The sequence below is a fragment of the Olea europaea genome, chromosome 1, assembly GCF_002742605.1.
Source record: "Olea europaea var. sylvestris chromosome 1, O_europaea_v1, whole genome shotgun sequence".
In the NCBI taxonomy this organism is placed as follows: domain Eukaryota; kingdom Viridiplantae; phylum Streptophyta; class Magnoliopsida; order Lamiales; family Oleaceae; genus Olea; species Olea europaea.
The window spans coordinates 11,890,632-11,962,497 of NC_036237.1; the positions used below are offsets into that span (position 1 = coordinate 11,890,632).

Consider the following 71,866-nt stretch of genomic DNA (forward strand, 5'->3'; position numbering starts at 1 on the left):
ATCCCATAAAAATATGTTGTTTTAAAAACTACCGATGGATCATTCCGGTAGGTATGCTTTATAGTTCTAAGATATGGTACTAATAGTTAATATTAGTTCCAGATCTTGTAAGAACAATTTCTGTTCATAAAATTTTATTTTGTAAAAGTTTTATGATTTTTGTAAAGAGCTTTATGCTTCATACTGAGTATATGATAAGAGCATGTCTTAACTCCAAGTTAAAAGTTTAAACTATTTTTAAAATAAACCCTGAGTGACCTCTTAAAGCGTAAAGGCCCAGTGAAGAGGCTAGGAGACGCATAGAAGAGGGAAAGGGATCACTGTTTTAAGAATTCTTGTTAAGGGAGTGCCAGTGGTGTCCTTACAAGAATGGAGTTAGGCCTAAGTTCATATATCTCGGAGGCATGTTTTTTAAAAAAAAAAAAAAGGGATATTATTTTATCAAAAGAAAAAGATAACTCTCGAGCACAACCCCAACACGTTATCCATACCATCGACCAAAATTTTCCGTAGTCTCTTGAAGTTTTTCATCTTTATCAAATAACTTAAATCTACAAATTTTTTTGTCGCTCCGTGAAGATATTATTCCGTAGAACAATCAAGTAAATCCCATGGAACTGAGTAGATTCTATAGCCCTTGTTTGAACCCAATTTTCTTAAAATTTATTATTTTGAAAGCTTATTTTATATCATATATTCTCTTAATGAAATAATTTTATACATAAATCTAAATTTTTTTATAATTTTTAACCACACATTTTTTCAAAAAATCACTTCTTCAAAATCTATTAACCCCAAAAAATGGAGCTCAAATAAATGCTAATGTCACTACTATATAAAAAGGACAATGTTTCACTACTGTAGAAAGAACAGTAGATTCTTCCATTTTGTCTCACTATAGCTTTTTTTTTTTTTTAGAGAAAGCAACGACGTCGTTTATCTTATGTGTTTGATACAGTGACTTTGTTGCTTTTCCTCAATTTACGCGGCATGGGGGATTATGTCATAGAGCCCTATTTACTCTTCTCCATTGTTACACGTTACAGTCATGCCTCTCTATTTCTCCACACTAATTCAAGAGCAAAAGTGTGAATTCCATAAATATATAATTGAAAATATGTTTAAAGAAAAATAAATTTTAAAAAATGAAGATCAAACATGTTAACAAATGAATATATTTATTTTTTGAAAAATAAGTTTTTATTACCGTTTCGCTTTTATCGTGAAATGATTCTAATTTTAATATGTTAGATCGTGCTTCAAAATTATATAATTTATCAAATATAATTTTTAAAATTAATTTTTATAAAATAATCTATTTTTATGAATTTTTTTTTTTAGCAAAGTAATTTTTTTATTAAAGTAAACGGAGGCTCGTGTTGAGACCTCCAGAATTACGGAGGCTCAATCCTCCAAAATTCTGGAGGCCATGAGGCCTCCATGTTGAGCCTTCATAACATTTTATTTTTTAAAATTAATAAAAATTTAATTATTTTATATTTTTTAGTAATATTATATTTCACCTTCCAAAAAAAAAGATCATAAAAATATATTACTTTATAAAAATTAATTTTAAAAATTATATTTGATAGATTATGTAATTTTGAAGTACAATCTAACATATTAAGATTAGAATCATTTCATGATAAAAATGAAATGGTAATAAAAATTAATTTCTCTAAAAATAAATATATTTATTTGTTAACATATTTGGTTTTCATTTTTTAAAATTTATTTTTCTTCAAACATATTTTCAATCATATATTTATGGAATTCACACTTTTGCTCTTGAATTAACCCCCTCAATAAATTATTATTTAAACGGTTCGTTAACATTTTGATTGATATTATTTTTTGATCATCCAAATGGTTATTATATACTTTTTACATACGTTGTCCTCCGTAAATACGGAGGCTTGCACAAGGCAAGCTTCCGGATTACGGAGGCTGGGCCTCCATAAAGCCTCCGTATTATGGAGGCTTTGCTCCATAATATGGAGGCATTGCCTCCGTAATATTTTTTTTTAATATATACTAAAATTATTATTTTTAAATGTTGTTGGTATGATGCGTGTATGGAATAATATTTGTCAATCACCATGAGCAAATTTTTTCACAAAATGTAAAAAATAAAAATACATAATAAATCTTCTTATTATGCTAATAAAATTACAATAATTTTTTTTTACAAATAATATAAAAATTTATTTTTATTTTCAACAAAAAAATACATTTAAAAATTAGTAATTTCATAATCACTTTTTTTTATTTTATTTTCAAAAATACAATTATAAAATAAAAAATAATTAATTTTTTAATATAATATGCTTAACAAATTACGGAGGCTCAAGTATGAGCCTCCATAATTACGGAGGCATCGGCATGAGCCTCCATAATAGTGATGCCTCCATTTTGGGGGCTCAAGACATGAGCCTCCATTATGGATCCTAATGCCTCTGTTACACAGAGGCTACTACTTTACTTAAAAAAAAAAAAAAAAAAAAAAAATTATAAAAACAACTTACTTTATAAAAATTATATTTGATAGATTATGTAATTTTAAAATACAATCTAACATATTAAGATTAGACTCATTTCATGATAAAAATGAAATGATAATAAAAACTCATTTTTCGAAAAATAAATATATTCATGTGTTAATAAATAAAAACATTATTTTTATATATGTACGTAAAAGGTATATAGCAACCATTTGGATGACCAAAAAATAATATCAATCAAAATATTTATGAACCGTTTAAATAATAATTAATTGAGGGGGTTAATTCAAGAGCAAAAGTGTGAATTCCATAAATATATGTAAAAAAAACCACTTAAAGTTATTTAAAAGTAAAAAAAAAAACTTATAATTGTAAAAATTACTTGTAACTTAACAATATATTAACTTAAAAATTTGGAGTAAATATTTAGATATATTTAATTTTTAAAATTAAATATTAACTTATATGTTAAACAAATAATCTATAAATAAAATATCATTTAAATAAAAAAAATTAAAGGAATCTCTCCATATTTATTATGAAGACTTGATCTCTCAATGAGATCAAGCCTCCGTATCACGGAGGATTTTCTTTCGTAATATGGAGGTTTGTTATGAGAGATCAAGTCTCTTGTTATGGAGAGATCAAGCCTCCGAAATATGGAGGATTGAGACTTCCAAGCATAAAGACTAATTTTTTCTTTAAATTTGTTTATTAGTAATATTTTTATTTGTTGATATTTTTTGCTATCACTATTTTATTTCCAACAATCACTTTTATGTAAGAAATTATCAACAAATAAAAATACAGACAAAAAATATTTGTAAAATGTAAGAAGTTGCTTAGAAGTAAAAAATCTACAATTTTGACGCTAATAAAAATACAATAAATACAAAATTCGTGCAACGTACGTGTCAATGACTAGTAAATAGAAATGATCTCTTATCCATGGTATATAGGAGTATCTTGTTCACTACTGATATGACATTACAATTTCTGACAATTTAACATTGAATTGTCAAAAATTATAAATTTGATCGTTGACATGACATTGTCACATTACCAGTGGACATATTTTATCATACATACCATGGGTAGGAGATCATTTCTAATAATTTGAAACGGGAAATGAAGAAATAATTTAAATTAGGAGCACTGAATGTTGTTCGTAGAAAAATTAGGAGTACCGAATGAAGCAATATTAGTAAAGGAACGGAAGAAAACACAACATATTAATGTTCAAAATTTGTTCTCTCTCTTTTTTTCTTTTTCTTTAGAAAAGAGATAATTCATCAGAAAATTAATTAAAATTAAATATTGCGAATAAAATTCTGAAAAATACTCTGCTTTAGATAAAATTCAAGAAGTTTCGACAAAAAAATACACTTCCAAAAGAATAAAAATTCAAATGTTGTACACCAAAACAAGGCACTCATGGAAAATTACAAGAATAAGGCACTTGTAAGGGCTATACAGAAAAGGAAGAAAAAAGAAAAAGGGGGAAAAAAAAAAACTCTCAAAAGAATAAGAATTTCAAGTCTCGAGAACTCATAACTACTGTTTTCAACACTTACGGTGAATAAAAATTTTGAAGTCTGAACTTTAAAGAACTCACAACTAATGTTTTAAACACTCGCGACGAGCTGGGCTGTCATGGAGGTGACAGTTATGACTTGGTGATATGTAAGAATAGTCGAGAAATTGTGCAATATATTAGGATAACGAAGATGATCAATGTTCTAATTTTTATTTTTCTTCTTTACATAAACTTCAAGGCAAGACATTTCAAGCCATATTGAAGGTTAGTTTGGATGAAACTATTATCAAGGGGTTAATTTGTTAAATGTTAAAGATATAAATGTTAAGAAATAAAGGTTGAAGATAGAAGTGAGAAAAGGTAAAAGTTGGAGACAACATGCGCAATTTAATCTACATTATTTTCTTGTAAAATACACGACGCGACGCAACGCAACTTTAGTACGCCTCAAAACCCTAATCTTCAAACTCCATTCCACTCTCGACTCGAATCTCTCGGCGCTATCCGACCTACGGTAAACTCCCAATTTCAATACCTGAAAAATTATCGATTTAATTTATAAGATTCTATATCTCAGTTATAAAGCAGTGCTAGTAATTCGGCAATTAATTTCCTAATTGAGGCCGCCAACCGTGTACTACTTTTTTCTCGCTATTCTTATGTATGGTATCAGTCGAGGGAATTTTTTTAGATAAATGTTTTATCGATCAATTTCTTTTGCTGATTTCGAAAACGGATTGTCGATGATTACGTGGTGCTGTTGATAACAGTGTTTAATTTTTAATTTTTTTTTTTTTAACTTTTATTGCTCCTTTCGTTTCATTTTTGCAATTTAAATTGAATTTATACAATTCTTTGTGATGCTTCTATTTCTGCAATCTTAATATCCGTGGATATGTCAACATGCTCCAAATTCCTGGTTTTGTGTTTTTTGAATTGTTTTATTTTTTCTGATGTTGCTTGAATTTCACTAGGAAGAATGAGTCGATCAAGCAGAACCCTTTATGTTGGCAACCTTCCCGGTGACATTCGTGAGAGGGAAGTGGAAGATTTGTTTTACAAGGTAATTTATATGAATTTGGATTTGAATTTCATTTCTTATTTCTTCCACCCTCTTGTTCTTCCATGTTGATTTTTACTAAAGATTATATGATTGTAATTTCATTTGCATTATTTTAATTGTCTTGTTCTTGAGGTAATTCGATTTTACTTAATCCACTGGTGCATTGGTGCGTGTGGGTGTGTCCTATTGTTTTGGTCATGGATTTAGTAAGTTGGAAGCATGCTGATGGATAATTAGATGAAAAGGTCCTTTTTTTGTGCATTTTTCTGTTTTGACATAAAGGGTATGGAAGTGTATAAGTTGAAAGATTTTTGCTGAACACCACTATAGCTCCCGAGACTAAGTTATTTCCTCTGGTAAATAACATATGAGCCAGTAAGGTAATAATTTATCACTCAATATCCTAACTCCTAAAGCTATTGCACGAAGTCTGGCAAAATCCACATCCCTGGATGTTCCGTGTTGAAGAATATGCTTGCCTCAGGGATGAATGATGACAAAAATTGTGATGGAGAATATAATTTTTAGAAGCCTTCTTAACATGCCTCTAGTAGGGAGAGTTGATTTAGGAAAAGAGCAAGGAAGAAAAGGAGATGTCACCGATGAAAATGTTGGTGAGCGTGTTCAGTCTGAGCACATGCATGCATGTTTTCTGAGTTTTACATGAATTAGATGAGTTAGGTAAACAGGTACAACCTCTTCTTATGTACATGCATTCAATAATTTTATACAAATGGCAAAATTTAATTCAAAGTGGAGTTATTGACAAACTTGAAATTGAGATGAACCCCTTCTCTTCCTTGACTAAGGGATATTAAGCCACCAAAAAGTGCACGCTTATCTGATTATAGGAGTCTAATTAGTCCATTCATAAGATTGATTTCTATGGTTTCTAATGGGTTTGAATGTGAACTTTATTTTACCTATAGTTTTCCAAGGCTTATACTGTATTTGGGGTTCTTATTGCAGTATGGACCAATTGCTCATATTGATCTGAAAATTCCACCTAGGCCTCCTGGCTATGCTTTTGTTGAGGTGAGTCTGATCTCTTTCAAGAAATCTATCTTCATACGTGTGTGTTTTGATCTATCATAGTTCTCACAACAGTTTGAAGAGGCTCGTGATGCTGAAGATGCTATTCGTGGGCGTGATGGTTATGATTTTGATGGACACCGGCTGCGGGTTAGTTTTTATTCCATTGTTTCTTTTCCACTAGTACTCATCGATTACTTAAATTTGCTTCTGCTTTGAATCTACTCAGGTGGAGCTTGCGCATGGTGGGCGTGGTAACTCATCATCAACTGATCGTTACAATAGCAATAGCGGTAGTCGAGGTCCTCGTGGTGGAGTGTCTAGGCGCTCTGAGTATAGAGGTGGGTATATCATTTCATAAAGTGACTGTTGACGGTTAAAATTACTATAATAAACACATCTTTTGTGTATGCATCACTTGACCTTGTTCTTCAGTGTTAGTCACTGGATTGCCCAATTCTGCTTCTTGGCAAGATCTGAAGGTAAGTCTTAGTTCGTCACTTATCTTGAGACATGTACACTGCTAGCTTTATGATGTCAGGCTTTTTGAATTTGGTATCACATGTTTCTTATTTAGGATCACATGCGTCGAGCAGGGGATGTGTGCTTCTCCCAAGTTTTCCATGAGGGTAGTGGTAAGATGATTCAGTGAACTTTTTCTGCAATTACGATTCATTTTAATATTTCAGCTGGTGGAGGATTTGGACAACACCAACGTTTATTTATTTATCTTGTATTTTTGGGGTGGGTGGACATGAAGGTGTTATGGAGGCAAGAGGAGATGTTAAGTCGGTGGGCCAGGCTCAAAAAGAATCGTTTGTATTCTATTTGCCTGCATACAGCACTGTAGGCGATTCGAATTTCGAAGCAATATGACATGATTCGAATGTGAACTATATTTGGGTTTTGTTATTGTAAATATTCTTTATGACTATGACTTGGACCCACTGGTATTATATTACCTATTTTGGATAAGCATCATGGAGCTTTTACTACTGTTGGCGACCCTATGTTTTTTTTGGCTTTATTTTGACTAACACGCAACATTTCTTCTTATAGTGTGCGCCATTGGCCATTTTGGGATATTTGTGTCATTTGCATATCAAACACGTGAATAGAAGACCTGTGTCTGAGATCCTATTTCAGTTGTTCTTACTATTGAAATTAAGACCAAGTTAATCTATTTATACTTGGCATCTTGAAGTCTGCTTTAAACTGCTTGATGAGTTTTCGGAGATAACTAACAGTGTAGGATGAGACTGTTCGTTAAGATGTGGGTTTTTGGTGTTTGTAGATCTTTCCGAGGCCTTCTGATTGTATTGCTGAAATATTCTTATGAGATTTATTTCTCCAGTTTAGTGGCAGTTTTATCAATCATGTTTGCGTGCAACTTTTAAGTGAGTTTATAAGCATGAGAGAGAAATGCGAGAGAATACTTTTCCTCCCTCATAAGTTGCACCCAGACATTCTCTAGGCCTCTTGCTGCTGGGGGAAACATTCTTGGTGTTGCTATATCACAGTAATGCACTGGCTTGTTATATTGTGGTTTGCCCTGTGCTTCTGCATTGGAGAATTTGCTATATACTAACCTAGTGACCTGTCTTCTTCGTCTATATTCAGTAGCAAGCAACTCAGAGGATTTTATCGCAATTCACAGGCATTGTTCTTTTTGGTTCCTTTGATCCAGCTGGAAGCCTATATGGCTTAGTTCCATTTTTAAAATAGGCTAATTATCAAGAAAATAGTTGTTGCTATTTCAACTGACACCTATGTTCATACTGATTACAGATTGTACTGTGTTTAACTGCTAAATTTTGATCTCACTTGTTTATAATGTTAGGCATTATAAGTTTCTAAAAGTTCAAAACTATGGTGACTGAAGCTCCTTTGACTATACTGGTGAATATTCTTGCTTCCAATGGCAACAATCCTAGTTCCTTATTAAATATGGAATTGATCAATCACTAAATCAATCTGTTTTCTCCATCCACTCGGAGTTCTGTTTCCATGTATTATAATTTCGTGTAGCTTATCATGTACTTCTTTAATCATCTTCTGTTTATGTTCTTTTAAATTTTCTTTTTGTTATAATTAGGCTGAAGGTCAGAACCATTACGTTTACAGTCTTGTGTTTAAGTTTGTTACTTTTTTGTCTGTTCTGAGCAGCCTTGAAGTTAGCATTGGTTTATTTGAGCTGTTATGGATATTTTATTTTATATTTTTTTTGGTTGAGCATTCTTTAAGCATCTGTTACTTTTGGTTTAGCAGGAAAGACGGGGATAGTGGACTATACAAATTATGATGACATGAAATATGCCGTAAGTTATCTTTTGTTTTTTCTTCCAATGTTTATTGTTCTAAATGACTAATTCTTGTTTGTTCTTATGTGTGATTGTATATCTGGAACATCTATCACTTGACTGCTACATGGAACCTTTTTTCCATAATTACAGATAAAGAAGCTCGATGATTCTGAGTTTCGAAATGCTTTCTCCCGATCCGTAGTTCGGGTATGCTTCAAAATGTTTAATTTTATGCCCTGGTACATCTAAAATGCTTTCTTAATGTGCATGCTCTATGTATGCCCTTTCATTGACGACAGGTGAAGGAATATGATGGAAGCCGTTCCAGAAGTCGCAGCCGTAGCCGTTCTCGCTCAAGAGGAAGAAGCAATGGTCGCAGCCAGAGCCGAAGTCGAAGCAGGAGCAAAAGGTTTGATAATGTTATAATAAGAAATCATTGTTGTTGTCTTTGGTTTTGTTGGTTTTAATAATATATTTATAAACTTCATCAATATCCTAGCAGCAAGTCACCCAAGGGAAAATCTTCACGCCGTTCAAGGTCTCTGTCTTCTCGGTCTCGCTCTGGGTCGAAAGCACGCTCTCTATCTAGGTAACCATCTTCGTTGAATTCATCACTTGTTGTCTGAAGGATTTACTTACATCAGAGTGCTTCTTTATTGGTCATTGACCTTTCCTCCTCCTTTATGTCCAATGCCTTGGATTCTTCGTGCTGAATGTTCTAATTTTTTATGAGTTGATTTTTAATCTCTTTTTTAGGTCTATTTTTTCATTATTCTGTTTTTTTGTGTCATATCAAAACTGATTTGTACTTTTATCGTTTAAATTACTTTCATCATCTTAAAGAGAAATGACCGTATTTTACATCATGGCTTAGATGAATAAGCCAAGTTTCATTGGTGGATAATTTGTCCAACATGCATTTTTGGTGGGATGTTTTGTTTTGTCGAGTTGGTGTGTGTTCCATGAACTTTTGGAGCTCAAATATGTGTTACGGGCCCCTTTTCTTCTATTCAGCACTTTGAATATCCTGAACCCAAAAATTTCAGCTTTTTGATTCACCATTGATGCTTAGTTTTTCAAGACTTCCAGCTTCACAGCCATCAGATCCTGCCCATCTTTTGAACATAGTTCCAACGCAGTTCCTTACATGGTACCACTGGTCGGTATCATCACATCCAGTGGGTTAGTCAAGTTTCTGCAAATTTGTTGGATCGGAGTTGGAGGTGCCTATGAACTGAGCTGATGGAGGGTTGGGCTTGTCTTGAGCTCGGAATGTTTCATGAGCGTACAAAGTGCCAACTTCAGCTGAGCTCAGCTTTTCTGCATGTTCATGAGTCCAATGTGAAAAATAATAGAATTAATATGATAAGTTCAGGCTTGCAAGGGACACGCTGGTCCCGGGTCCTTGGTGAGTGTCATGAAAACTGGAACTGTCCATTTTGCACCTCTAGATGATCTTTTAGATCTGAAATCGATTCCTCATATCACCAGCACATATAAATGTTTAAATTTCGGTTTATTTAGAGACCACGCCTTTACAATCATGTCTAAATGGCTAAAAGGAATTGATTTATTCATTGGTCTGTCTCCACAAAAAGGTGCATGTACTACTTTTGAGTTCTTATAAACAAAGAGCTGAACAAATGCTTGTAGCTTTGATATTTTTCAGCAGGCCTTTCCCAGTGACAGAAATGTCGGAGCTTTTCCGGAAGCTGAGCATATCTTAAATCATGAATACCGTTAGTTATTTGTAGTTGAAGACTCCCCTCATCTAGCCCCTCTCTCTGATTCTTTTCCTCCAGTGTTTCACTCTTGGATTGTGCTTGAAGTGTGACATTGAGAAAATGTATCATCAAGGAATCATCATTTTCATTCTTTTCTTTTCAAATTGGAATCACCTTCTTTGTTTTTTAGATATGGCTTGTATGCGCAATTTGGGGATTGCACATTAGGATCTTCGTGGGATATGGTTCAATTGCCTACATATCTTTTATTAGTGGAGGTATGATGTTTTATCGATGGCAGCTTTCGAATCCTTCTTGGTGTCTGTGTTCTAATGAGCATCGCAAATGTCCATGGGTGCTAGATTGGAAACAAAGAAGATACTGGATTGCGAGTAAAGCTGGACTGTGAATTGCCCTTTGAACATGGAAACACCCTCTATTTGCAGTGGGAACATTTTCATTGTCGCCAATGCTGTTAAGCTACCAAAGCATACTATCGAAGTTCTTTATTGGTTCTTTTGGCTTCTTGATCGGTCTTTTAAAGAACGTTTGTTAGCTTTATATTTGAGGTTCTGTTTCTTTCTTAATTAGATTCCTTCTTTAGGTGGACATATTTTGCCCCCTATTTTAAGTTTTCCCCCCACAAATTGCTAAAATATTTGCAAGTTTCCTCTTATGCATTTTGGTCATGGTGACACTGACGTGGATGTGGCATCAAGGCTCATGGAGCAAAGTTGTTAAGAGGCACAAGTGGATATTAAATTGGGTTGTTTCTGGAACTTTTGCAGATCTCCATCAAGATCCAGGTCCCCATCTCCATCTGTAAGTTCAAATTTTTAGTGGTTAAATACTTCCTACATGTTATCTCATTGACTGGTGCTCCGTTCTCTTTCTGATTTCTGTTGATGTGTTGACAACTCTCAAGTGCATGAACAAAATTTTAGCTTCCTTTTCTTTTTTAATACTATCTAGTGCTATTTAATCTTTGAACTGGAGTCAAGTATGGTTCTGCTTCTGTGCTTTTTATGTTGCCACTTTGTTTCGATTTTGCCGAATTTCAGCGCCAGAAACGGGCAGGTAAAAGTCCACCTAGGCGCAGTGCTAGCAGAAGCCGTAGCCAAAGCAAGAGTCTCAGCCGAAGTAGAAGCAGGAGTCTCTCTAGGTTTTATTTATTCTAAATCACACCATATGATGGAAGTGATTCTGTTTTTTCTTGGTCTAAGGGGATTTTGTTTTCTCTATGTTTTAAACAGGTAAGAAATGGCTGTAGATTGATATGAAGAATTCAGAAGTTCTGCATAAGTATCATCTTTCCTATCTAGGTTTTCCTGTGAGTCGGCTACATGTTATAAGCAGATTGGAACCATCATGTGTGTGTTATGTTTCGTGGACAAATTTTTGGAATTCGAGATGCACTATCGCTGTCTCTGGCCTTGGTTTGCTGCATGTATGATTTGTATTTCATGCATATCTTATGAAGGATTTAAAAATATTTCAAATTTCAATACTGTAGTTATTATTTGTCGAGCTGTATTGGTTTTTCAGCAATATTGTCCGTTGCAGTTGTTACCCTCGTGACTTTAGAGCTTGCAGATTGTTATGTTGTTATGCTGTGCTCCTGCTCATGAAATCTATTAAACTGCGGCAGGCTACTTTCCGTAGTAACTGTTCAAAGCATCCCTCATCTGGTGCTATAATTCCAGGCATTGCCTTACCCTATGCCCTTTTAGGCCTTGCTTGGACTTCAGATCAGTACCCCTTGTGTTTTGACAGCGTACTTGTGCATATTTCAATGACTAAATCTTCAGTGGAGCGGGCGCACCACGCCGAGGTGCCACCTCGGTGGGTGGCCCACACACCTCGAGAGTGTGTGATGGGCCAACCACCTTGAGGTGTGTAGGCCAACCGTCGAGGTGGCGCACCTTGATAGGGTGTTGCGACTGTCCTACTGATGTTTGTCTCTATTTCAATGGCTACTAATTCATTTTTGTCGTTTGCTCATGAATTGGCACTTCCATGTGGGTGGGCAGCAAGGGCTGTCAACCAATAATTACATATTAGAGTTTTACTTTTAGAGTTTTTACTGAATCCCTACCGACTACTGTGGGACCCACCTGTATAAAAGAATACCCAAAAAATACCCACCCCCATGTTTGTGAGTAGTTGGTGAACACCTACCTGGCACCCCAGCAAGATTCTTACTTTTACTGGACTTAGAACTTCTGTTATAATCTGGTAATTTTGTCCTTGTTTGTCAGTTTGAAAATATAAAAATGCTGATTGGAGAGCTTAATTGGCAAATAACAAATTGCCATCTCGTCTTTTCCCGTTAGTTAAACAATTCAGACGGATTGGCCATCTAATCGTACGTAAGTTTAAGTTCAATAAGCAATCTGAGAAAAAAATGAAATTTTAGGTTGGGGCCTTCGGTGTATTTTACGAAGGGAGCTAAATAAGCTACAACGTTAACATTTATTGCTACAATGGTCTTTTGGCACTTAATTTGTACTAAAAAAACAATTAGGCGGGCTAAACAACGTTAAACAATGAAGAATGTTGTGTGGAATTAATTTGATTCGAAAGGATAAAATTAGGATGGCATTCCTTTAAGGGAGGTGGTAAAGCGATTCTTGGTGTTCAAAATATGTAGCATGTACGCTACTTTTTACTTTTATATAGAATAATACTATTTGCAGTTGTTCACTGCGGTAATCGTTTTACGTGGCATATACATGATAGGTGGTTTATTTGATGCATTAATGAATAAAAAATTTCCACATTAATGCATCAAATAATTACCTGTCATGTGTATGTCACGTAGGATAACTGTCGCAGTGAGCGACTGCAAATAGCTTTACTTTTTTATATATGGATTTGTCTTCTTAAACAAGCCCTTGTCCACGTCGGCCCCTCATTGGCCGATTGTCTGATGACATGTTGAAAAAGCATAACCCTTTATATATAGGACACATAATCATTAACTTTTGCCTAGAAAGGGAATTCACTTACAGATAGGGTTGGGCAAATTTTCTGAACCGAACCGACTGAATCGAACTCGAACCGAACTAAATTGAATTCGACGATTCTTGTCAAATTAAATACCCGAACGGGTATCTGAATTGAGAATCGACGGGTACTGTTCGGTTCTAGACTAAGAATCGAAAAATCGAATCTTTCTAATTTTTTTTATATTGAGTAAATCAAATTATTTTAATTTTAATTTTAATTTTTTTAAACAAATTGACAAATTAACAATTTCTAAATTCAAATTTTTGGCCCAATAATTTGTTTCATTTCTAATTTTTTTAATTTTTGGCCCAATTATCTATTTTATTGTTTCATTTCTTAGCCCAACAAGATCCAATCCACTAAATAACCCTAAACGCCTAAACTAAAGTGCATAATGTTGTCTCAACTCTTGCACTCACTCTCGCAGCCTCACTAACATTCCAAAACATATACAATCGTCAACCGATGCTATGACCTCCGATCGAAGCTGTGACCTCCGCCGACCGAAACTTTGATAGTAGCGATCATTTGAACAAAGTAGTCTACTAGTCTCTGACATTCCAAAACCATTGAATATATCATTAGTTGTATTTATATAATGTTATTATAAATGTTAAAAAATTTAATTATAGTACAGAACCGAACGGAATTGAATTGAACCGAATGGAATCGAACCCGAACGGTTCCATAATTATATTTGGACCCAACGATTTCATTTACTAGATACTCGAAAATTTTGGTTCGGTTCGATTTTCTTTAGAACCGAATCGACCCACGCCCACCCCTACTTATAAATAGGAATGGGCCCATGCAAGATAAGTATTTCGAGAAACGGGAGGTAGTTAACCCTGTCAATGGATGCAATATCATTCAATAAAATAATATTACATGCAAAGAGAAAAATTTTCATCATTTTTTAATAATAAATTTTTCATCAATTTACTATTCCAAAATGTATTCTTTGAAAATAATGTAGCTCAAACACATACTTAGCCAATTGAATTGCAACGTTGCAAGCTCTTCAATGTGTTTAGTGGTATAAAAATAAGGAAAATGCTTGGACATCGCTACCAAAAAATTCTCCTTAATGATTTGCGGACAATAATTCCATTCCCCGATGTTGTGATATTATCAAATCTTACTCCATCGAAATGAAATTTTTGAGAGAGAGGTTTCTTTTAAATGCTTGTAGTCTTTCCTTTGTTTAGAAGAGAACGTCCTATTATGAGAGAGAGTTTATTGTTATTTTGTTATCTCTATATTACAAAGACGAAGTTGTAATCATTTTGCTATAGTCCTAACATATGTTCCTTATAAGGGAAATTCGAAGATTTTCCACCGTCATCCAGCCTCTCTGCCATCTCCCAAAAGCCGAAGGCGTCTGTCCTGTCCGGATAAATCATTTTTTGGGAACCTCTTTTCGAAATCTACTATCTTCCCGACACGGGTAAACAGGGAATTCTCTTCTTCTTGTTGGGTACTCGAGAGTGTCCACACCAGCCTGAAAGTTCCATGACGGCTGGAATTTGATCCAGTTGTAGCCGCTCATTATGGGAAACAGCTCTGCCCAACCCATACCTAATTTATATGTACCTGCAAGATTAAATAGGTATGCTATCAGTAACTCTGGAAATGCAAGTGAATAACTCACTTCTGGCAGCTAAAACTTCGTGAGCAACTGGTATTAGTTCTTTTACCAACAGCCCATTTTCAGGAGGGCGTAAACTGATCTCTCAAACCACTTCTCTCTCTTTCTTTACCAATCTAGCTTTACGTTTCACTTCATTAATATCATTTAACACGTCTTTTTATCAGACTTGCTAAGCCTTCTTGGTAGCTCCACATAACCCGAATTCCAGCCGATCATAATGCAGAAGGGTAGTTTTTCAACTCGTTTGTAGCTGAATTTTCCACGTTGCAACATCTTGAAATCATCTGATGGAAGTGAAAGATTGTTCGATCACGTATTGGGAACATTACTGCGATTAGTATTTGTAAAATTGGAAACTGGTTTGAGTTTTATCCGTCAGGGATTTTATCGAACAGTTTGCTTGCATCAAAAAACGTCGCCATGACACATTAAAGTCATCGCTGTGTCAAAATTGGAAATTCTGATTGAGTTTTTATGGAACAGATTGTGTACAAATACAGAGACATGCTGTGTTGAATCAGACCAAGAGCTGGAATGGAATAGTTCCGTACTTTGTTTATCAAGAAAAAAAAGGTGGAAATTGGGTCAAATAGCCACTTTCATAACACATTTTGCAAATATAGCCTTTGACCAGAATTAAAGTTTTAAAATAAATATTTTTAATCAAATTTAACAAATTACCTTAATTATCCATATTCCATCACAGTAAATTTACAATTTCCCTTCTTCCTTACGGACCTGGCCCAAATTGAATGAAACACTGATAACCCTAAATTCTTCTCCTCTCTTGAAGAAGGCGACAATCTCTTTTGAGAACTTCCTCTTGAACGACACTACGCCATACGGTTGCTAACTAGTACTGCCCCCTCGTGAATCGCTACCTCCATTGTCGCGAATCATTGAAAAGTTATTCCCTCGTTCCATTTCCAAGAACCAATAGCCTATTAGACTATCCTCAGGTATGAAATTTTTAGCGATATATAGAGTTATTGGCTGACCAATAATTGTATGGAAAAACCTTGGTATACTAATTTTTAGAAGTTCATGTGTACTTGGGTAAAATTTTGGTATATTGCTATTTACAAGTTGCTTTTCTAAAGCTTTCAATTTCTTGACTGAATGAGGGGTATTATGTCATTCTATAAGAGATTTTTTTTTTTTTTTAATTAAGTAATGCTTCGGACCTAATATACCTTTTGTGAGGTCCCTACTTTGTTAGTATAGAAGTAGGCACCTTTATGTCTAGTTCCATGTCCCTGTTGTTGGTTTATATCCTAATTTCTTAGACATCTAGTTTAATATCCTTGAAAAGTTGATATACTTATACAAATATGCATTGGGTGCACAATCCTAACATTCTTCTTTCTTTTGTGATTTGTATGCCTATGTATATACTTGAATGTTAGAGTCCAACAATCACAATACAAAATCATTCTAGAAAGAAAAGTTTAAATCTTGCATTTTGAAGGACGTGTTCAACATCCTCTTTGCATCTCAACTATAGCAAATGGGAGAACTATAACCCTCTTAAACCTTAGATTTTTGGGTATTTTCATGCATAATAAACCATGTAAAATTTTCATTTTCTGGTATCCAAAGCTACATTCATGTTGAGTACTAAGTCTTGACTACCTCCTAACTAGTTTTAAATTGAATGTAAAAGAACTTATCTTTGCTTTTAAGTTGAATGTAAAAGAACTTATTGTTGCTATTAAAAGCCTATATTCAATAGCAATACTTTGTTCTGTCGATCAAATTGATCTTATCAAAGCATTGATAAGGCACCAAAAATGTTCCACTTGGTAGATCCTATTCAATAGCAACGATAATAGCAACTTTAGTTAACTTTTGAAGCAATGATAATTTTTCAAGAAGAGACCTATTAGTCAAATTAAGTAGGAATAAATTGTAAAGTAATCATAGTCAGGTTCAATTACTTTAGTTACAATATTTAGGCAATTGCAAGATCATAAGTTAATCTAGTGTTTTTAAACTTTATCTGATATATGTTTTGTCTTTTTCACTGAGGATTTGGAATAGCTTAGTGACTAAAAGTAGTCAGCATTTTGCAAAATTCTAAAATAACAGTCTCTAATGAATAGAAACGAATTTCCTTGAGATTTTTTTTAAATTTTGGGGAACTAGCTAATTTAGAGTTAAAAGAATCATTTTTTCCTGTTTTCTTGTATATAAATCGGTTCAACCATCTTTTTTTTTTTTGTTATTGTTAATCATTTATTACCTTCAGATTTTACGATTTTTTAGTGAATCTAGTCAAGATATTGGGGTCTTAAAGGTTGATTTAGTGGTGGCAAAAAACATTCTTGGAGCACGTAATAAGCAGTGACATCAATTATGGTATCGATCTGTTACTTTACGGCATATCATATCTTTGCTAGATCAAATTGAAGGCATTGCCAAGGTTGGTGGATTTTTTTATATTAGTTGTATTTCACGTAGATACTTTGAATATAATGTTTGTACTTCTGTTAATAAGATTGGATCAAAAATGCCTTTTAGACTGTTGTTGCATTTTGAAAAAAAGAAAGAATTATATTTTTTGGGTTTTGACGAACTAAAACATTTTGAAAGCACTAATTTGGCTGCTTTTCTACTTTAAATGCAGAATACGTTTTCTCCTGATTTACATTCTCTTTCCTATATAATGAATGTTCCATTAATATCTAGTAAGCTCAAAGTGTTTTTCCATTGTAGTTTTTGCTGTGTACTGAGCTAGTACCATTGGCATCATAAAATGATAGATTATGATGTAGAACTCCAAAAAAATCACCAATATCTCACATTTATATGCTTTCATTCGTTGACTATGGACATATGGTTAGCTAAGAATTTTACATTGAAAGAGAGGCAGAAGACTAGCAGATGCCGTAACCATCCTCTTTATAATGAAACTTTCAAGATGAAATAGGCCTGTCCTAATTTCAGTATAAGAATTCTTTTGGTCTTTTAAATCTATATTTTGACAGGTTAAGGTTGATGTACTGGTAAAACAAAAACCAACTTACTCATCATATTGTCTTGTAGAGCCTTCGACTTCTGAGATTCTATCCAGTTTAACCAATTATCAAGGAAATAATTGCAGGTTGAATTGACATTGTTAAACTTCAATTTTGCACTTCAGATTGAATTGCTAATTGCAGCTCTCATGGGCTCCCAACTGTTTGGTAATGAGGCCATGAGAATTAGGACAAAATACCAATTCCATTCATAGCTCCAACCGTTGGTTGATCATTTTTAAATGATTTCTTGCTTGAGTTTGTTTTTTTTATAGACTTTATAATATCTAGGAACTTTCAGCTATCCTTATCTATATTTCAGGCATTTAATTATTGTGTACATATGAAAATGTCTATCTTGTAGTCCCACATAGAATAGGCATTTATATTCCAATTCATAAATGGGTTCATCTTAAATTGATCCTTAATATTTTGTGTCAAACTTATGTTCTTTGGGTGTCATGGACTAAACCTGATATCTAGAAGGTACTACTATTATTTCTTCTCATTTCTTTCACTTAATATCTTATTTTTGGTATTTCTATTGTTTATTTTCATTCTGAAATGCACTTGTCATGAGTTTAGTAGTTATTTGGTTGGAGTATAGTTGGTTGAAAATTTCCAGCAAAGACTTGTGATTTGCAGCCGAAAATGTTTTTTTATCATCTATGCTTTTAGTGGAAACTTGTGATTGCAGCAGAATGATAGTAGTCAATTGAAATCTTCACGTCTGCTTTAGAAATTCTGAAAATGTCACTCTGCCGTTTATGTAATTCTGATAACTTAACATAATCATTTTATGTTTTTCATTACAGAAATGAAACGCTCATTTGACTATGTGATTCCCATTGAACATAAAATTAAAGTCAGGCCTTCGCAGAAGTCTTCCCTTAAAAAACTTGACTATGTTCGGGAAATGTTAGATGATGTTCATCAAGAAATGCTGATGGAATCTTATTTCGGACAATTATATCGAATGAAGTGTATACTTTTTTCAGCACAGCTAGTCCACCAACTTTTATTGAGAATGATGGTAACCAAAAAACAAAATGAGATTTGGTTTTCAATTGGAGGTAAACCAACACGATTTTCATTATACGAGTTCCCATTGATAACGGGGTTGAGAGCTAGTGAGGAGCCTTCGTTGGAGCCCCATATTGTGACTAATGATAGATTAGTGAAGAAACACTTTAAAAAGTGTAAGAAAGGCATAACGGTGTACAATTTGAAGGAAGCTATTGAAAGTTGCAAAGTGCGTATGGAAGATAAGTACAAAATTGGGCTTGTAAATATTTTGGAAACGGTACTACTGCCCAAAGAAAGCTACACATACATAAATTTAGAACACTTGTCAATGGTTGATGACCTGGATGCTTTTAATAGTTATCCTTGGGGGAGAAAGACATTTGGCCATACAATAGATGTATTCACGAGAGATTGAAAATCGTTGGTGAAGTTATACTTGATACATAATGAGAAATATCCATATTCAATTTATGGATTTCCACTCGCCTTGTAGGTAATGTTTTTAAAATCACAATTTATTATTCATTTTGTTTATATTGTAATATTTTGCATCTTATGTAGATTTGGGTCTATGAAGCCATACCATCTATTGGACGGAGATATGGTGAGAATCTACAGGAGGCTGACCTCCCCAGAATATGTGGATGGAATTCTTCTGAAATGCCCAACTCCAAGGATATTGGTGCAAGTATGGACGAACCAAATGTAAGTAAATTTTAAATGTACATCAAAATATATAGTATACTTTATAACAACTAAGTGGGCCTCTCATTTTTCCTATAGATTGTTGTTCATTGCACATTGAAGCCTACATCGAAAGAGGCTTCCAAAGCATATTGGACAGAGATTCATTGATTCGAGGATGAAGTAGAGGATCCAACAGTTGATATCTTTGTGGATAAGGAAAATGTAGCAGATTCGTCCATTCGTGTTGATTTTCCTCAACAAACTTGCCAGTCTCCTAATGCCTCTACATCTCCTCGGGATCCATCTTCTTTTCATAGGCCACCGACTTCTACAGATGCTCATACATTTCATCCCGGGCCATCTACATCATATCCATCTCTGTATCCATCTAGAGATGAGTTCGCTCAGGAATTGAGAATGCAGTTACTATAGATGATAGAGATTTTAGAGAGGAAAAATGAAGGGCAGATAGACGAGATGCGATCTTACATAGACCAAAGGTTTGATTGTGTTACATCCCTGTGTAAACAAATTGATGAGAAGATATCATTTGTTGTAGAGTGGATTAGGAATTCTAACCCTTCAACAACACCTTACACATATCACTATCCTTTTCGTAGTGAATTTATGAATACTGGAGAAGCATGTGATATAAATGAGGATCCACTTGTACATGTAGAAGTTCAAAATGATGAGAATGAAGATGGCAATGACGAGAGAGAAGTGGAAGATTATGTGTTAGCAAATGAACCAGTTGTTGTAAAAGAAGCAACGTTGTCCGCAGATGGCAATGAATAAAAACAAGCAGATGATATGAATAACTGTCCAAATCCCATTGAAGTGGAAAATGAGAAAAGACAAGCAACAGATTTGTCGAATGATGATCAAACTCGTATGGAAAAGAGAGATACATGTGTACCGATGGATTTTATATCACATGGTGATGTAATGGAGTCTATCCTTACAGTGGTAGAAGATGAGTCTGATAAGTCAAGTCAGATTGAGCGCAGGATGAGAATCAATAAAAGGTCACTTGTTCTTGAATCTCCGTTTACAAATCCGGAGAAGTGGAGGAAGCTTCACAAAGTAAATGCATTTGACCCATTTCGAAAGCTAGATCCGACTAAGGTAGATGACTTACAGAATTGGTTGGTTAATGCACCTGACAGGTAACTATTCTTACATTAATTATTTTTGTGAAGTTGTAATATATGTTCTTATGTGATTTATTTTATGCAGTGAACATGTGGAAATGATGTTGTTCACGAAGCCAAAAAGTTCATTTCTTGAAATTCAGAAGCAATTTGAATGGCTCGATAGTGATGTAAGTATTTTAGCATTCTATATTTTTCTCATACTTCATTTCGTTCTTAAATAGCTTTATACATTTGCAGCACGTTGACATAGCGTTGTTGTTGATGAGGGCACGAATACATACATATCCTATTGTGTTCCCATAAGATTGTGCAATTTTGGATTGTGCTTTTACTAACATGTGCACCAAGAGGTTTGAAGATTTTGAGCTGCATAAGAAACAAAAAAAGCCAGTAGAAGACTTTAAATGGATGAAAAATATGACAAGATATATATATGGTAAAAATCCAGAATGGAGCAAGTGATGGGATTCTTGTACATCTTTGTATATTCCCTGCAATGTGGAAATGAAGCACTGGATTGCACTTAAAGTGGACTTTGCCGAAGGAACTATATATGTATATGACAGCATGAAGAGTTTGACACGTTTTGAAAAACTGCAGAAAATCATGCGTCCAATTATAAAGGTGATTCCTAGAATGATGAAAGAAAGTTTTCTATTCGGGGAAAACTACCCTCACAAGCAGTTTTTATGGCACCGACATACAGACGTTCCACAACAAAACAATGCGAAAATAATCTATCTTTAAAATTTTTTAGATTTCACTTATTTTGAGAGTGCATATATTTATTATGACAAATATATATTCGTAGGGAAGATTGTGGGATATACTTTATCAAGTTCATAGAGCTTTTATCGGCTGGATTAGACGTGAAACTTATGTCCAATGCTATGATTGAAAGTTGGAGGAAGAAACTAGCTGCTGAAATTTTTGCTATGCATTTCGATCCATAATTATTTTTTTGGTATATTTTGCACGTTTATGTGGTTAGAAGATTTAAACTCTGATGTTATATTTGTCTAAATGGTAGTTTTGAAATGATTTAGTTGGAAAACATGTGCACGGATGCTGATTTTTGTCTAGTCAGTTTTGGATGTTCATCAATCTTCCTATGAAATTTATGGAAGTTGATTTTGTTTACTCAGATTTGGATGCTGATCAATTAGATTTGTCTATTTTTTTGGATGTTGATTCTCTAGTCAGATTTGTGTGGACGATAGCTTTTTTTTGGATGTTGATTAGTCTTTTTTACAAATTATATTATTTTTATTATAGAATGTTTCATTCAAATATTGAAGTAGACATGGTTGAAAGGAAGATGCAGTTTGTCATAACTTATTTATATGGTGTTGAAAAATAGACTATTATATGAAAAACAGCAGTTCTACGTTTAAAACGACAGCATGTTGTTTGGGTCATACGACTAAAGTGTTCTCCTAAAGTGCACCAAAATGTGCTATGGTTTGTGTAGCCTAAATGACAGTCATACTTGTAACAGGATCGAATGTACTGAATGATTACACGTGATTTTTTGTATACTGTATTCCTAAAATGGCACCCATATGAGTAAAACGTCAATATGTCGTTTTGGATTAAGAAGTCTCGAATTCACTCCAAAACTAGTGAATTAATGTTGAAATATCTTAAAAATACTGTACGTTGAAAAATTGTAGTATAGGTTTAAACCCTATACCCTAAACTACAACCATACGTTTGAAACGCCCAGCTGCCATTTTAGGTCAGGAGGTACCAGTTTCACTTCGAAACTAGCGCAACGATGTTTGGGACATGATACACATCCGGGACACGTTGAACGACTACACGTGCTATGATTTGTATACCACACTTGCCCCTTAGATTGTTCTTCATTGTCAAGTGGAGTGTAATGTAGTCGGTGGGACTATAGAGAAACCCACTATAGTTCGGACAAATGCATCGATCGTAACGGTGAAATGTAACTCGAACCTTCCTCCTTCAATTTTCAAGTGCTTACGAGTTTCATTACACCAAATGGACACGAAATGAGTAAAAACGTTGTCCATACGTTTGAAATGCCCAGTTGCCGTTTTGGGTCCGGAGGTACCGATTTCACTCCGAAACTAGCGCAACGATGTTTGGGATAGGATACACGTCCGAGACACGTTGAACGACTACACGTGTTATGATTTGCATACCACACTTGCCCCTTAGGTTGTTCTTCATTGTCAAGTGGAGTGTAGTGTAGTTGGTGAGACCATAGAGAAACTCACTATAGTTCGGACAAATGTATCGATTGTAACGACGAAATGTAATTCGAACCTTCGTCCTTCAATTTTCAAGTGGTTACGAGCTTCATTGCACCAAATGGACACGAAATGAGTAGAAACGTCGCCCATACATTTGAAACGTCCAACTGTCGTTTTGGGTCCGGAGGTACCGGTTTCACTCCGAAACTAGCGCAACGATATTTGGGACATGATACACGTCCGGGACACATTGAATGACTACACGTGCTATGATTTACATACCACACTTGCCTCTTATGTTGTTCTTCATTGTCAAGTGAAGTGTAGTGTAGTCGATGGGACTATAGAGAAATTCACTATAGTTCGGACAAATGTGTTGATCGTAACGGAAAAATGTAATTCGAACATTTGTTCTTCAATTTTCAAGTGGTTACGGCTTCATTGCACCAAACGGACACGAAATGAGTAGAAACGTCGCCCATAAGTTTGAAACGCCAGCTGCCGTTTTTGACTAAACAAATAGTGCTGCTATCATTTTTATCAGAATCTGACTTACAAATATATTATAATTGATCAAAATATATCACAATGTAAAGATTAAATAAATGATTAACATCCATTCATCCATAACAAACGTGAATGAACAAAAATGAACACGAAATGAGTAGACATAGCACCCATACATTTAAAACGACCTGATGCCGTTTTGGTCTGAACAAACTGTGATGCTGTCATATTTTTCAAAAATCTGTCTGAAGTAGCTATCATACTTTGTCAGACAACTATCACAATATATCAAAAATCATCATAATCTATTATAATTTCAAGATTATGTTAAACAAAAAATGTTCTATGCATCTATCAGCTAGTGTAGAGCATTTTTGCAAGTCAGACGATTATGGCCCCTCTGGTCACACCTACTACATTTACGAGTCTTTTTTCCCTCTCCTCTTGATGGAATTCGACGATTTTTTAGGCGTCTACTTTGTCGTCAATTTGAAAGGAGTGGTAACACCTTTGGCTGATTGGAGATTTCCCAGTCAACCTCATTTGCCACTGGATATATACATTCAACATATAATTGTTTCCAACTAGCACTGGTATAATAAGGTGAGCACAAACTGTACCAAGATATTCCCTTAAATTTCGCTGTTGCAAGTGCATGTTTGCAAGGAAGCTTTTCCAAATCAAATTCCATACAACTACAGGTTCTTGCCTCCAAGTTTACGATATGCATTTCATTCTCAACACTGACGTGGAACTCATACTCATTTATTGGTACTACTATCAGTCCTTTTGCATCATTTACTTTTTACGCATTTTATTCTCAATGGGCGGGGTTAGAGTTAGTTGCACATTTTTTCGCCTCAATGTGTCTTTCATAAAACCATTTCTATAAAGTTTTTCTTATTTGCTCAACCATAGCAAGTACTGGAAACTCCTGAGCATTCTTGAATAACGAGTTCAAAGATTCTGCATTGTTAGTTGTCATAATATTGTAACGGACTCCTTTGAAATGTGCTCGGGACCAAAATTCATACCCAACTTTCTTTTCTAGGTATTGTCCAACTACCGGACTTTTACGATATAGATTTGTCATTGATTTTTCAAAATTAATCAAACTATACTCCTTTGCAATTGCCATAAACAATGGCAGAATATCGGCCTTATGATAATTTGACTTTATGTTTAGTTGTAAATGACACATGCAACATCCATGATGTGCATTAGGATAAACAATCTTTATAGCGTTACCAATGCTATCCTTGTGATCAGAAATGAAAACAAGCCCTTCCAACATACCCGTTACCTGAAACAACTTATCGAAAAACCAAGTCCATGATGCATCATTTTCAGAATCAACAATGCCAAATGCAAGAGGATATATCTGAAAATTTGCATCTACATGGCAACAAGTAACGTACCTCGAAATTTTGATTTCATAAATGTTCCGTCCACAGAAATGACATGTCTTATTGATGAGGGAAAACCACGTATGCTTGGTTCTAAAGCCATAAAAAAGTATTTGAATCGGTTCTCATTATCAACCTTAATGAACGTCACCGTACCGGGAATCTTCTTCTTCAGAATATTGCAATACTTGGCCAATCTATCATAACTAAGATCACGTGAACCTCTTAATAGCTCTATAGCACATTCTCTAGCCATCCATGCCTTATAATAATTTATATCTATGCCAAACTCCTGACGATTATAATTTTGAATGTTCGAAGGTCTGTATATAATGTTGAGATCTTCAAACTTCGACATCATGTGTTTTCCTATCATCCAACAACTAGCTTGTCTATGATCTTTGTGGCGAACATCCAATGAACAATTATGATAACGTGAATACTTTTGAATTTCAAATTTCTCACTTTCCTTCAATCGTGTTGCCCACAAACGCTATTTGCAAATTTCCTCAACACAAACTACTACATATGTACTCTAATTTGACTTAGTGGCCTTAAATTCAAAAGAGTTTCTTACAGCAAGCATTTGTAGTGATGCCTGAAGATCCTTCTTGTTGCGAAAAATTTGGCTAACGTGCACATCATCGACACCAGGAATCTTAACTGATGTTCTACAAGGATTTGGACAAGCAACAACTTGGGAAATGCCAATGATCTCATCTACCAATGTAAAATGTGTATTATGAGTAACATTGTCTTCATTTATCACATGAGAATCATCTATGTAGTTGTCATGCACTACTTCTACCCCCATCCTAATAATCATCACTTGTAAAATTGACAAAATCGTTTTCACAATTTTGATTACATGGAGACAACGGTCGCATATAATTGTTATCGGACTGATCATTTTGCATATAAAATTCATCCATGTCCACCGAATTGTTAGTTGCAACAACATTTGAATTGTATTCATGATTATCCTGAATATTTACAATGTCAAACATCCATGTCTTTTTGATCAACATAACCATTTTCTACAAAGGTTACACAAATTGGAACTTTGTCATGCAAAGAAAGAAACCAACTAACATCCATATCGCAAGTAATCTTCATTGGCGGAACTAATAATTTTGCCATGTCGGGAACGAAAAATTTCATCTCGATGTCACACACATTGGGATCAACCTTAACTGCTTTTCGAACTTCGTTATACAACTCTGCATATGAGATTATTTTTTATACAAAAATATTTGTTGTGGTGTCTTTATCATTTCCTATCCATTTCCAAATCCATCAACCTTCATCACTCTTTTCAAATTTAACAAAATAACAAATAACAATCATTGCACCAGAGTCCATATCTGCAATTCAACAAAAAAAAAATATATTACTCCATTAAATGTCAAAACTGAATACTATGAATCACAACTTCAATAACAAATAAAAGGCCACTCATATTGTTACATAACAGCTTTAAGCAGAACAAAATGGCATTCAGTAGTTTAAAATATGTATGTGTCGTTTAAATTTATTTATGATAATAAAATGCTATAAAAGAATGGGGAAACTACTAATTTGCCAACAAATATATCAATACCACCACTGTCTTATTAAAACGGCAACCAGCTGGGAAAAAAGGGCATCCAACTACTGAGAAACGGTACCATTCCGTTTCAATATTTTACAGCAAATTTTAATTACCCAATTGATTTTTCTCATAGTATACAACTAAAAAATAACAACAAATCGATAATTTTCAATTTATAAAACTCACCTTCAACTGTGTGACATCGATTCTTGCTAACCCACATCCAAAATTTGCACTATTTCATTTGTTTTTGGTTCAAGAAAGGGAATTTCAACATGCAATCATTCATTGTAAGCAAGAATAATGTATATGAAGAAGAATAAAGCTGAATTTGAAGGTGGGTTTAATATGGTGAAAATGGATTTGGAAACAAGAGAAATGAAGGGGATTTAGGGATTTATATTTGGGGATTTGGGTAATATTCATTTCCAAATTGGACATTTTAGTCATTTCAGTTTAAGGGTATTTAAGACTTTTAATATATAATCAAATATACTATGGACTACTTGAACAAAAAGTATTGATATAGGCTATTTTACCAAAGATTATGGTTGACTAGGCTTCTTAAACAAAATCCCCAAAAAAATGGTCTCAAATCTTTGAACTATGTTGCATTTTCATCCTCATCTTTTAAAACCTAGCATTTAAGTAGCACTTGCATCTCTAGTGAAGAATCTTACCCGTCATCAAGGACGATGCCAAAAATTTTAGGAAAATTCTACTTGTACATAATTATTGCATATAATGGTGTCCGTAATGTGATGTGGCAATCATCTAATTGTTGATGTGCAAGTGTGGTATTTGAATTAAAGGTTAGATCCAGCGCCATGTGTAATTATGAACATCATTATGTAGATTATTATGTACATGCAGCACTTTTCAAAATTTTATTATAGAGATGGTTTTACCCTTACTTTAAACAATTTAAAAAAATAAAAACAAAAAGGCAAAAAATCAATATAATACTGTATCTTCTTCATTGACGTGTCCTATTCTTTGTCTCCGTCACAAGCCAAAGCCACAACAAAACATAACTCATAGACGACGCTCTATTTTTCCTTTTCATTTCATATAAAACTAATAAGTAAAATAAAAACAAAACAAAATCATAATAAACACCTTGTCTTCTTTACTAACCCGTCGTACCCCCATCTCCACCATAAGCCAAATCCTGCAAACACAACATTGAGCATAGGTGAGGCTTTATATTTCTTTTCAATCTCATAATTAATGCATTCCTCAACTTACATGTTGAGTGAACACTTCTAAAAAGAATTTTCTTATGGCACATGCTGTGTGAAATGATGAGTTACAGAATGAAACACTTAGAGTGTATTTAATTATCAATATTTCTAATGAAAAATGTCAATTTTTCATTCAAATTCTTACTTTGTGCTGTTTGATTGGTATCTTTTTTATGAAAGATATTTTTCTACTTTTGGTTATGTGACATATTTTCCTTGAAAACGATGAAAATATTTTCTTTGGGTGAGTATATTTTTATTTTTCAAGCAATTCACTCACTCTTTCTCTCTCATCTACCTACTAATAAAAGATGACAAGTGTAATATATTCTAAATTAAAAATAAAACCAATCAAAAATACATTTAATTGACAATTTTCGTGCAAATAATTTATTTTCTTTATATGTAAATTCTATACTCGCAATCAAATACACCCTTAATTAATTTCGAGCCTAATAATCAATTGTTTTATAATTCTTTGAATAAATTCAAATTATATCGTTACTATATTTTATAATAAATAATTCCTTAAAAGTTCTTCGACGCTTCTTTGTTTGATTACAAGCCTTACGATACTAACAAGACTATGGATTGGTGTTTATCGAAAATCTTTTGGTTTTTGAGTTTTTAAAGTCAATGAACCACAACGTGACTCAAAATGGTTAATGGTAGAGCATGATTTTAGATTTATTTTTTTTAATTTTTATTTCTAATTATTCTTTCAATCTTGAAATGTGCAACGAAGATCATTTTATCTACTGTAGGCAAAAAAAATTACCATCTATTTAGACGTTTTTCGTCGAGTTGGAATACTTTGCACACAATGTAAAAGGTTGGGGATACAATTTGGCGCAAACTAAAGATTAAGGACACGGGTATTACACATAGAAAAGTTGGGAACCCAAGATTAGTTCAGAAATAAACTACTAAATCAGTTTTTTTCACTCCCATTAGTGCTATTGCTGGCTGTCATTTGTCCAGATTAATTTAGCTCAATGATCAATGCTGGTTCATGAATATTTAGAGCCCTCAATTTGTTCCTTTTGAAAGGTTGGAGACTGACTTCCCAATTAACCAATTGCCTGAGGGCCGATAGTGCAAGTTTTCCTGTATATAAGGAGCACACTGGGCACTGAACGTGCCCTACAATTTTTGCTACTTTGCTTCTAGGGTTTTCGTTCTCTCTTTCCTCCTTTAAGAAATCGAAAACTTAAACATGAGGTAAGATTTTTGCTTCTCTATATTAAATTTGCGGTTCCATTTGCAAAAATCGAAGAACTGTTTCTTTCTTCTTTATCTGAAAATTTACTAGAAGTTGCTTGCTTTGCATATGTTTGACAATTCTTTCCATTTTAATATTTATATTTTTATTCGCATGAATTCAGTTTCTGCTAGATGTTTTTTTCTGCAAATTTATGTTTAATTATTTTAAAATTCATGTAATTTAGAAATTTCTGTTTCTCATACGGACACGGGCGTAATCAGAAGTAAAAATATTCAAAAAGTCTAATTCAAAGAACAATATGTATATTTAAAGAAAAATATGTATATTTTTTAATTAAAAAAATGTTTAAGTAGTATTTTAAGATTTTTTTCTTATTTATTTAATAATTAAACTAAATATTGCTAGAAATATTTACAGTTACCCCAAAAAAAGAATGTTAACTATTTGTATGTTTTTGTTTGATTACTAAAAAAATAAAAAATAAAATGATTGCAAGTATTATTCTATAATCAATAAGAGCATATTGACATGCCTCTAATAAACAATGCATCAAGTGTACTTTGAATATTTACCCTGAAGAGTAATCTTGATTCAACTTTTCCTAGGGAATTATCTGCAAATATGTTTTCTGTTATGCAGTCGGCATCCTGAGGTCAAGTGGGCACAAAGGGAGGACAAGGTATATATTACAGTGGTGCTTCCAGATGCTAAAGACAGCAAGGTCAATCTCGATCCAGAAGGAGTTTTTACATTCTCTGCTACTGCAGGGGCTGACAACAAACCTTACGAACTGAAACTGGATCTTCACGATAAAGTTAATTTAGAGGTGAGAGGCTTTGTCAAATTTTCTTAAACCTTGCATATAGTGCAAGTGGATTGCTTGTCATGTGGATTTACAAGGAATAATTATGAAATAATGTGACTTGTTATGAATTCAACTTCTAAAGACAAAGTTAGTTTTTTCCCCTGCAGTATGCATTTTTTGTATGCTTCTAGTTATACAATGGGACTTCAATCTCAATTTTATCCACTTGTCACTGAGTTATGTTTTGTGGTTACAATTGGTGTTTTTCAGGAAAGCAAAATAAACATAGGCGTGAGAAATATATTCTGTGTATTTGAGAAAGCGGAGAAGAAATGGTGGGACAAATTATTGCGTGGAAATGAGAAGGCGCCTCACTATCTTAAAGTAGATTGGGATAAATGGGTTGATGCAGATGAGGATGGTGCTAGTTCTGGTACGTTTTATTTTATTCTCTTTATAGTGGTTGTGTACAAATTTTATAAATTTGAGAGGAGAGTAAGGGCTTGTCTGGCCTAGTTGAATTTTATTATGATTTACTGTACTCGTGATACTATATTTGGGTAATATACTTAATAATTTTATTTTTTAAACAATACTGATTATGTCAAATGAGCAAAAATGGCATTGTGATGTTTTCATGTTATAATGATATGCATACTACGCCTCTGTTTGGCCCCCATTTCTTAAAACTCATTTTTTCCCTAAACTCATTTTCAACCACACGCAACAAACACATTTCATCAACCATTATCAAATTCTACTAAAAATCTAATTTTTATCTAAATAGGGAAGTATATGGTATTATTTTTTAATATTTATTACTCAATACATTAGATGAAGCTTTCATGATTAAAGGCCTGTTCGGTAGTGATTATGAGACTTGATTTTTTAACCGTTCAATAAAAAAGTGGGTCCCATTTGTGAGTAAGGAAGTTAAAAATGACTGCTAAAATAGTGAAATAACTGAAAAATTGATTTTTTGGAGTGAAATTGCTACCAAATGGGGGTTTAATATTTTATAAGTTGTTTGAAATAAATGTTTAAAATAAAATGTGAGATTGTTGAATAAATTAATGAATATTTTCTGTTTCATTCAAATTCAAATTTTAAATTTTTTTCAATTTATCAATTAAAAATTTATTCTTGCAATTATAATTTTTATTTTTTGATATTTAAGAGATTTGCTAAGCAAATAGTATACAAATATACAGTAATTGCTATTAAACTTGGGCATAACTTATTTTGTATTTTATATTAATTGGATTATATAAATGAAATATACTTATTAAACGTTTATTATACTAATTTCTCAATGATAAACAAATTTTTTTTAAAGCTATGTTAATTGTAATGCAAATTATAAAATTCTTTATAATGTATCATAAAATAATGTTTCTTGTATGTTATGCTAATTTAATAAATTTGAGCATAAATAAATATTATTTAATGTTTTTTAGTTCAATCTTAGAATCCATTAATTTTATAAATTTTCCTATATAAATTATAATTATACTATTATTCTTAATGGTTTTTGTACTATAATTATTAAATACTAAGCATGTTTATGTTGTTTTGTTGGTTAAAGTAGGAAATAAGTAATTAGCCATCCCCTAGTTGCCAAACTAAGTAGTTTTATTTACTTATGAGGAAAAAAGGGTTGCCAATTATGTGTGGAGATATACTTGCTAATTCTTTTAACGAGGCCGAAAAAATCCTAATTGTGCTACTTTTAATTTCCTCTTCATAATTTGATCAGGTCCTGCAGATTTAGATATGGGTGGTATGGATTTCTCGGTAAGGATTTCTTTGTTCATTATCATCAGAATTTGGTATTTTCCTCGTTATGATCTCCTTTGATGTTTATCTGTTTTGATGCATTTTACAGAAATTTGGTGACATGGGAGGCATGGGTGGCCTTGGAGGAATGGGCGGCATGGGTGGCCTTGGAGGAATGGGTGGCATGGGTGGCCTTGGAGGACTGGGCGGCATGGGTGGCCTTGGAGGACTGGGTGGCATGGAAGGCATGGGTGGCCTTGGAGGACTGGGTGGCATGGAAGGCATGGGTGGCCTTGGAGGCATGGGTGGTCTGGGAGGTGATGCTATGGGGGACGACTTTGAGGATAGTGACGATGAAGGTACTGAATTCGTCTAGATGTGGAATGATGTGTTCTCTGTGACAGGGTGTTTTAACATGTTTGTATGCTTGTTTTGTTACTAGGTTATGTTTCTGGTATCGATTAACTTTCTCCATGGGTTCTTAATTGGTCGTTCTTTTCATGATATATAGACTAAATGAGTCAGACTTGGTTCTTGTAATGGGCGGCTAATTTTTATTCTACTCTAGGCTGTGCTAGATACTTCCACGGTTATGGTGCACCTAAGATGATATGTTATTAGTATTTGAATACTAATTAAGGTGAAAAGTGAATTTTAATTTCCCTGAAGGCTTTTATAGGTAAAAGGAATCAAGAGGGGAGTTAAACCCCCTTCCCTCAAATTTTCTCTGTTACTTTTAACTTTTTGTGACACCCATGCCCACCCAATGGCCAAAAAGTGACCGTGGTTAACTGGTACATACATTTTTTCTTATTTTGTTCTGTTTGTGGTTTGCCACCCTCCATTAGCATTGTGTTGTTTGGTAGTGTACAAGTGGACCAGTATATGTGACAGCAGAATTTCCACTTTGACCATTATTAAGAGAAATATACATGCGATGCGTTTGTACTTGAGATTTGGTCACACTAATATTATTGTCGTGTGAATTCTCTCACCTTCTGCTATTACAGGCCAAGAAGTCGGAAAACCTGCAGAGAAAGCTGATGACAAGGTAGCTGAAGCCCCAGAGGGCAAAACCGGATCTGCCTCTAGTTAAATGATTGTGTAATTCAGGCCTTGTGCTTTCAGCTGGAGTTTTTACATTTGGTAACATAACGAATGCATGCATTTCCTAATAGAACGAAGATTATGTTATATGTTATTTGTGCTGAAGAAATATTGCTATTCGTCCTCCGGGCAGACGTTTGTCTATCCATTTTGAGGTATTGTATCTTAGCCAAATTATGAGTGGATTTTGTATTGAATGGTTTTGAACTACAAATTACTTCGCATTCTATTGAAAAGACGAAATGAAATGCATGCAATGATGCTACATATTGGTATAGTATTCTTCTAAGTGCAAATTCCTGGTCTGGGGAACTAGAATGCCTGCTGTCCATGGTCTGTAGTTTCGGAGCATAATTACTTTTGTTTATGGGGCTTTGATTTTTAGAGCTTATAAGCAGGAGAGAAAAAATGTGAATTTGTTGTAGGATTTTAAAGCATAGCATGAGAAATCAGAAATTTCCACATCTATTTCCACCTATCATTTTCCATTACAAAAAAGAATTAGACATTGCATTAATTCATGCATCGTGACAAGAATTCTCTCTCAATAAAGTAGGTATATAGAAAAGAGAGAATAAAAATAGATTCTTTCGGGTTTATTTCGTTCTTATTCTCCTCTTTCCAAGAAGGGGGACATTAATAACTCTTAAGGATGCAAGGAATAGCTATTGTTTTGTGCCCAAGTCCAAACACGGGATGAGATTTATTAACAGTTGTTTCGTTCTTGATAGTTATTTATTCAGTGGATAGGAGCATACTCTAGATTGAAATCACGGGGAGTACTCAATCGTTTCCATCAACTTAGAGCCCCAATTTAAATTCCTTTTAGGTACATCTTGTTAGAACTTCCATTACTAATCCTTCGTGTATCTTGGTTTTCTTAACAATCCACTCACTTTTGTTAACCTTCCATTATGGCACTGCATCCGTCTTAACGAATAGTAAAAACTTCATATAGATGATCTTTTGAACCTGTTTCAAGCCATGATGACTAATCAACCAATCTTGGGGAGGTAAATAGTCTAGACTGCTTTGCTTATATATACTTTCGTTTCATTTTTATACATAGGAAATGAAATTCAATCCTTTTAACTGTAAATTCAAAAGCCGTTTATTTAATGACTATTAGTTAAAAATTAACTTGTTTTGTTTACAACCCTCTGAAGTGAGTTTAAATTGTATCTTTTGTACATGATATCAATTACTTTGAAAAAATAGAACCTTATACAATAAGCTACGACGTGGAATAAGACCTTCGGTTCTCGATGGTTGGTTGATTATCTATTGCATTAATCTCTATTCACTTTTAGTTGATCAATGTGCTTGGGTCCCTACTGAGTTCGAGTGAGATGGTTGATTATCTATTGCATTAATCTCTATTCACTTTTAGTTGACCAATGTGCTTGGCTCCCTGAGTTAAATTGAGAGTCCTCCATATGAAAGACAAAATTGAATGAAGACCCAAGTGCTTCTTTCGAAAAATGTAAACAAAAGCCTAAAAGTACAAATGAAGGAGATCTGAAACTTCAAAGTGAATTGTCTGAGTGCTCTGGTCTACATATTGTTTAGCTTGGATTGACTGCATGTTATCAAGTATTCCTACTCTCACTATGCTTAAGAGTCTTGACACTTGCCCGGTGCTTGAAGACGAGAAGTTGTTTTGAATTGGAGACCCTGATAAACGGCGATAGTAACTCTTTAACTGTTTTAAAGTAGCGAAATTTCTTATCGCATAAAAAGCAACGCGCACAAATGGTGTAATGATTGCCTTGTTGTCTTCGGCATGGATGTGGTGTCAACTTAGACTTGAACAAGAGACCTAGTAAATCATCGCACTTACTATCCAACCAGTTGGAAGAGAATCAATAGATTCTCCTTTAAGAGTAATTCCAGATCGTAGACATACAACTCTTTGTTGTATAGTGCTCTCGGACAGAAGAATGAATTGAACAGAACAACTAAGAAGGAAAGTCTGACATAGATATTGATTTGAACAAAGAAATTTAAAATCGATATTAGAAATCAAACAAGACTCAATTTCAGATTGAATAGATGACCGACATACTAAATAAGGTTTGTATCTTTTTTACACGATGAAAAATAGAACCTTATACAATAATTAATTTGTTTTTTTGGGTTTAAAAATTCAGTTAATTATGTTAAGTACATTAACTATTAAGTATATTTATTAAAGAAGTTCGAAATTGTGGCCCACTTCGTAATTGCGAATTAATTGACGTTGTTTGTGATTAGAAGTCTCAACAATATGTCCAAGCTCGGGATGGGACGAGACATATTAAGTTGATTTAGCCCTTGTTCAGTTTGGTTATTTAAAAAAAAAAAAGAAAAAAAGAAGAAGCTTTTACTATATTTAGGAAAAAAAAGTAGTTTAAATGAATGGTAAAAAAAAAAAAATTGATATAAATTGTGAATTTTATAAAACGTGTAGTTGAAAATGACTTCGAAGAAAAATGAGTTTTAAAATATAGAGTCAAATGTTTTCGTTAGAAGTACATAGATTAGTCCCTGCTACTTGAAATTCTTTAGAAAGTGATAAGATCGTATGCATATATTGAGAGGGGGAGAGAATGGCGTTGGGACGTAGGCGTTGCTAATAGTATTTAAATGCTTAAATAAATTTGGTACGTTTTAGCGATTCTAAATATAATTTTGATCTTAGGAACTCTGGATTTTTCGCCCATTTTTCGAAGGAACCATGTGTGCGTGCATACCATAGGTAAAATTGTAATTGACAAAGATTAAAGTACAAGAACAAGTATGATATGTTAAATTTATACACGATTAGATTCAGGAATCTATCTAATACCAAATTTTTGTTGTGCCATGAATTTTGACATAAATTAATTGAACAATATTACATGTACATAATATTATTTTACCTAATCCTTTATTTACTACTCACAATAGGAAATGTGGACCACATTTGGAGATTTTTATATTCACGTGGGGGCAGGGTGCATTGTGAAACGAGGAACAACTTTTGGTACATTCTATTCGGTACAAATGGAATTGTCCAAATTAATCTAATAGCCCAAAATTGGACACGGGAAAATCCTGTTGTTCCATACCAACACACCATATAGCACAATGCATAGGCGAAGAAACAGATTAGATATCTTGAAATAAGCCAAGAGACCATTGCATCTATCTATCTGAATTTATGCTACAATTCAACTAATTTAATCTCATTTTCGTTTCACACATTTTGCATTTAGGAAATATAAAATGGCCTAATAATTTTATTTTTATTTTTGCAGGAAAATAGAGAGCTAATGTAGTAAGCTATAATTAAGCCTAGCAGGCGAATTCATGGCAAAGATTCCGCAGTATTTCTGCAAACCAAATTCCTTTTATGTGAATAAATTGGAAACATCTTCATTCTTGTACAATCACGCTTCAGTCTCTTCATTCCATCATTCCAAGCAGAGTCTAATACTTGCAACAATAATCAAAATGCACTATAACACAAACATCATGTAAAAGTGGCGGATAGATGCGATTTAAAAATAGCAGACTAGCCCCCATCAGTTGTTTTGGTACCTCACAGTTTGCATCATCGACCTCGCCCACCACCTGCTGCCATATCCAAAACCATCAATCAATGCCATAAAACAACATTTGACTATCTATGAGGCCTCTGAGTACAAAACACCCATCTCATACTATCATGCACAAAATTGTGGGTAGTATTTGTTTTCCCTTTTTTTCCCTGGGGGCAGGGCGGGGGTTAATGCTTTTGCCAATGTTGATAAGGAAATTGGAAATGATCCACTATTTTAAATTCTGTATGGATGCTATTGGATATTATCGCTTGTGCTTCATGAAACAGCTAGATTTGGGTTATGTTTTTGCTAATGCCAGCCCGTAGGTAGTTTTCTCATGTGCAAAAGAGAGAGAGACATGCTGCAGGCAGGGCCATACAAATACAACAGAACATTGCTCTTATTCTAGAAAAATCCAAATCCACATAAAGTGAGTGTTTTACCTCTATTTCCGCCCCTGCCTCGACCTCCACCAGTGCTTTTAGCAGCTCCATCATCCAAACTGCGACCAATGCCTTTTGCTTTTGAGCTATCTTCTCTACCTCTTCCTCTTCCACGCCCTACTCCAGGTGGCCTCCTATCTGGCAAATATCCAAAGATAGCAGTTGACTTACTAGAAGAGTGTGCACAATTTTCTAGTATGTGAAAATATATTGACATTGAACTCGTGGAAGCTAAAATCCAACCAAAAAATAAATCAGAAAAATGAGTACTAGAAAGAACATATCATCTGATGAGCACTACTAGCAGGATGATCCAAATATGCAATATACATCAAAGAGAACACATCACTATATTTCTCATCTTAGAACAGAGTGAGAATGGAGGCCACAAGACAAAGTGCATAACCAGGAATGGAACCTAATAAACAGCAAGTATTTGTTTTAATCAAATCTCACATGATTTAAATCTTAGCATTTAGTAAGCCAGGAATTTCAAGTAAGACAATTATTTTTTTCAATCTAAAATTGAACTATAAATATAAAAAAATAAAGGATTATACCAGAACGGCTCTTCTCTTCTTGAACTTTATCAATTACCTGGAAATTAAAGAAATCCATCAGATACGAGAAACCAAAACATATAAAAAAGATCAAAAGAAAGAATTTATTTAAGAAATTGACAATTCTATAGTCATATCAGAATTGACGGAAAATAATTATTAAAAAAGACTAAGAGAAGTGAAGTGAGACAGGGGAGCACACAATATTAAGCATTTTGATGAGTTCAATGCCTTCTCTATATTCTGAACAAGTGTGTTTTTCTATTTAAAAAATACAAAAAAAATTCCGGCACCGAATATTATGGTCTCAAAAAAAATCTCCAAAAATAAGTAATAATTCAGGCATTCCCAACGACGATGGAATATTAATGTAATACATGGATACCTCAAAAAAACAAAGTTGATGCAAAGCCACTAAATGAGCATTAGAAATAACCATTATGATATCCAACACCCGTGTTTGTGTAAATATCATTTAACCAATTGCATTTGGCAATAGTGACTTTTTCAAGATATCTCCTGTATTAGTAAAGTAGCTTATTGACAGCAGTACTACTACAAGAATAATGTTTTACCAACTCATCGAAATGCTTAAGAGGCTAGAGACCGCAATCATCTACTTATTATATTTTATTTTTTCAACACGCTCTCTCACATCTAGGACGGATTCATACTTTTATCAAAACCAGTGGATTTTTTGTACCGTGAAGAAACTATAATTGAAGCCTTGATGGGGCCATGATATATTTCTTTTGTGAATATTTAGTTGTATGATCAAATAAGGACATATGTTGCAAGATAAGAAGATAATACTGTGATGGAGTTCTCCAAGAAACTTAGCAGATGCAAAGTGAAATGTTTCCCCACACTGAATGTGTAGCTCATATTCACCTTTAATCTTTACAAGCATACAAGAAGTCAAAAATCAAGACAACATTGCATAATACTCTTACAAGTATCAATATGCACAAACAGCAACAAGAAAAGGAATAAATAACAAAAACGAAATCAGTACATTTAGAAGATACAGAGTAAAATTTAAAACAATATTGCATGGTACTGCTCCAAGTATCAATCAATATGCACAAACAGCAACAAGAAAAGGAATTAATAACAAAAACAAAATCAACTCATATGGAGGATACAGCTGCCCTTTTAATGGTCATGGTGTAGTTAAACCCCTCTAAATTAATCTCCTCTAGATCTTCTCTAAATTAATAAAAAATTCATGTCCTAACTCAGGCCAGTGTAAAAATAAAAATAAAAATAAATTAATAAAGACCTCTATACCACTAACTAGTAATTTCTTTTTGAAACCTAGTAAAAAGTTTAGGTCCAGAATGTTGCATAAATTAAAATTTGCATAAAAGCACAAATTATATTTCATAATATTTAAGAACTAGAAAAGTTCTCAAGATGCTAGTTGGCACAATGCCACCATGTTTGAGAATTTTGATTTCACCCTTCATCTTTTGAATTGTCCCCAACTTTTCGTAGCCAAAAAGGTTTCAAATTGCTTGTAGAAATTTTAGATACCTCGTGATTATCATCATCATCACAAAAGTACAAAACATATTACATAATATTTAATACACAATGGTAATTCACAGGGATTCTATAGTAGCATCTTACTTTATATTAGAGGAATATAAGCCAAAAACTTATACCAAATATTAGCAGAAAATCTGATAGCATGAACAAAACAGAAAACATCATCTGCCAATGACACAATGATCTAAGACATACCTCATCTGGAACTCTAAGATACTTAATAGTATTTCCCCGGATGTAGCACTCAGGCATTCGCCAAAACCTATCTCCATCCTACATTGTGAAGCAATCTCAAACCTCATAAATTCAACAAAAAAGTAGCACTCCTAAACACATAATAATGACATTTAAACATGTTCTAGAACAATTACACTAAGGGCATCAAGAAAAATAAGTGTAAGTGATGAATAAAGGACCTTAGATGTACATATAACTTCACGGAGGTGAATGTTCATCCAAGTGTCGCAGTTAACCAAATGCCCGTTGTATGTCTCCCCATTTTTCAGCTCAACTAACTGCCATACCACACAAACCATCATATTATGAGCAACTAAAACTTAATCTGCAACACTTAATTCTCACTGAGTTTTATTTATCAAAATTAAGTACAAAAATAAATCCCTGGAGAAAATTGATTATCTTTCCTAAGGATGTTTGCCTACGCTTAAAGATAAAATAAAGTTATTCAAGTACCTTGGATAACTTGGTTAAAAAGGTAACTTTTTTTGAAAGTAAGTTTTACTTACTGTCACAATAAGTTGCTTATTTCTAACTTAGTTAAAAAGGTAACTTGTTTTAAAGGTAAGTTTTACTTACTGTCACAATAAGTTGCTTATTTCTAACTTTGACCAGTTAAAAAGTGAATTATTAATGAAAAAACGATTCATTTCATGCATTCATAATTTACTAATTTTACTTATAAGTGAACTTTTTAGGCACCTTTGGCTAAGCTTTAAAAATATAAAAGTTACTTTTTGTTTCCCAACAAGATTGGATATCTTTTTCTTATTTTAACTTAAAAAATAGTTTTTTTTTTAAAGTAATTCTTCCATCAAAATAAGTAACTTAATATTATTATTTTCTACATTTCAAAAAAAAATGCCAACTGACATCTATTATTGAATTCAACCGACCCAATAGTACCCATTATGGAATCGTCCAGTGCCAGTCACTCAATAGGTGGTAAGTTGCCAATCCTTGGACTATGTAATCTGCTGGGTGACAGAAGAGTATTTTACCATAGGTTTTTAATTTACCATTCCTGTTGAAGCATATACTCCAGGGTGCGTGTAGGGCGGATGATTTTATAGGTGACACCACATTCATTAAATAGGGAAGATCCCCAAAATTTCATAATTTGCTGCCGATCCTTGGATCGATATACAGATTCAAGTAATAGTAAAACTTAATTATTGAGTAAGATTAATATTCTCTGAATTGAAGAAAAAGAGAGAAAAAATCATACCATGGGGTGACCTTGAGCGGTCTTGAGTAAAGAAAGAGGAAGCTGCAAAACCAAATAATAAACTAAGCAAAAATCATAAGCTTTTATCCCATGATTTCAAAGACAAAAACAAGCCCTAGAATATGCAGCGAGTACCGACTAACCATTTTCCTTAGGACGCAAAATAACCTGCAATCAGAAGAATTAAAAATATCAAATAAATAAAGATCACTAAAAACCTAACTTTTAATGGAAGTCGAATTGTACTATTCTTCATTACAAAAATAAAAAATAAAAAAATTGCTTATGTGAAGAGGAGTAGCGATGAACCCTAAAAAACAAAAACCCTAAAAAACAAAAACACGTTAGGATTACCGAGTGAGAAAGCTTCGATCAAGAAACAAGGGTTAGATCCAGAAATTATTGTCTCTCTTTCTAAAATATAGGAGGGGAAAAAATTCGCCCAATCTCGTATTTGGAGTTCCTAGTTTACGTTAATGTTTTAAAATTTATATAAAACCCATTTGTGAAACTTTAATCATTATTAAACCCTTTTTTTATTCCATTTTGAAATAAATAATATATTTTGAATAGTAAATTGACAGAAAATGTGTGATTAAAAATTAAAAAAAAATTAAATTTATATATAATATTATTTTATTGAAGAATTTTAAAATAAATAATTCATTTTGAATAGTAAATTGATGGAGAATGTGTGATTGAAAATTAAAGAAATTTTTAAATTTACATGTAATATTATTTTATTAAAAAATACGAGATTGAAAATGAGTTTTGAAAAAATAACCTTTTAAAACATGGGAATCAAACAATGGTTAAGTTATTATTTGGTACCATTTCAAAAAAAAATTTTTAAAAAAAAAAATTTTGATTCACAATTTTTATTGAAGTTTAAATAATATATTTTTATTAAAATATGCTAAAATCTATAATTTCTATCTAAACCAACCATGAGCTAAATTTATTTTCCTTCTAATTTATCTCCCGTTAAATTAAATTCCATTTTTCTCTTTATATTTTCAATCAAACAAATTTCCATAAAAATATATTACACGTAAATAGAAAATTTTTCTTTCTTTTTGACCGCTCATTCTTCCAAAAAAAAATTATATTATTCCATTCATTTTAATTTTAAAAAATAGGGACCAAATGGGGACTTAGTTTCAATAACACATCCTTTCAATAAAATTAACATACACATGGACAAATAACTTTTTCTACATTTTAACTGCACATCCTTTATAAATATCATTTTTTACAAAATTAATTTTAAAAAATCTGCATCAAACATGCATTGCAAAAAAAATCAATCCATAGCCAAGAAGTTTTTCGAGAGTGAACGACCACAATATGATCTTAAATATATAATAAAGAGAGATTTAGTCCCTTGATTTAGTTAAAAATCATATATTTAATAAATTTTAGTTAAAGTTAACATGATGTATGAATAAAAATGAGTTTGAAAAGAACAAATTTTAAAAAATGGAGATCCAATTGAGACTTAACTTTTATTAATTCACATGTCACGACTTGTACAAGTGACAGTAAGAAGCGGCAAGAGTACTATCCTATAAAAAAAGAGATTGTTTGAGCTCCATTTTTTTGTCCAAAATATATATTTTTTTAAAAAGTTCAATGACCTTTTTGGACCTTTGGCAAAGTTTAGTAACCATTTGGGCTATTAACTCCTATATTTATTACTAATTTGTAATTTTTTAAAATTTTGGGGTATTAGTTGCAATTAATTCTTTTGTTTTCTATTCTATTCTTTTTCTTTTATTTGAATAGAGGGCAAAATCGTCAAAAAACAGTGAAAAGGACCTTCAGCGCAAGAAAGGTGGTAAATAAGGGCAAAAATGTCAAAAAATGAAAGGTAGGGACGTTTTCCACAATAACCTCGAAAGGTAAGGATGTTTTGCGCCAATTACCTAACCAAACAATGGCCAAAGAGAAAGAGCTTGTCGTACTACTGATTCCGAATTTCTCAGGTATTTGCAGGGTGCTTATTGATGTGACATAACATTTTAATTTTCATTATTTATCTAATTTTTCATACCGCTAAGCCCTTGATATCCATCAGAAAGAGTTTTTGAAAAAATAAATTTTGAAATATTATGTTTTAAAAAATTTATAGTCAAAAAGTAAAAAAAAAAATAATAATTTACATGCAAAATATTTTATTATAAAAATGTGCTATTGAAAATGATTTTTAAAAAAATTATTGAAAAATGGTCGAAAAACAGGGGCTTATATAATTACTTGACCATACTAAATTGAAAAAATATAGCATCTGAGTATCCCACCAACATTGACTCATCGGACATTGCTGTCTACTCCAGAAAAAACCATGTACCTTTTGATCCCGATTAAATTTCATTTTATTTTTTCTCTCATATTTTCAATTACACGTCTTCCATAAAATAATATTATATATAAATTGAAAACTTTTTTTTTCAACCACTCATTCTTAAAGAATATATATATATTATTCCACCATTTTAATTTGAAAAAATGTGAGCCAAACGAAGGCTATATGACCAGTTCTTTCAAGGTAGGGCAGTAAGCAAAAATCGCAAAATCGGAAAATCGAACTGAAACCGCATTTCAGAAACCATCGGTTTGGTGCCATGTGGATCCGGTCAACGAAATGATTTTGACCCAAACCAAACCGGTCAAAATGATTTGGTTTAGGTTTGAAAATTTTAATTGCGGTTTAAAATCAAACCGGATCGGCGAAAAAATATATAAAAATTAAAAAAATGAAATTTTTTGAAAATTCATCCAAATTTGTAAAATTCAATACTTTTGTCATTTGTGGGTATTTTTGTCAATTTCTAATTTTCTAATACAGATATATTATTATTATTATTATCCAATAATTCTAATATATATCTAATAATTTCAAAACTAACATAATCTATCAAAAGTATTTTTCCTCTTCAAAATTTAGATGAACTCCAGTCGGCACCCAACACAGTTTTGAGCCACTGGCACCAAACACTTCTTTTTCAGATTTTTCACGCTTCTTCAAAGTTGAATTGAAATTCATTATACGAAATCAGAGACAAAGAGATCTTATACCTTCGGTGATAATATTTGTTACGAATAAAGTTTCAGATCAACAATTTTTTGGAGTAAACTAAGATAAGAATTTGAAATTAAATGCGTTTCGTAACATCATACAAACGTAAACTTGTGTAATTGTTATATCTAAATATTATAAACAATTGTTTTATTATTGTGATTGGTTATTCTCTTTGTTTAATCAGTATCTTTTTTTCTAGATACGATGATCACAAGGTGTTGTTGGATATCATTATATTTTTTGGGCATTGTATCTAGTTTAGTAGACTTGTATTGTAACGTCATTGTATCGTCATTAACCTAAAAAGGGTGAAAAAAACTATGTTTTAGTTTACCGTGATTTCACTTTAATTTAGTTGGTATTTAAATTTATAGTGGATATATTTAGCCCCTGTTTCAGCCATATTTATCATATCATCATAATGTGAAAAATTGACTGTTGGAGAGGAGGTTGGGTCTCATACATGAAATAGCAGGTCAACAAATGTGGCTGGACTTGTGGGATAACGGTCCAAATTTTCATTTTTTTGTCTCAAAAATTTGGTTCAAACATGGGCTTAGTTTGTTTTAGATTTATTACTAGTAAAATATAAATGTATATTGAATTCAATGAATTAACAACATAAAAGTAGAGGACAAAAAAATATATTGCGAAACCGACGGTTTAAAATTGGACCAAACCGTTAGGTTTAGGTCTGAATTTTTTTCAAACCGTTCAAAATGGTTTGGTTTAGGTTTGGGTTTTTCTCAAACCATTTTAAACGGTTTAGTTTGAAAATCTGTCAAAAATCGGTAAAATCGGACCGCCTACACCCCTAGTTCCTTCTGTGTATAGTCCAGTGATGTAATTGAATAGACAAGAACCGATGAAAGCAAGAAAAATTGTCAAGCAGTTGAACCTCACGGTGAATTATATCTATTAGGACCCAAATTCAAAATTTTTTAGTATTTAGTAAGTGGAATCGTCGGATCCAAATTTAATTATGGAATCTTTCGAGTTTAATTCCATTCGGTTCAGTTCGATAGGATTCGATTCCTAGGTTCTTACTGTAATTAATTTTTTTAATATTTACAAATTTACATTAATTCTACTAATGACACGTTCAGCTTTAACTCTTATAAAATGATGCAGTTCGATCTTATGAGTATTTTGCGTCTCTCATTGCTGAATTCTTTGTAATTTTGATCGTTAAGGCTTGATTTTTAATGCATAAAACTTCCAAACTAGGACAAACAAGGCAACTTCGATTTAGAACTTGATATTCATCTAAAAAAAGAAGTGAGACAAAATCACAAAACATCAAGTCAAAATTTGCTGACTTTCCTTATTTTCTTGTCTTAATTATATAGTCATATTTCTTCATTGAGAATGTCTTGTTTTGATATTTTAATTGTTTACTAATATATCATTATTTAATTTGTCTAGTTATAATCAAAATTTTCACCCATTTAATCTTGAAAATTGTATAAATATAAATAAAAGTAAACTAAGAAAGTTTTTAACAAAATTTGCTCTTTCGGTAACATTAAATAAGATTTCTTAATTCGTATGAAAAAAAAACAAGTCTATATAAATGAGGTGGATAAAGTATATGATTATAAAGTTGTAGATCACATGAATATATTATTGAAAATGAATTTTAAACAATGAAGACTGACACAGACTTAGTATACTAGCTCCAAATATGATGATTTATATCAACATTAACATGAGTAATGTTATTTAGAATTGCTCGTGTTTAACATAGTTTAAATGACATTACTAGTGATATTATATTACTTGTTCAATTAAATACAAGAAATTATAGCTCAGTTAATATAACATGTGATAGACTAACACTTAGATGGTGTTTAATACCATTGATGTTGGATAGTATTATTCTTTTACCATTCATCAGATTCTCATCGTCTAGGATAATTGAAAACTATGCGTACTCTTTATTAAGATCCTTCCTCTCAATTAAATGTAAAATTTCCTCTCCATTTTTAATCGAGGTAAGATTTACCCTTAATAAATACAAAGTTGTTTATTATTATTTTTCCGTTTCAATTAGTTTTTCATATTTAGGCAATTTTTAGGACACAAAAAAATGAATTCATTTTTGTTATATTGTAAACAGTCAACATGTTATAAATATCTTTTATGGTCCAAAATAGGCACGGACCATATGGTCACAAAAAATAATAATAATAATTTTTTTTTTCACAGGCAACAAAAAAAAAAAAAATTAATTAAAAAAAGCGTTAGGTTACATGTATATCACAATTTACTGATTTATTTATTAATGTATGATGTAACGAGATTTGATTGAACCAAATTCTCACCAACTAAAATAAAATCTCCAATATATATATTTCACCATTACCCCCACAGGCCACATTACATAACTTATTAGCATTTTGAAATATGTATGAAGATTGGTTAAATGTTATGAGTTGCCCAGACGAAAGAAAAGCTACATTCATCACTTCACGCAAATAGTTTTACTATGACTAGAGAAATTAAGTCGAATTGAGAAACAAATTACTTAAAAAAGAAGACAAAATCGTGTGTGTAGCGAATAATTAGAGTTACAGCTTTCAAAAACGAGAAACGCATCAGAATTAATCCTTTATTGTCGTTAAGTTAAAACTTTTTGAAATAAAGCATTAGGCTAAACTAATTCCATTTGATTCTACCCAATCGATTATGATACAAATGTCCAACCCAGATTATATACTTACAAGCGTATTACAATCATAACAAATAAAGTTAACGATTTGGAAGTAATTCTTAAAATGGGTTTATTGGATTTTGTACCTTGTTGCTACTCCTCAAAAGAGTAGTAATCATCGATTTTATTCGTGATTGGTCCATTATGGTCGGAGTCGAAGATAAATATTTTTGTAATGTTTTAGGTGAAAGTCAAGACTCGAAAAAAAATAAATTGTCACTTCTATATCTATATAAACTCATAACATCAAACTATTAAAGCTCGCTCACTTCATTTTTTATATCATGTTCGTTCGATTATTTGAAACATATATTGGATTTTTTTTAAAGTCGAATATTGAATATATTTTTAATCAGGTGTAATTAGTAAGTTGTAATAAAATGTAAAATCTTTTGGTAATTAAATTGCATAATTTTGTATTCCATAATTTATTTGAACATTATTTTTAAATTTAAGAATTGATTATATTTATCTGAGAAATTTTAAAATATATTTCCATTTTTATATTATGGTTAAATGAAAAATAGACTCATAAAATTGATCCGAAAATATATGACAATTTAAACATGACGAGTTCTATTCTATTTTCACATCAAATTCTTGAATCAATTATGTTTATAAAAAATAATAAAAATTAATCCTCATAGTAAATAATATCGGTTGCAAAATTGCAATCACTTTTCAGAAAAAGGAAAAAAATTAAATATTTTATCTAAAAAAAAATGCTCCAATCTAATAAAAAAGAAGTTAGTTAGGATGAGAAACGAAGATTTTTAATTAATCAAGGGTGTTAGTGATATTTGCTAAAATAGTGTCCAAACATTAGACACGAAACGCTGCGTTTCAAGCTGTTTCTGAATGAAAAAAGTCCCCGGTGAAGATCCGTATACGTACAGTGGACTGATTTACTCCGATAGTGCAACCAGTGATGGCCGTCCGATCCGCCGCCGCCAAGCCGAAGCCTATGCGGAAGAAAGATTCCTCCATTCAGAAACTTTTCAGAAAACCCAAAATTCTCTTCCCCGTAGCCTTACTCTTTGCGGATGCCGTCCTTGTTTCCCTCATCGTCACCTACGTTCCCTGTAAATTCGAAGCCGTTAACATTTTTGAATTAATGTTTTCCGTTTTTGTGATTCTAATTTTTTGGTTTGTGTAATTTCAGACACCAAAATTGATTGGGATGCATATATGTCACAGGTGAGAGTAAAAAAAGTTCAATATGTTTATAATTTTGCATTCTGATTTAAGTGGACTTTTTTCTTCAAAGTTTTTATACTTGAGACTAATTTTAAAGGTCAGTGGGTTTCTGGGAGGAGAAAGAGATTACAGCAAATTGAAAGGTGATACAGGGCCTCTCGTTTACCCTGCTGGGTTTCTTTATGTATATTCTTTCTTTCAGTATGTTACTGGAGGCCAGGTCTACCCTGCCCAGGTAATTTTTTCTTTTTGATATACTGTTTGTCTCTCGCTTTTAGTTTCTTGATGAACATAGACAAAAAAATTTACAGGAACATTTCTGCTAAAACTTATCAATATTTTCACCTATCGAAAAATTCATTAATTAGTACATGAATTTGGATGCTATTCTCATCGAATGTTTTGGGGTCATGGAGTTGTGGTCTTAAATTGGTTTAGAAAATTCCCACCCTCAAGTTTTCTAATTTTGAATTTTTGATTTGGACAGTCAGTTTTTAATTTGCATATCATTGTTAGATTTTGGCAAATTTGTTTTTATTCATGTGTATGAATGGATATCTTGAATGGATTAAAGATGTGGAGTAACTGGGAGAGACAGTAAATTGGTAATTGGTAATTGATAAGTGGGATTTGGATGGAGTTTGTTATGTTAGCCTTTAGCACAATAGCACTTAATTTTAATGTGAATTTTGCTTATTGACTCTCATTGGCACTTCCTTTTGTCAGTCAGTCCTCTCCTCTTAGAGAGAATGTTTACTGTTGACCTCCGAAATCGATATATTGTTATGCGATTAAATTCCCCCTTTCCTATGCAATGTAAATGCTATGTATCATATGAATGATCGTACATAGACTTGAGGGACTATTGTTATTGATCGTATGTAATGCTTCCAATGGGACTTCGTGGAAGCACCGTGTCCACACACGTGGCATTCAATCAAGAATAAAGGAAGGGATATTGGCCGAGGCTCTACTGCTGAAGTGCTCTCATCGTTTAGCTGAAGTGCTTTTCTCCCCTCTGTCGAACTCCTTCACATCCAATGTCCGTGATTTCCCGATAGGTGTAGCTTTAAGAATGATTGATGTGACGTCCGCATTAAGTAGATGTTAGGAATATCAATCTAGGAGTGCAGGACGGCTGGCCCCTTATCAAATGTCTGTCAATGTAATTAATGTGAGATAGGATGATGTGACATCCAGGTCTAGCAGATGAGGCCATGTGGATCTAATCCAATGATGACCACGTCGGCCTGGTCACTATAAATAGCAGTTTTTGTAACATTTTAAAGGAATGGGTCTTCATATATAAAGAAGGGGGTATTGTGGTTTCTTTTCTATGAATATTTGTTCTCTGTAAGTTCTCTCCTTCATGCGCATTTTCAAGCTTGAACATCTCGATAATGTACTTGAGTGTATTTAGCTAGAAACCGATTATCCAATTGGGCTTACGATCACAATCTTGTGGAATTTGTCTACATGCGCACTATCTTGGAGTGGCACCTGTTGACTCGTTTTTGGAGGTCAACATTTACTATTGCAAATCTAACTCGTGACATTGCACTATTAAATGTCATAGGACTATACATATCTTCTGAAATGATATAAATATTTCTTTTTCCGATAGAAGTACTGGTTAGCTCCATGGTTTAAAAAAATTATTTAAGGCTTAGGCCTTGAATCCTACCTCATGCCATTTGTGTGTCTTATGCCTCAACCAAACTAAGGCGTTCCCAAGCTTTCCTTGTATTTTTTCAAACGTTTAAATGCTGGCATTAGCGTTTTCAGTTATTTCTTTATACATAAACGGAAGGAAAAAGGAAAGGAGAATACACCATCGGGATGATGATAAAAAAATGAAAGGTAACTTGTAATGAGGATGATGACAATGGTGTAAATGATTCCCTTGAAAGGATATATTAGTAGCGATGATATTAGAAATTTTTTAGTTGCCTTCACTTTTAGTAGTTGATATAAATTTTTTCGATGTTACTAATTTGAAAACTCATTATTTTTTATTATGGACATTTTTAAAAGGGTTATGGTATTTTACAACTATATTTTGTATTTTTATGTTCTTTTTAATTCTTTTATTATTCTATATTGAGGTTTATGCCTTGCTTCACAGCGATAATAATGCCTTAGTACCTGATTATGCCTTTTTAGACATTGGTTTTGCCGTGTCTCTTCCTTTATTCGAATCCATGCACCTAGGTGAGTAAATTTTCTGTTTCTGGATGTATTTTGAAGAATGACCTAATATTGACGATCTAGATTTTCCCTCCTTACATTAGTATCCTTACTTGACCAATTAAGCACGAGATTTCTATGAGGATCCATTGCTCTTCTATAATCAGATCCCAATTAACCATCTTTTTAAGTACTTATCAATTGCTCTGAACATCTTGGATATCTTGTAGATGTTGTCTGGAATGATTGCGATGTTCACTTAATTTAGTGCACCATAGATACATTGTCAGATCTCCACCTTCACCCTTTCTGTTCCATAGTTTGGTCATTATTTCTTTAAAAATAAAATGGCTGTAATAATATTGAATTGTCACATTTCCATTGGAATCAATAACTTCCCTCTTGCAACTGTACTACAGGCTGTCTTTGTGCATTCATTTGTATAATATAAGTGGTCATGACTCGTGTTCTTTCATCATTGCAGATTTTGTTTGGCTTTCTCTACATCGTGAATCTTGGAATGGTCTTATTCATCTACTTGAAGACTGACGTGGTATGAAACTTTCTTCTCGATTTATGATGTTTTATTTTAGCATTGTTTGAAGGAAGCTGTTTGAACTGTTTAAATTAATATTGACCATTTCATCTTTTGATTCCCTTTGTTAGATAGTTTTATAAGTTTAGACATTCAAGCTCTGTTCACTTTTATTCTTTGGTAGCTAATGCCAATGAAACTGCCTTGCAGCTCCCGTGGTGGGCTCTTTCCTTGCTTTCTTTGTCTAAAAGAGTCCACTCAATTTTCGTGCTTCGCTTGTTCAATGACTGTTTTGCAACGACTCTCTTCCATGCTGCACTAATCTCATTTCTTTATCAAAAGTGGCATCTAGGTTTACTTATTTTCAGGTATTGTTTACTGTATTTCGGTTTCTTATTCAGTGGATGGATTTATACTATGGTTGCTTATTGGTGTCACATTATTGAAACTAAAGGTGTTATAGTCGTTTGCCTTGTTAGCACAGTGGAGCGGTCTCAATAAAGATGAACGTACTCCTTTATGCTCCATCCTTGTTACTCCTTATGCTGAAGGTATACTGATTTTGATTGTTCACATTTCAAAAGTTTAGGTCTATGTTTACATTTTAACCAATCTCTTTTTGTTTGCTGGAAAAACGTGAAATGCAGGCTATGGATATTGTTGGAGTGATTTCTGCTTTAGCAGGTGCAGCACTAGTGCAGGTGCTTATTCTTCAATTCTGCTCCATAGCTTGTCAATGTTGACGTATTGCATAACTACTCACAGGTGTTTTCATGTATCTAACAATGCCATTTTGCATAAAGTTATTACTTATTGCAAATAAATATTTACGTGTTGCCTTCTATAATTCATTATCTATTATGTTTATGACAACCCATTTATATTTCCTTTATTGTAACATTGTCAGGTGAGTAAAGAACAATTGAAATATTTTTCAATGGAGGCAGTATCTAATCGAAATCTTCATCAATCCGCTGTGAATGGTTCTGCAGATCGTGTTAGGGCTACCATTCTTGCTGTCATATCCAACTGCATATATATCAAAAGCATTTGATCTTGGTCGTGTCTTCATTCACTTTTGGTACTTCCATTGACCCATTAAATCTGCTGGATATGTCAAACTTTACACATTCAATGATTTTACACTTAATTGATTGGCTAGTGGTCATCTGACTTAACCTCTGTGATTTTTTCTAAACTTCCATATCTTGTAATATTGGATGGAATTAAGCTACATTTTGGAGCAATAGGGGTCTTATTAGTTTTGTGATCGTTCCGTGTCTAGTAATCGTGATTGCAATGCCTCTTAAGATTGTTTGACATCTTGGTTTAAAACTATATCTGTCTAATGAAAGACAGTGCCAGAGAAGGGTCATATTGGCTTATATATTTGGAATTGGAATATACCAGTGCATGCTTATACTTCTGAATTAATTGTGAATGCTGGTTTTGTTTTCATTTTATTGTTGACCTTTAGAAAGTTTACATTTTAAGGTATTTAAGAGATTGAGAAAAAGTTGTTTCAAGATTTGGCATGCCTAGTGACAAAAATTTCCAATCAAGGACTTGTGCTAATACACACATTTTTCCTTGTGCTAAACATCAAAGCATGCCTCTAATTTTCCATAGCTTCTCGAGTCAGGTGGCTATAACAATTTCTTTTAGAGGACTGCATGAACTACGAAGAAGTGTGTTTGTGTATCCTTTCCCTACAAGTAGAATCTTCGTTTATAGAAGGACCCACTACCCATTCTCCGCTCCTAAAGAGTGATGTTTGGAGGAATAAAATATGAAGACCTGATAAGTGTTTTGTTGGCTTGACACATTTTGAATGAACTTCTGGTTTTAGTTACTTTTAGATTTTTATATATATCTCTTTTACTATGAGAATGCATTTTTAACTTACATTGGTTTTCCTAATACAATTAAGGTTGATGAAGAAATACTTTTGATTGTGATTACAGGTCTGTTAATTTTAAATTTGTTCCAGAACCAGTTTTTGTATCAAGAGGATTTGCGCTTTTCTTATTGGCAGCTCATCTTAGTCTGCTTACAGTTTTTGCCCATTATAGATGGTGCCGGTGAGTAGTATATGAACTGTTGCTAGTTGATGCGGGCTTTGCAATATATATTGTTCTAATTGTTTATACGCCCTCAATTCTGAGTTCCTTGTGTTGATAGGTCCCTGGTGTTTTCTTTAAGTTGTAATTTGATTTTATTCTATCTATTCCTATTTGTCTAACTTATGCAGGCATGAAGGAGGGCTCTTCTCTCTCTTGCATTCTAGATTTATTCAAATGAAGCTTAGAACTTTTCCGCTTAAACAGTTCAGCAGTCATGACTCAAATTTCCGATTTATTAGAATGGAGCGTAAGTAATGGATTCCTCCCTGCAGTGTTAAATCTTTTTCTAATCTATTTTCATGGTTATGTATTTGCATGTCAAACATTGGCTTACTCGATTCAGATATTGCAACGACTATGTTTGTTGGGAACTTCATTGGAATTGTATGTGCTCGATCCCTGCACTATCAGTTCTATTCTTGGTGAGTCTTGCAAGACAGTACTGCTTTACCTCTTGGGTTTATTCTTGGGTTTATCTTGTTGCGTAGGAAGGGGACAAGGGTTCATATTTTAATGATCATATTGTTACACTGTTTAGTTGCTCATTCTTTTCAAGTGGAAATTGAAAAGCCATTAGAATTTATACTCTCTTGGGGCAAGAACCCCTTCAAATTATTTCCCGAACTTCCATTCTTACATGCCACCTTCACAAGGCCTCCATTGCCCTTTCTCCTGCCCTAGCTGGCCAGAAACTAACAAGATTTGCACATAGGACATTTTGGGGATCAAGAGCATGTTTGGCTACGCATCAAATATGTAATTTTTTATTTATTTATTTTATATTGTTACACTGTTTAGTTGCTCATTCTTTTCAAGTGGAAATTGAAAAGCCATTAGAATTTATACTCTCTTGGGGCAAGAACCTCTTCAAATTATTTCCCGAACTTCCATTCTTACATGCCACCTTCACAAGGCCTCCATTGCCCTTTCTCCTGCCCTAGCTGGCCAGAAACTAACAAGATTTGCGCATAGGACATTTTGGGGATCAAGAGCATGTTTGGCTACGCATCAAATATGTAATTTTTTATTTATTTATTTTATTTTTTTTTTAGTAAGGGAAAAAAAGGTAGCATATCCATGTATAGAATTATTATTATTATTTTTTAATAGCTTAGCTAAACATGCTCTAAATGACTGAGGGGTATTATAAACAGGGGCAAAATATATCAATTTTTGGGATCTCACATCCATGTTACAATGCAATTATGTCTTTTGCTTACCATTAGGCTTATCCAATTTTGAAATGCTATCATTTATAGTTGAAGCATTTTATGCAGGTATTTCTATAGCTTACCCTATTTATTGTGGATAACACCTTTTCCAACATGGCTACGGTATGCTGCTCGATAATGAAACTCGTTGTTTTCCTTTACTTGCACCCTTGGTGTTTTCGCGAGAATTTAAGAAGTCTATCTTTTCTGCAGTTTAATTTTGTTTGCGACAGTCGAGTGTTGTTGGAATATCTATCCCTCAAATATTTATTCATCGGCACTGCTGCTCGGGGTTCACTTGATTATACTAGTAGGTCTCTGGAAAGCTTCTCCTGAATATCCATATGAGCACGATATGAATTATAAGTCTTCAAATTCCAAGAAAAAGGGCAACTGAATTGCTAGTCTTGTAAGCTATTTATTCAAATTTTGTGTACCAAGTTAAACCTGTTCCTGGATATGAACTAGGATGAAGAGAAAGTTACAATTATTAGATCAGCTCAATGAAAAGAGACCAATTTCTTCTAAGGTATGTGTTCATGAGGTATGCTTATTATGCTGGATTGGATGGGATTTGACAGTATAATGAACAAGCATCTCGTTTCTCTTCTTTATTAACCCTACTCAGTTCCTTTTAGTACAACGTAGAAAATGCTATCGAAGTACTAGAAATATGCAATGGATTGCCTACGATTTACTCAGATCAAGAATTGTGTAAAAATTAACCATTGCTGGGTAGAATAAAGAAGCTGCAGTGCTATGGTTGTATGTTTGCATCTTGAATATTATTGGCTCCCCGGTCGAGTTTTAGCCTTGCAATATGACAAAAATGCCCTTATGCCTTCTTAGTTCGAGGTAGACTGTAATGTCCTTGTATAACTCAGTCTTGTGCTGAAATTCTTGCATCATTAATATATTCTCTCATTGCTCTTGCTAACGTTGACTCCAAGATGAAGCAATAAAGAGAGTATTTCTAGTAAAGCATCTTTTAGAGAGAGAGTGTGTGCACTAATAGCTGGAAAAATGAACCATTGAGGACCTGAACACTTTTTCTGCCAAGAACATGTTTGGTCCGAATTGGACAGAACAATGGACTGAAATCTCGTATAAATACATTCCTTTCTTCATCTTTGCATATGCGGCAGTCAGTAATGGTGGAGCATTGGCGGTTGTAGGGGTTTACTTCACCACCCGGTTTTCAGATGATTTATGATGCACCTTTCAGGGAGCAGGGGACACTATTGGCTTGCAGCGCAGCATAGCTTTATATATTGTTGTATTGTTGGCAACTAACATGCGCCCGTTCATTTCAAAATTCATGTCAAATCCACGACAGTGCCTTTGATTTTTGGCAGCCCGGTTTCATCGACATCCAACTGATTTCATGGTCGACGCCACTGGCATTGGCGACAGTGATGAGTGTAGCCACCTGCATGGAGGAGATAATCAGGTAGAAATAGAATGATTTAGCAATTTTGGGGTTCATATGGTTACTTGAAAATTTCTGCTTAAGCAAAGGCCTTGTCTCGGAGTTAAATGTTTCGATTACCAAATTATATCATGGTCACAAGTTAAACTTCAAAATACTTCACAATGCTTAGTGAATTTTGCTTGCCGGTTTTCAGATGATTTATGATGCACCTTTCAGGGAGCAGGGGACACTATTGGCTTGCAGCGCAGCATAGCTTTATATATTGTTGTATTGTTGGCAACTAACATGCGCCCGTTCATTTCAAAATTCATGTCAAATCCACGACAGTGCCTTTGATTTTTGGCAGCCCGGTTTCATCGACATCCAACTGATTTCATGGTTGACGCCACTGGCATTGGCGACAGTGATGAGTGTAGCCACCTGCATGTAGGAGATAATCAGGTAGAAATAGAATGATTTTGGAATTTTGGGGTTCATATGGTTACTTGAAAATTTCTGCTTAAGCAAAGGCCTTGTCTCGGAGTTATATGTTTCGATTACCAAATTATATCATGGTCACAAGTTAAATTTCAAAGTACTTCACAATGCTTAGTGAATTTTGCGAATTGCACTAGATCCATCATTCTTTTCCCTTCGTTGCTGATGTGTTGCACGAAAATTCACGTGATAAGGTACAACCACTAAAAAAATTACAACTCAGTGAAATCATCGAACTCTCCAAAATCACCATACATGAAATGTGGCTTCCATGTCTCAGCCCAAATCTTTATCCTGAATTTCAACCAAAAAAATCATAGTTATAACTAAAATGTGTACTAAGACAGGACTGATTATTGAGAAGGACTTGAGAAGCAACTATTTATAAAACACCATTCCTCAATTATACTATCCATTCGATGTTTATCTAATAATAATCTTCCATTTTTGCAGGCTTGTGTCCGATCATTTAAGGAAGGAATATTCATCGAACTACGATGACTTGTGCACGACTAGAATACCTTTCTAGGCCGTGTTCGTGTTTGTTGTTCTTCATTCCTCAATTTGTTACTGATCTATTTAAACGATTATTCATCCATCCATCATTGGTTTGAAATTCCTTACTTTCACTTTACTGAAACTGCCACATGTTATATGAAAATCGAACGTTGCACATTGATGACATTAAATTGTTGAGTTAGTTAAATGAATGTCCATTAAATGTATCCCTATATTATTAGTCGCTAACTTAACTGAATAAAAAAAGTTATTAATTGCTTACTCATGTATTCAAACTATTATTCGTCCATCACTAAGGTTAATGTTGATTGTGATATTACTTCTGCAAATATTATTATAATAAGGGACACTACTGATTAATAACATTACTTCAATCTAATTTCGCGCACATATTAGGCGCGGTGTCACTTGTGCAAATATTATTATAACAAGATTAAAAGTGAGAGAATAACATTTGTTACTTGTCTCGTCTAGTTGAGTTCTGGATAATTAGCACATTGAACATGAATAAATAGCAATATCTCATGTGTTTTTTTTAATCTTTTCAATTCTACGAAGAATCCAGTCATAGGTTTGGTTAATTACATTGCATTTTGACCATCAACTTTTGTTCATTTCTGTACTTATATTCAACTTTTTTAATCATATTTTTATCTTAAATCATGATTAATTAACACATTTGGTCCATAGTGACCGCAAAAAAATCGTCATGATGGAATAAAAATAGGTACTTTCTCCTTGAATATTCAATAAGCAAGATAAACAATAAATATAAAATTTCAATAAAATATTTTCCCACACTGATATGAAAAAATTGGGGATACAAATATAAAAATTATGTTGGGTGCATAATTTACTAAAATTAAAAACTTTCAGTAACGTGGTGTACTATCGTGCCCCCGTGCGAGATTAGAATGCTTCCACTTTTACTAATTATCTTTTCAACCTTTTCTGCTATTCCCAATTGTCCTTTCCAAGTATATATTTCCTATTATGTGTGAAGTACACACGGTAGAATAAGGCATCTTATTAGCGATTATGTCAATTGCATTGGGCTCGATCAAATTAAACAATTTCTTTATGAACTTGGACCTCATTCAATAGCCCATCTTGGCTTGCCTTATATCCTTCAAAATATTTATCTGAGTGATTGGGCACTCAAGGTAAGTTACGTAAACCCTAACAAAATCTTCTTGTACCTAACTCTCTTGCACTAGTTCACTTTCTCGTTTCAATCATCGAGTACAAACGATCGCTGACCGTTTTCTTGAACGATGGCCTTTGAAATTAGCAATTTTTTTTTAGTGCTAGTGACACTTGGATAGACAGAGAGGTGACAACTTGATCAGGCAAATTATGAAGTTAACATTTCCTAAAACAAAAACGGGACAACAATCGAAACTAGTTATTCTTAAACATTTGTATTAAAGTCCTAACATTTTAAAGTGGATTCTGAATCCCAACATCCTATATAAATATCTGAATCTAGATTCCAAGCAATGATTAACGTTAGTGTAAAAGTTAAAAGGATTAGTCTACAAGTATAAAATCAATTACTAAAAGTTTGACAAACTTGACAAGTGGTGGCTCCCTGTTAGCGGGGCGGCTGGCCCCACCACCACTCCACCAACAGGGGGCCCCCACTTGTCAAGTTTGTCATTGATTTTGGAAGAAAGATTCCTCCATTCAGAAACTTTTCAGAAAACCCAAAATTCTCTTCCCCGTAGCCTTACTCTTTGCGGATGCCGTCCTTGTTTCCCTCATCGTCACCTACGTTCCCTGTAAATTCGAAGCCGTTAACATTTTTGAATTAATGTTTTCCGTTTTTGTGATTCTAATTTTTTGGTTTGTGTAATTTCAGACACCAAAATTGATTGGGATGCATATATGTCACAGGTGAGAGTAAAAAAAGTTCAATATGTTTATAATTTTGCATTCTGATTTAAGTGGACTTTTTTCTTCAAAGTTTTTATACTTGAGACTAATTTTAAAGGTCAGTGGGTTTCTGGGAGGAGAAAGAGATTACAGCAAATTGAAAGGTGATACAGGGCCTCTCGTTTACCCTGCTGGGTTTCTTTATGTATATTCTTTCTTTCAGTATGTTACTGGAGGCCAGGTCTACCCTGCCCAGGTAATTTTTTCTTTTTGATATACTGTTTGTCTCTCGCTTTTAGTTTCTTGATGAACATAGACAAAAAAATTTACAGGAACATTTCTGCTAAAACTTATCAATATTTTCACCTATCGAAAAATTCATTAATTAGTACATGAATTTGGATGCTATTCTCATCGAATGTTTTGGGGTCATGGAGTTGTGGTCTTAAATTGGTTTAGAAAATTCCCACCCTCAAGTTTTCTAATTTTGAATTTTTGATTTGGACAGTCAGTTTTTAATTTGCATATCATTGTTAGATTTTGGCAAATTTGTTTTTATTCATGTGTATGAATGGATATCTTGAATGGATTAAAGATGTGGAGTAACTGGGAGAGACAGTAAATTGGTAATTGGTAATTGATAAGTGGGATTTGGATGGAGTTTGTTATGTTAGCCTTTAGCACAATAGCACTTAATTTTAATGTGAATTTTGCTTATTGACTCTCATTGGCACTTCCTTTTGTCAGTCAGTCCTCTCCTCTTAGAGAGAATGTTTACTGTTGACCTCCGAAATCGATATATTGTTATGCGATTAAATTCCCCCTTTCCTATGCAATGTAAATGCTATGTATCATATGAATGATCGTACATAGACTTGAGGGACTATTGTTATTGATCGTATGTAATGCTTCCAATGGGACTTCGTGGAAGCACCGTGTCCACACACGTGGCATTCAATCAAGAATAAAGGAAGGGATATTGGCCGAGGCTCTACTGCTGAAGTGCTCTCATCGTTTAGCTGAAGTGCTTTTCTCCCCTCTGTCGAACTCCTTCACATCCAATGTCCGTGATTTCCCGATAGGTGTAGCTTTAAGAATGATTGATGTGACGTCCGCATTAAGTAGATGTTAGGAATATCAATCTAGGAGTGCAGGACGGCTGGCCCCTTATCAAATGTCTGTCAATGTAATTAATGTGAGATAGGATGATGTGACATCCAGGTCTAGCAGATGAGGCCATGTGGATCTAATCCAATGATGACCACGTCGGCCTGGTCACTATAAATAGCAGTTTTTGTAACATTTTAAAGGAATGGGTCTTCATATATAAAGAAGGGGGTATTGTGGTTTCTTTTCTATGAATATTTGTTCTCTGTAAGTTCTCTCCTTCATGCGCATTTTCAAGCTTGAACATCTCGATAATGTACTTGAGTGTATTTAGCTAGAAACCGATTATCCAATTGGGCTTACGATCACAATCTTGTGGAATTTGTCTACATGCGCACTATCTTGGAGTGGCACCTGTTGACTCGTTTTTGGAGGTCAACATTTACTATTGCAAATCTAACTCGTGACATTGCACTATTAAATGTCATAGGACTATACATATCTTCTGAAATGATATAAATATTTCTTTTTCCGATAGAAGTACTGGTTAGCTCCATGGTTTAAAAAAATTATTTAAGGCTTAGGCCTTGAATCCTACCTCATGCCATTTGTGTGTCTTATGCCTCAACCAAACTAAGGCGTTCCCAAGCTTTCCTTGTATTTTTTCAAACGTTTAAATGCTGGCATTAGCGTTTTCAGTTATTTCTTTATACATAAACGGAAGGAAAAAGGAAAGGAGAATACACCATCGGGATGATGATAAAAAAATGAAAGGTAACTTGTAATGAGGATGATGACAATGGTGTAAATGATTCCCTTGAAAGGATATATTAGTAGCGATGATATTAGAAATTTTTTAGTTGCCTTCACTTTTAGTAGTTGATATAAATTTTTTCGATGTTACTAATTTGAAAACTCATTATTTTTTATTATGGACATTTTTAAAAGGGTTATGGTATTTTACAACTATATTTTGTATTTTTATGTTCTTTTTAATTCTTTTATTATTCTATATTGAGGTTTATGCCTTGCTTCACAGCGATAATAATGCCTTAGTACCTGATTATGCCTTTTTAGACATTGGTTTTGCCGTGTCTCTTCCTTTATTCGAATCCATGCACCTAGGTGAGTAAATTTTCTGTTTCTGGATGTATTTTGAAGAATGACCTAATATTGACGATCTAGATTTTCCCTCCTTACATTAGTATCCTTACTTGACCAATTAAGCACGAGATTTCTATGAGGATCCATTGCTCTTCTATAATCAGATCCCAATTAACCATCTTTTTAAGTACTTATCAATTGCTCTGAACATCTTGGATATCTTGTAGATGTTGTCTGGAATGATTGCGATGTTCACTTAATTTAGTGCACCATAGATACATTGTCAGATCTCCACCTTCACCCTTTCTGTTCCATAGTTTGGTCATTATTTCTTTAAAAATAAAATGGCTGTAATAATATTGAATTGTCACATTTCCATTGGAATCAATAACTTCCCTCTTGCAACTGTACTACAGGCTGTCTTTGTGCATTCATTTGTATAATATAAGTGGTCATGACTCGTGTTCTTTCATCATTGCAGATTTTGTTTGGCTTTCTCTACATCGTGAATCTTGGAATGGTCTTATTCATCTACTTGAAGACTGACGTGGTATGAAACTTTCTTCTCGATTTATGATGTTTTATTTTAGCATTGTTTGAAGGAAGCTGTTTGAACTGTTTAAATTAATATTGACCATTTCATCTTTTGATTCCCTTTGTTAGATAGTTTTATAAGTTTAGACATTCAAGCTCTGTTCACTTTTATTCTTTGGTAGCTAATGCCAATGAAACTGCCTTGCAGCTCCCGTGGTGGGCTCTTTCCTTGCTTTCTTTGTCTAAAAGAGTCCACTCAATTTTCGTGCTTCGCTTGTTCAATGACTGTTTTGCAACGACTCTCTTCCATGCTGCACTAATCTCATTTCTTTATCAAAAGTGGCATCTAGGTTTACTTATTTTCAGGTATTGTTTACTGTATTTCGGTTTCTTATTCAGTGGATGGATTTATACTATGGTTGCTTATTGGTGTCACATTATTGAAACTAAAGGTGTTATAGTCGTTTGCCTTGTTAGCACAGTGGAGCGGTCTCAATAAAGATGAACGTACTCCTTTATGCTCCATCCTTGTTACTCCTTATGCTGAAGGTATACTGATTTTGATTGTTCACATTTCAAAAGTTTAGGTCTATGTTTACATTTTAACCAATCTCTTTTTGTTTGCTGGAAAAACGTGAAATGCAGGCTATGGATATTGTTGGAGTGATTTCTGCTTTAGCAGGTGCAGCACTAGTGCAGGTGCTTATTCTTCAATTCTGCTCCATAGCTTGTCAATGTTGACGTATTGCATAACTACTCACAGGTGTTTTCATGTATCTAACAATGCCATTTTGCATAAAGTTATTACTTATTGCAAATAAATATTTACGTGTTGCCTTCTATAATTCATTATCTATTATGTTTATGACAACCCATTTATATTTCCTTTATTGTAACATTGTCAGGTGAGTAAAGAACAATTGAAATATTTTTCAATGGAGGCAGTATCTAATCGAAATCTTCATCAATCCGCTGTGAATGGTTCTGCAGATCGTGTTAGGGCTACCATTCTTGCTGTCATATCCAACTGCATATATATCAAAAGCATTTGATCTTGGTCGTGTCTTCATTCACTTTTGGTACTTCCATTGACCCATTAAATCTGCTGGATATGTCAAACTTTACACATTCAATGATTTTACACTTAATTGATTGGCTAGTGGTCATCTGACTTAACCTCTGTGATTTTTTCTAAACTTCCATATCTTGTAATATTGGATGGAATTAAGCTACATTTTGGAGCAATAGGGGTCTTATTAGTTTTGTGATCGTTCCGTGTCTAGTAATCGTGATTGCAATGCCTCTTAAGATTGTTTGACATCTTGGTTTAAAACTATATCTGTCTAATGAAAGACAGTGCCAGAGAAGGGTCATATTGGCTTATATATTTGGAATTGGAATATACCAGTGCATGCTTATACTTCTGAATTAATTGTGAATGCTGGTTTTGTTTTCATTTTATTGTTGACCTTTAGAAAGTTTACATTTTAAGGTATTTAAGAGATTGAGAAAAAGTTGTTTCAAGATTTGGCATGCCTAGTGACAAAAATTTCCAATCAAGGACTTGTGCTAATACACACATTTTTCCTTGTGCTAAACATCTAAGCATGCCTCTAATTTTCCATAGCTTCTCGAGTCAGGTGGCTATAACAATTTCTTTTAGAGGACTGCATGAACTACGAAGAAGTGTGTTTGTGTATCGTTTCCCTACAAGTAGAATCTTCGTTTATAGAAGGACCCACTACCCATTCTCCGCTCCTAAAGAGTGATGTTTGGAGGAATAAAATATGAAGACCTGATAAGTGTTTTGTTGGCTTGACACATTTTGAATGAACTTCTGGTTTTAGTTACTTTTAGATTTTTATATATATCTCTTTTGCTATGAGAATGCATTTTTAACTTACATTGGTTTTCCTAATACAATTAAGGTTGATGAAGAAATACTTTTGATTGTGATTACAGGTCTGTTAATTTTAAATTTGTTCCAGAACCAGTTTTTGTATCAAGAGGATTTGCGCTTTTCTTATTGGCAGCTCATCTTAGTCTGCTTACAGTTTTTGCCCATTATAGATGGTGCCGGTGAGTAGTATATGAACTGTTGCTAGTTGATGCGGGCTTTGCAATATATATTGTTCTAATTGTTTATACGCCCTCAATTCTGAGTTCCTTGTGTTGATAGGTCCCTGGTGTTTTCTTTAAGTTGTAATTTGATTTTATTCTATCTATTCCTATTTGTCTAACTTATGCAGGCATGAAGGAGGGCTCTTCTCTCTCTTGCATTCTAGATTTATTCAAATGAAGCTTAGAACTTTTCCGCTTAAACAGTTCAGCAGTCATGACTCAAATTTCCGATTTATTAGAATGGAGCGTAAGTAATGGATTCCTCCCTGCAGTGTTAAATCTTTTTCTAATCTATTTTCATGGTTATGTATTTGCATGTCAAACATTGGCTTACTCGATTCAGATATTGCAACGACTATGTTTGTTGGGAACTTCATTGGAATTGTATGTGCTCGATCCCTGCACTATCAGTTCTATTCTTGGTGAGTCTTGCAAGACAGTACTGCTTTACCTCTTGGGTTTATTCTTGGGTTTATCTTGTTGCGTAGGAAGGGGACAAGGGTTCATATTTTAATGATCATATTGTTACACTGTTTAGTTGCTCATTCTTTTCAAGTGGAAATTGAAAAGCCATTAGAATTTATACTCTCTTGGGGCAAGAACCTCTTCAAATTATTTCCCGAACTTCCATTCTTACATGCCACCTTCACAAGGCCTCCATTGCCCTTTCTCCTGCCCTAGCTGGCCAGAAACTAACAAGATTTGCGCATAGGACATTTTGGGGATCAAGAGCATGTTTGGCTACGCATCAAATATGTAATTTTTTATTTATTTATTTTATTTTTTTTTTAGTAAGGGAAAAAAAGGTAGCATATCCATGTATAGAATTATTATTATTATTTTTTAATAGCTTAGCTAAACATGCTCTAAATGACTGAGGGGTATTATAAACAGGGGCAAAATATATCAATTTTTGGGATCTCATATCCATGTTACAATGCAATTATGTCTTTTGCTTACCATTAGGCTTATCCAATTTTGAAATGCTATCATTTATAGTTGAAGCATTTTATGCAGGTATTTCTATAGCTTACCCTATTTATTGTGGATAACACCTTTTCCAACATGGCTACGGTATGCTGCTCGATAATGAAACTCGTTGTTTTCCTTTACTTGCACCCTTGGTGTTTTCGCGAGAATTTAAGAAGTCTATCTTTTCTGCAGTTTAATTTTGTTTGCGACAGTCGAGTGTTGTTGGAATATCTATCCCTCAAATATTTATTCATCGGCACTGCTGCTCGGGGTTCACTTGATTATACTAGTAGGTCTCTGGAAAGCTTCTCCTGAATATCCATATGAGCACGATATGAATTATAAGTCTTCAAATTCCAAGAAAAAGGGCAACTGAATTGCTAGTCTTGTAAGCTATTTATTCAAATTTTGTGTACCAAGTTAAACCTGTTCCTGGATATGAACTAGGATGAAGAGAAAGTTACAATTATTAGATCAGCTCAATGAAAAGAGACCAATTTCTTCTAAGGTATGTGTTCATGAGGTATGCTTATTATGCTGGATTGGATGGGATTTGACAGTATAATGAACAAGCATCTCGTTTCTCTTCTTTATTAACCCTACTCAGTTCCTTTTAGTACAACGTAGAAAATGCTATCGAAGTACTCGAAATATGCAATGGATTGCCTACGATTTACTCAGATCAAGAATTGTGTAAAAATTAACCATTGCTGGGTAGAATAAAGAAGCTGCAGTGCTATGGTTGTATGTTTGCATCTTGAATATTATTGGCTCCCCGGTCGAGTTTTAGCCTTGCAATATGACAAAAATGCCCTTATACCTTCTTAGTTCGAGGTAGACTGTAATGTCCTTGTATAACTCAGTCTTGTGCTGAAATTCTTGCATCATTAATATATTCTCTCATTGCTCTTGCTAACGTTGACTCCAAGATGAAGCAATAAAGAGAGTATTTCTAGTAAAGCATCTTTTAGAGAGAGAGTGTGTGCACTAATAGCTGGAAAAATGAACCATTGAGGACCTGAACACTTTTTCTGCCAAGAACATGTTTGGTCCGAATTGGACAGAACAATGGACTGAAATCTCGTATAAATACATTCCTTTCTTCATCTTTGCATATGCGGCAGTCAGTAATGGTGGAGCATTGGCGGTTGTAGGGGTTTACTTCACCACCCGGTTTTCAGATGATTTATGATGCACCTTTCAGGGAGCAGGGGACACTATTGGCTTGCAGCGCAGCATAGCTTTATATATTGTTGTATTGTTGGCAACTAACATGCGCCCGTTCATTTCAAAATTCATGTCAAATCCACGACAGTGCCTTTGATTTTTGGCAGCCCGGTTTCATCGACATCCAACTGATTTCATGGTTGACGCCACTGGCATTGGCGACAGTGATGAGTGTAGCCACCTGCATGTAGGAGATAATCAGGTAGAAATAGAATGATTTTGGAATTTTGGGGTTCATATGGTTACTTGAAAATTTCTGCTTAAGCAAAGGCCTTGTCTCGGAGTTATATGTTTCGATTACCAAATTATATCATGGTCACAAGTTAAATTTCAAAGTACTTCACAATGCTTAGTGAATTTTGCTTGTTTGCACTTTATCCATCATCTACCAGATTCCGTTCGGCGTTCCCTCATTGCTCACGTATGAAACGAAAATCTTACATGATAAGTTATGATCCTTGAGAAAAATACAACTCAACCAAACCATCCAAGTAAAATATTTTCATTACTCATCCAACTTATACTATTGTCATGACATACTCATCAATTTTTAAAATACTTCCCAATGGTCCTTTAGCTTTGAGAATTGCACTAGATCCATCATTCTTTTCCCTTCGTTGCTGATGTGTTGCACGACAATTCACGTGGTAAGGTACAACCATTTAAAAATTACAACTCAGTGAAATCATCGAACTCTCCAAAATCACCATACATGAAATGTGGCTTCCATGTCTCAGCCCAAATCTTCATCCTCAATTTCAACCAAAAAAATCATAGTTATAACTAAAATGTGTACTAAGACAGGACCGATTATTGAGAAGGACTTGAGAAGCAACTATTTATAAAACACCATTCCTCAATTATACTATCCGTTCGATGTTTATCTAATTATAATCTTCCATTTTTGCAGGCTTGTGTCCGATCATTTAAGGAAGGAATATTCATCGAACTACGATGACTTGTGCACGACTAGAATACCTTCTAGGCCGTGTTCGTGTTTGTTGTTCTTCATTCCTCAATTTGTTATTGATCTATTTAAACGATTATTCATCCATCCATCATTGGTTTGAAATTCCTTACTTTCACTTTACTGAAACTGCCACATGTTATATGAAAATCGAACGTTGCACATCGATGACATTAAATTGTTGAGTTAGTTAAATGAAGGTCCATTAAATGTATCCCTATATTATTAGTCGCTAACTTAACTGAATAAAAAAAGTTATTAATTGCTTACTCATGTATTCAAACTATTATTCGTCCATCACTAAGATTAATGTTGATTGTGATATTACTTCTGCAAATATTATTATAATAAGGGACACTACTAATAGATAACATTACTTCAATCTAATTTCGCGCATATATTAGGCGTGGCGTCACTTGTGCAAATATTATTATAACAAGATTAAAAGTGAGAGAATAACATTTGTTACTTGTCTCATCTAGTTGAGTTCTGGATAATTAACACATTGAACATGAATAAATAGCAATATCTCATGTGTTTTTTTAATCTTTTCAATTCTACGAAGAATCCAGTCATAGGCTTGGTTAATTACATTGTATTTTGACCATCAACTTTTGTTCATTTCTGTACTTATATTCAACTTTTTTAATCATATTTTATCTTAAATCATGATTAATTAACACATTTGTTCCATAGTGACCAATATAAAAATTCGACAAAATATTTTCCCCACACTTATGTGAAAAAATTGGGGATATAAATATAAAAATTATGTTGGGTGCATAATTTACTAAAATTAAAAACTTTCAGTAACGTGGTGTACTATCGTGCTCCCGTGCGAGATTAGAAGTTGCTCTAGTGCTTCGACTTTTACTAATTATCTTTTCAACCATTTCTGCTATTCCCAATTGTCCTTCCCAAGTATATATTTCCTATTATAACAATAAAATACGTGATGTACACACGGTAGAATAAGGCATCTTATTAGCGATGATGATGTCAATTGCATTGGGCTCGATCAAATTAAACAATTTCTTTATGAACTTGGACCTCATTCAATAGCCCATCTTGGCTTGCCTTATATCCTTCAAAATATTTATCTGAGTGATTGGGCACTCAAGGTAAGTTACGTAAACCCTAACAAAATCTTCTTGTACCTAACTCTCTTGCACTAGTTCACTTTCTCGTTTCAATCATCGAGTACAAACGATCGCTGACCGTTTTCTTGAACGATGGCCTTTGAAATTAGCAATTTTTTTTAGTGCTAGTGACACTTGGATAGACAGAGAGGTGACAACTTGATCAGGCAAATTATGAAGTTAACATTTCCTAAAACAAAAACGGGACAACAATCGAAACTAGTTATTCTTAAACATTTGTATTAAAGTCCTAACATTTTAAAGTGGATTCTGAATCCCAACATCCTATATAAATATCTGAATCTAGATCCCAAGCGATGATTAACGTTAGTGTAAAAGTTAAAAGGATTAGTCTACAAGTATAAAATCAATTACTAAAAGTTTGACAAACTTGACAAGTGGTGGCTCCCTGTTAGCGGGGCGGCTGGCCCCACCACCACTCCACCAACAGGGGGCCACCACTTGTCAAGTTTGTCATTGATTTTGTACATGATTTTGTACATATAGAATAATCCAAGTTAGAATTACATGTAACTTTCAAATGATCTAAAATTTGAGAGCAGAACTTAATGTCCAACTTTAAGTCTCTTGTGCTTTTAATATTCGCGTTACTGCAGATCTATATATGCAAGGATAATTTAATAAAATAGTATAATGAGTTTAGTTGTGCTTAAAGTAACTTATCTTTAAATATTAGCAGGAAAAATGATACTTTTAAGGTTTGTTTGATTGCAAAGGTGGAATTTGAGTGGAAAGAAAATGAATTTCAGAGAATTGAATTGATGAGAAATTATTTTTTTGAGAATTGTAAATTATTGTGTTTGATTGACATAATTTTCCACATAAAAAATGTTAAAATAAAAACATTTTTTGGTGTTAGTTTGACTTTATTTTATATAAAAATTGTCAATTAAAGATATAAAATTTACTGGTATTGGGGATGAAATTTGTTTCTATTGCAAAAAATTTAAAATTAAAAAATTCAAGAAAATCATCTATGTTTTGATGTTCGTTTGGCTTTGTTTTACTTGAAAATTGTCAATTAAAGGGAAATATTGTTTTACAATAATTCTTAGAATTTGTTAACTTTGCCAAACAAAATAAATAAATAAATAAATAAAATAAAATTACATATTTGCTACAGTAACCGGGAAAATCAATTCCCACCATCCCTAAAAAGCTAGAAAATTCCAAGGTCCAAGAAAAAATGGAACTTCAATTCCATGGAAAAAATAAAATAAAAAAACCATATCAAACACTTGAAAGTGAGAAAATGAATTCATTTTCCATTTTCCATGAAAAAGATTTGCCAATCAAACATGACCTTATAAACTTTCTAAGCCTATATATGTTTCATGTTTATAAATGGTTTACACACTTTTTGTTTACACATTTCTAGGTTAAGCATAACTAAACATATTATAAGAGTAAATTTGTCTTTTCATGCCAATTCAACTGTATATACAAGTCACAACACACACCTAAAAGCAGTACAAAAGAAGCTAATGTACAAATACTATTTACCCTCATATAGAAACGTAGTTCGAGTGGAAGTCTTTCAATTCGATTGTTTGAATTGCATAGAACTTAAACTGTTATCACTTCGTTACTTGGCATCAAATAATTAATAATATCATGATTGAAAAATTACAGAGGCCCCAAATTATTAAATTTGCTCAAATAGATCCTCAACCTTTCATTCTTGTCATTTAAATCTTTCGCCCAGGTAATCCCCAACTACGGAACCGACCGTTCTTTAAATGCCGAGTGCCATTATTCATGGGGAATATGAATATAACATAAATAGTTTTAATAGAAGCCCGACCCCAACTATTCGCTTCCCTGAGCCACCCGGCACTCTTTTCCTAGCACGGTCCAGCCATAGTACCTTCCCCTTGGCTTCCCCCGTCCCCTGGTCACAGCCTGCAAAAAGCGACAAGTGGATGAATCCATAGGCCAAGGTTCAAGCCGATCAGTTGGCAATGAGAATGCTCATTGACAATCTCAAAAGGCCTTTTAACCATAAACCTATACACTGAATTATTGTATGCTTAGTCTTTTAGGATACGAAACGTAATTTGTTCAGGTATTAACGCAAGAAATATTCTAACGACCTAAATCATTCGTTGCCCCACGCAAATTCTATGAATTATTATAAAGAACCACCCAAACCGCAATATAAAGAAAGTCGGGCCTTCGGTTTCAGGTGATGCTTTCTTCAATGTAGCTAACCCCACAAACAAAATGTACCAGGGTTTTCCCGACCCCATTAGTTAACAATTGACCGCAGAATACAAATGGAAAGACGATAAAACTGCACACCGATAGAAAATGTAACCACAAAATACTACTTGAACTTCTCAATTATTTTAAATTGACCAGTTAGTTATACAACATCTACTTCGGGATAATTACATCATCGTTAACCAACAAATCAGTACATGGAAAGAGGATGACTTGAGAAATCTAACCATGGACATATGTACATTTCTCCATATCCTTTCTTAGAAAGCTTCTTCAGGCTTAAGGAAATTGTGATAGTCCAGCTGGGCCATCTCTCCACCAGTTGCCGGGTCAAACTTGCACCGATAGAAACTGCATGTAGTTCCAACAACAAATCAATTATTCTACTCATCTAAGAGAGTGAAGAAAACATTTAAATTTTTCGGTAAGTTGTATTGTACAATACTCGATGGTATTAAAGAAAAAAATGAAACTTATATCTTCTTTAGTACTTGCCAGCTCTTTCCTATAGTTTGTGGCAAACACGCCCTTAATAGGGAAGATGGCTTAAAGGGTAATGTCTCTGTTGGACTGCAACGACTCACACAAGTACAGATTGAGGTCCATATAATACGGGGGGGTTGACGGGAAAATTTGACAGTTTGTTTGATTCCAAAGGTGGAATTTGAGTGGAAAGAAAATGAATTTCAGAGAATTGAATTGATGAGAAATTATTTTTTTGAGAATTGTAAATTATTGTGTTTGATTGACATAATTTTCCACATAAAAAATGTTAAAATAAAAACATTTTTTGGTGTTAGTTTGACTTTATTTTATATAAAAATTGTCAATTAAAGATATAAAATTTACTGGTATTGGGGATGAAATTTGTTTCTATTGCAAAAAATTTAAAATTAAAAAATTCAAGAAAATCATCTATGTTTTGATGTTCGTTTGGCTTTGTTTTACTTGAAAATTGTCAATTAAAGGGAAATATTGTTTTACAATAATTCTTAGAATTTGTTAACTTTGCCAAACAAAATAAAAATAAAATAAAATAAAATAAAATTACATATTTGCTACAGTAACCGGGAAAATCAATTCCCACCATCCCTAAAAAGCTAGAAAATTCCAAGGTCCAAGAAAAAATGGAACTTCAATTCCATGGAAAAAATAAAATAAAAAAACCATATCAAACACTTGAAAGTGAGAAAATGAATTCATTTTCCATTTTCCATGAAAAAGATTTGCCAATCAAACATGACCTTATAAACTTTCTAAGCCTATATATGTTTCATGTTTATAAATGGTTTACACACTTTTTGTTTACACATTTCTAGGTTAAGCATAACTAAACATATTATAAGAGTAAATTTGTCTTTTCATGCCAATTCAACTGTATATACAAGTCACAACACACACCTAAAAGCAGTACAAAAGAAGCTAATGTACAAATACTATTTACCCTCATATAGCAACGTAGTTCGAGTGGAAGTCTTTCAATTCGATTGTTTGAATTGCATAGAACTTAAACTGTTATCACTTTGTTACTTGGCATCAAATAATTAATAATATCATGATTGAAAAATTACAGAGGCCCCAAATTATTAAATTTGCTCAAATAGATCCTCAACCTTTCATTCTTGTCATTTAAATCTTTCGCCCAGGTAATCCCCAACTACGGAACCGACCGTTCTTTAAATGCCGAGTGCCATTATTCATGGGGAATATGAATATAACATAAATAGTTTTAATAGAAGCCCGACCCCAACTATTCGCTTCCCTGAGCCACCCGGCACTCTTTTCCTCGCACGGTCCAGCCATAGTACCTTCCCCCTGCCTTCCCCCGTCCCCTGGTCACAGCCTGCAAAAAGCGACAAGTGGATGAATCCATAGGCCAAGGTTCAAGCCGATCAGTTGGCAATGAGAATGCTCATTGACAATCTCAAAAGGCCTTTTAACCATAAACCTATACACTGAATTATTGTATGCTTAGTCTTTTAGGATACGAAACGTAATTTGTTCAGGTATTAAAGCAAGAAATATTCTAACGACCTAAATCATTCGTTGCCCCACGCAAATTCTATGAATTATTATGAAGAACCACCCAAACCGCAATATAAAGAAAGTCGGGCCTTTGGTTTCAGGTGATGCTTTCTTCAATGTAGCTAACCCCACAAACAAAATGTACCAGGGTTTTCCCGACCCCATTAGTTAACAATTGACCGCAGAATACAAATGGAAAGACGATAAAACTGCACACCGATAGAAAATGTAACCACAAAATACTACTTGAACTTCTCAATTATTTTAAATTGACCAGTTAGTTATACAACATCTACTTCGGGATAATTACATCATCGTTAACCAACAAATCAGTACATGGAAAGAGGATGACTTGAGAAATCTAACCATGGACATATGTACATTTCTCCATATCCTTTCTTAGAAAGCTTCTTCAGGCTTAAGGAAATTGTGATAGTCCAGCTGGGCCATCTCTCCACCAGTTGCCGGGTCAAACTTACACCGATAGAAACTGCATGTAGTTCCAACAACAAATCAATTATTCTACTCATCTAAGAGAGTGAAGAAAACATTTAAATTTTTCGGTAAGTTGAATTGTACAATACTCGATGGTATTAAAGAAAAAAATGAAACTTATATCTTCTTTAGTACTTGCCAGCTCTTTCCTATAGTTTGTGGCAAACACGCCCTTAATAGGGAAGATGGCTTAAAGGGTAATGTCTCTGTTGGACTGCAACGACTCACACAAGTACAGATTGAGGTCCATATAATACGGGGGGGTTGACGGGAAAATTTGACCGATGGTGAACATGCTAGGGCATAAAAAATTAAAAATTAAAGTCACGCAAGAAGTCCTGCATACTGCTAAAGAGCTGCATGCCGCAAAAGAAAAGACAAATAGAAAGCTTCGAACTTTTGATA

The 71,866-nt window shown here is 33.6% G+C and overlaps 5 protein-coding genes across 23 annotated transcripts in view; 3 read left to right on the top strand and 2 right to left on the bottom strand.

Moving 5' to 3' along the window:
- The first annotated feature begins 4,441 nt into the window (after positions 1-4,441).
- Positions 4,442-11,710, top strand: LOC111394292 (serine/arginine-rich-splicing factor SR34-like). Of its 13 annotated transcripts, none has more exons than XR_002702560.1 (15): positions 4,442-4,552; positions 5,013-5,101; positions 6,071-6,136; positions 6,209-6,283; positions 6,363-6,474; positions 6,569-6,615; positions 6,711-6,768; positions 8,399-8,451; positions 8,587-8,643; positions 8,736-8,845; positions 8,936-9,025; positions 10,351-10,438; positions 10,523-10,729; positions 10,949-10,982; positions 11,222-11,282. XR_002702560.1 is itself a non-coding variant. In XM_023020067.1 (14 exons), the coding sequence occupies exons 2-14, from the start codon at positions 5,018-5,020 to the stop codon at positions 11,415-11,417; spliced, it is 891 nt and encodes a 296-aa protein (XP_022875835.1). In that variant the 5' UTR covers positions 4,442-4,552; positions 5,013-5,017; the 3' UTR covers positions 11,418-11,710. The 13 variants fall into 13 exon arrangements, 4 of the variants coding, with proteins under 4 accessions (XP_022875835.1, XP_022875842.1, XP_022875837.1 ...); XR_002702564.1 differs by having other exon boundaries at positions 8,939-9,025; XR_002702566.1 differs by having other exon boundaries at positions 9,526-10,438; positions 10,523-10,982.
- A 17,041-nt stretch (positions 11,711-28,751) lies between these two features.
- Positions 28,752-32,860, top strand: LOC111394332 (uncharacterized protein Os08g0359500). The gene is made up of 6 exons (XM_023020094.1): positions 28,752-28,901; positions 29,545-29,731; positions 29,981-30,143; positions 31,467-31,504; positions 31,596-31,845; positions 32,497-32,860. Exons 1-6 carry the CDS (start codon positions 28,897-28,899, stop codon positions 32,580-32,582), a joined length of 729 nt encoding a protein of 242 aa, XP_022875862.1. The 5' UTR covers positions 28,752-28,896; the 3' UTR covers positions 32,583-32,860.
- Positions 32,861-35,876: 3,016 nt separating this feature from the next.
- On the bottom strand, positions 35,877-40,666 carry LOC111394338 (sm-like protein LSM4). 2 transcript variants are annotated; one of them, XM_023020114.1, is made up of 8 exons: positions 40,530-40,666; positions 40,319-40,343; positions 40,176-40,217; positions 39,127-39,225; positions 38,906-38,983; positions 37,160-37,196; positions 36,600-36,737; positions 35,877-36,187 (listed from the first exon to the last, which is right to left on the bottom strand). In XM_023020114.1, the coding sequence occupies exons 2-8, from the start codon at positions 40,319-40,321 to the stop codon at positions 36,168-36,170; spliced, it is 417 nt and encodes a 138-aa protein (XP_022875882.1). In that variant the 5' UTR covers positions 40,322-40,343; positions 40,530-40,666; the 3' UTR covers positions 35,877-36,167. The 2 variants fall into 2 exon arrangements, with proteins under 2 accessions (XP_022875882.1, XP_022875874.1); XM_023020106.1 differs by having other exon boundaries at positions 35,877-36,190.
- A 6,141-nt stretch (positions 40,667-46,807) lies between these two features.
- On the top strand, positions 46,808-63,983 carry LOC111394355 (dol-P-Man:Man(5)GlcNAc(2)-PP-Dol alpha-1,3-mannosyltransferase). 2 transcript variants are annotated; one of them, XM_023020134.1, is made up of 14 exons: positions 46,808-46,947; positions 57,328-57,432; positions 57,513-57,547; positions 57,645-57,782; positions 60,219-60,287; positions 60,480-60,637; positions 60,754-60,820; positions 60,917-60,970; positions 61,262-61,350; positions 62,234-62,350; positions 62,521-62,639; positions 62,736-62,814; positions 63,410-63,466; positions 63,557-63,983. In XM_023020134.1, the coding sequence occupies exons 1-14, from the start codon at positions 46,899-46,901 to the stop codon at positions 63,738-63,740; spliced, it is 1,320 nt and encodes a 439-aa protein (XP_022875902.1). In that variant the 5' UTR covers positions 46,808-46,898; the 3' UTR covers positions 63,741-63,983. The 2 variants fall into 2 exon arrangements, with proteins under 2 accessions (XP_022875902.1, XP_022875894.1); XM_023020126.1 differs by lacking the exons at positions 57,328-57,432; positions 57,513-57,547; positions 57,645-57,782; ... (8 more) ...; positions 63,410-63,466; positions 63,557-63,983 and adding exons at positions 47,133-47,167; positions 47,265-47,402; positions 49,839-49,907; ... (7 more) ...; positions 53,290-53,346; positions 53,437-53,995 and having other exon boundaries at positions 46,808-47,052.
- A 4,212-nt stretch (positions 63,984-68,195) lies between these two features.
- LOC111394366 (autophagy-related protein 18a-like) overlaps positions 68,196-71,866 on the bottom strand; it is a 35,122-nt gene continuing 31,451 nt past the window's right edge. The window contains exons 4-5 of one of the 5 annotated variants that reach the window (XM_023020164.1): positions 69,169-69,292; positions 68,196-68,620 (exon numbers count right to left, since the gene is read on the bottom strand). In XM_023020164.1, coding sequence (XP_022875932.1) covers positions 69,202-69,292 — 91 coding nt within the window. In that variant the 3' untranslated portion in view covers positions 68,196-68,620; positions 69,169-69,201. Of the gene's footprint in view, positions 68,621-69,024; positions 69,293-70,403; positions 70,785-71,188; positions 71,457-71,866 lie in introns of those variants that run through there. The other 4 variants (XM_023020180.1, XM_023020171.1, XM_023020147.1 and 1 more) reach the window with 4 other exon arrangements.

What these genes read in the sequence shown, in the direction of transcription:
- LOC111394355 (XM_023020134.1), top strand. Translation starts at nt 46,899, where the DNA reads ATGGCCGTCCGATCCGCCGCCGCCAAGCCGAAGCCTATGCGGAAGAAA. An exon ending in TCTACTTGAAGACTGACGTG is followed by an intron (nt 60,288 to 60,479) that starts GTATGAAACTTT and finishes ACTGCCTTGCAG; the next exon opens with CTCCCGTGGTGGGCTCTTTC. An exon ending in CTAGGTTTACTTATTTTCAG is followed by an intron (nt 60,638 to 60,753) that starts GTATTGTTTACT and finishes TTGTTAGCACAG; the next exon opens with TGGAGCGGTCTCAATAAAGA.
- LOC111394332 (XM_023020094.1), top strand. An exon ending in TGAGGATGGTGCTAGTTCTG is followed by an intron (nt 30,144 to 31,466) that starts GTACGTTTTATT and finishes TAATTTGATCAG; the next exon opens with GTCCTGCAGATTTAGATATG. An exon ending in TGGGTGGTATGGATTTCTCG is followed by an intron (nt 31,505 to 31,595) that starts GTAAGGATTTCT and finishes TGCATTTTACAG; the next exon opens with AAATTTGGTGACATGGGAGG.
- LOC111394292 (XM_023020067.1), top strand. Translation starts at nt 5,018, where the DNA reads ATGAGTCGATCAAGCAGAACCCTTTATGTTGGCAACCTTCCCGGTGAC. An exon ending in ATGATGACATGAAATATGCC is followed by an intron (nt 8,452 to 8,586) that starts GTAAGTTATCTT and finishes CCATAATTACAG; the next exon opens with ATAAAGAAGCTCGATGATTC. An exon ending in AGTCGAAGCAGGAGCAAAAG is followed by an intron (nt 8,846 to 8,935) that starts GTTTGATAATGT and finishes TCAATATCCTAG; the next exon opens with CAGCAAGTCACCCAAGGGAA.
- LOC111394338 (XM_023020106.1), bottom strand. An exon ending in ATCTTAGAGTTCCAGATGAG is followed by an intron (nt 37,197 to 38,905) that starts GTATGTCTTAGA and finishes TTTAATTTCCAG; the next exon opens with GTAATTGATAAAGTTCAAGA. An exon ending in AGGCAGGGGCGGAAATAGAG is followed by an intron (nt 36,191 to 36,599) that starts GTAAAACACTCA and finishes TGGATATGGCAG; the next exon opens with CAGGTGGTGGGCGAGGTCGA.